Source organism: Harmonia axyridis, chromosome 6, assembly GCF_914767665.1.
Source record: "Harmonia axyridis chromosome 6, icHarAxyr1.1, whole genome shotgun sequence".
Classification (NCBI taxonomy): Eukaryota; Metazoa; Arthropoda; class Insecta; order Coleoptera; family Coccinellidae; genus Harmonia; species Harmonia axyridis.
This window is the reverse complement of record NC_059506.1, coordinates 17,091,623-17,163,711: the sequence shown is the minus strand read 5'-3', so window position 1 is coordinate 17,163,711 and position 72,089 is coordinate 17,091,623. Positions and strand designations below refer to the sequence as shown.

Sequence of the window (72,089 nt, the reverse complement as noted above, 5' to 3'; positions counted from 1 at the left end):
GCGAACATTCAGGACATGCATGCTTAAGATTTATTTGGTAATGGAGTAAAACTTTGTCTAAGAGTGAAGAAATATAATTTTTTCATTATATTCATAAGTATATATCACTTATTAGATTTTATTTATAATGAGAAGTGCTTCTTTCTATTATTTTGCATGACTATTGACATTATTTTATTTCAGGTGTTGTGTTTTTCATGTCAGATATGGCTGAATGCTTTTTTAATGGTTGGCTTAAGTTGATGGGTGAAGGGAATGCATCTTATCCACAACATTTGTTTTGCTCATGGCATGTTGATCGTGCATGGCAAAGTAATTTAAATAAAATTTCTGACAGAGAGAAGCGTTCAGAAATTTATAAAATTTTGAAAACTTTGCAACAAGAAACATCATTGTTACAATTCACTTCTGCTTTGATTAATGCTTTAGCTTACATTTGCAATAATGAAAAAACAAGAAATTTTGTAGAATATTTAAAAAAGAATTATACTCATAATTTCAGGAAGTGGGCTTATTGTTTCAGGGTTGAAGCAGGAATCAATACAAATATGCACTTGGAGTCAATGCATAAAGTCATAAAATACTTTTACCTGGAAAGGAAGACAGTAAAACGACTTGATAAGGGATTGAATGCTGAGTTGAAGTATGTGAGAGATAAAAGTGTTGAAAGAATAATTAGATTGACTAAAGGTGAACATACGAATCAGACAAGATTTTCATCTCAGAATCACAAGGAATTTCTCATTGATAATTATCATATTAGTTGGAATATTTTGAAAAATGAACAAACTTCATATACTATTTACCGATTATTAGATATAATATCTGGGCCACGTGATGAGAGGGGAGAGGTATACGCTGTTACAAACTATTATACAAGGAAAAATACAGGGTAAAAGAAGTATAGGAAGAAGACGCATCTCCTGGTTGAACAACCTAAGGCAGTGGTACAACAGTAGCTCTGTTGAGTTGTTCAGATCCGCAACTTCAAAGATAAAAATCACCATGATGATAGCCTTAAAGGAGACGGCACATAAAGAAGAAGAAGATATAAGTGTTGTGAGCAAATATGCTTGTTTTGTGAAGTATGTACTCGCATGTTTTCATGTGAATGCAAATTTTATTTGGAAAAGAGGACTATGTGTGAACACATTCATATGCTAATAAATAAGCTTCAAACTGAAAATAAATTGGAACCTGTTCCTGACTTCAGAGTAGATAATATATCCAAAGAACTGTTAGCTTTGTCTGAAAAACCAAATTCCTCTAATGAAAAAATTAAGGATATAAAAGATTTAGCTTCCAAATTTGAAAGTTTAGACTTTGAAAAGTTTGATGATGAAACTATCAACAAAATTCATCACCACCTAATAATTGGAAAAAATATAACGAGTTGTTCTAATTTTCCAAATTACAATACCAAGTTTCAATTAAGAAATTAATCTAATAGAAGGTTAATAGAATCCCAAATAAGATTCACTTCCACAAAAAAAATGCATAAAATCAAAGACCAGTCTCAAAAGACTAACATTACAGGAAGCTATTAACATTGTAGAAAATTTAAGCCGTGTCTCTGAAGATTCATTTCTCTACAAATCGGGAGAACCACTGAATGACCATCAATATTGTTGAATTACTTGATTGGATATGTAATGTTTTCAGTCTGACATTCTTTTGAAATAATAGTAATTTACGTAACAAGTCCGGAAAATAGACTTCTCAGAGAAAGAGCGTCCAGGAAGTGCTCACTTCCCGGACGGTTGCCGAAAAATATTATTTGTGATTTGCATCACTTTTTTTTTTAACTACTTATAAACAATTTCATATAACCTACATCTCTGTTATTATATTGTCCATGACTACTATCAATCAGGAATTCTTTTTTCATATATTCTGCTGTTTTTTATTCATTAATTATTTTATGGTAGGCGTTATTCCTCAATATGTAATCACATTTATGTATTTTTTACACCAAAGAAAGAATAATGCAAGTAGGTATTTCATTCACAAAATAAACATTGATACATTTATTAGTCTCAAAAATTAGAACATTCATATGGGAAATTTTTCACAATTAAAATTAACTTACCGGGCGAGAGTCAAAATATTTCGATTTTTTTCTGTTGATTTTGATTTGACGATTGATTCAGCAATCTTTCACATTATATACACATATAAGACATTTTGAGATATCATCTATCAAACAGAATTAACTGATTCAAGTTCAAACTAATTTGTATTTCGCGCCATAACCTACATTAGATTACATTTGGCAACGTTGGATTTTCCTGGGCTATCTATCCTCTCGTATAATCCCTGATTCGAATCATTCCGTCAGATTGTGTTTACATAATTTTTTAATATTGATATTTATTATTTGTTTTTTTTTCATATGTGCTTAATAATTCGATGATAAAAAGTTATATAATAAACCCTTGTATAAAATTTGGAGTTCTTCTTTACATAATTAGAGAAAAGCAAGATGTATACCTTTCAAACTTAAGACTGAAATGTCCTTCCTTGATAGGAAAATTACTACTTTCATCCCCAATAACACTATTTGCCTCAGTTTATTTCTCAAATATATTTGGGCGATTTTTTTAGACAACATATGAATAAATTTCATAAATGTTCTTATTTATCAAATTTTGGATTTACTATAGTTCAGTTACACGTTACACTTAGTAGCTACATAAATTCAAATATAAATTTAATTATCTATATTCTAATATGAACTTTCTGAAAACTCTGGAATAGGAAATAAAAAATATTTTATTTCTGATAGGACATAATGAAATTCGCCTTTTTGGATATCATGAAAATTTGACTCTTCTCATCCGAATAAGTCAATATTTCACTAAAAAAAATTAAAAACTTGTTATTCCCATAGCCAAAACCTAGTTTTGTTCAGGAAGTTATTCCATGCATATATTTATTCTTCAATGAAAAATATATCTAATTTTTTCTATTCGAAACGAATTAATACATAAGGACTTTTCGCAATGACGAATCTTCAAAATGAATAATAGTGAAAACCTCATATAAATCAATGGTCCCCAGTGTAAAATAAACCATACTAACTTTTGAACAGATCGCTGAAACGGTATATATAGACCCCTCTTAATTATAAAAAATATTACTTTCAATATGTTAGAATCTCATGCCTATATTTCTCTTTCTTGAAGCAAATGAAATTCTTCTGATCTGATCTTATAAAAAAAATATGACAGTTTATTCAATAAATCTTTTCCAAAGATATCTTGTATTACACATAAGATTTTCAATTGATCTTACAAAATTATTGAAATTTTCATTGGTTGATAAATTTAAAGACATAGTGATTTCAGTTTTTGATTTAACAAGCATTCTATATCTACAATTAGAAGAAGAAATCTTATATTTTATTTTGAAAACAGTTAAGGTATCCAGTTAAAACCATCTTCCTTCAAAATAAAAAACCTAACTAAAATAGACCGAGTAGGGTAGTTAAGATACGATCGAAGAGAAATTCGGATCAATAATTCTAGGAATCTGATTATCTAATCTTATAGCACCATTTTTAATGCATAAGATATTAATTGTTTTAGAATATCTCAAGAATAATCTTCAATGAAAAAGAAACAAAATTTATAACAAACTAATTTTAATGTACACTCCACAATGATGATAAATAAGAACATAGCACAACTGCTTAAAAAAAGAACTACATAAAAAATATTTCAGTTTCAAAACATATTAATTCAAAATAATTAGGAAAAAGTTTTTTTGGAGTGTCAGCAATTATAACAATATGAAACTTAAAATAGGTAAATTCAATTTTCATTAAATTGGATCTCATTTATGCTTTTTTTCATATGGCAAATTTCTAATATTTGACAAGTTATAAAATTAATTCCTATTGATATATGAGACTGAAACAGTAAAAATAATGTTTGTAGTGAAATTATTCTTTAAATAATATTCATTCTAACATCTAAATTACATTAGATCAATGTGCATCATATATACAAGGATTGATAATTTTCACATTCAATTTACAGTTATTTTAATGGTGGATTGATTGAGGATTTAATTTAAAAGAAGAATATAAACAAAGACAATTTTAGTGAATTATTAACCAAAAATAACAGAATCTCGAACTTGACTTGGATTTCAATTGTATAACAAAGTTTCTCTTGGGTAGATAATATTCATACTATAAAGCCAAACATAAAATAAAAAAAAATACATAGACTCGAGTGACACTCATTCGAAAAATAAAACTTAAATTAGAAAAAGTACATAAAATTACAATATTTTTGAACAGTAGGTATGATTCAGAAACTTAACGTCTAATAAACTAAACTTGGAAAATTATAACAACAAACAGTTGTTTTTTCCATTTTCAGAATATATGTTGATTGAAATTATATTCATTATTTCAACAAGAGAACTATGATGGTGGTTTGTTTCTGATAATTCTCTCATTTAGTCAACGTTTCAAACCTGGAACCCAAACCCCAATAAAGGAACATACCATAAAAATATATTCACATAATATTCAAGTCATCATTGTATCTTATGAGATCAATCTGATGTTCCCATTCTCTAATATAAAAACAGATGACATAGAATTTTCAGTTTAATTTATTTTTTGTATTAAGAGAAATTTCAAATTAAGTCTGAATTTATTGAATATATTATATTCATGGAATTGAAATGAATTAATTTCTCTAGTGACATATTTAATTAATTTCATCTAATACAAGACAGTTCTTTCTCTGTTATTGTGAAAGTTAAATTAAAATAATTTTTGAAATTTCAATGTTTTTCCTTGAAGATATGGTGTAATAGGTTAAGGAATCATTTTTTCAGCAATATGAGTTATATACAAACTATAAAATTGTTTCTCCCTTCATTTCTAAATGAGAAAATACACAGAATATAAATAGCTACAGCTCTTCATTCATCAGAATCATCTTCATCGTCAGAACTAGAAGAAGTAGTGTCATCATCATCTACAAAATCCTCACTGAATTTCAGCTCTTGTTTTGTTTTGGAAAATTCTTCAAGTTCTTCTTTTGACAGGCTGTTCAAGAATTTCTCAAACTGAAGGATATACTCCCGCTTGATTTCAACTAATTTCTTTTCATATATTTTTTTTTCTTCATCTGATAATTTCTTCCATTCCTTCTTAGCGACTTTACGGTCATCAATATTTTTACTACTTGCAAAATAGCTGAATGCTGATATGGGTGGAGTAGCAGGTTCTGGAACTTTTTCTGTTTTTCCTTTTGCTTTCTTTTTTTTATCTGCATTCTCCGGTTTGGACTTCTTCTTAGGTGCATTTTTCTGAATTTCAAGTTGTTTTTTATCTTCAGGTAGTGACTCCAAATATTTTTCATAATCTTTTTTATACTGTTCCATCAATTCATCAACCCTTGCTTTGTACTTGTTTTTTTCCTCTTCCGTACAATTTTTCCATTGAGTGGCTATGTGATTCATTCTATCTTTATAATTAATTTTTTTAATTACATCACTTTGAAGTAAATTCTTCGAAAATAAAGAGTATGCAGATGTTGGTGGCTTATCTGGTTTACCTGAATATCTTTCCTTTAAAGCAATTTCCTCTTTGTTTAATATATTTTTAATAGGTATATGGTTATAATTTGGATGTTTTAATATATATTCTTTCATTTCTTCTTCATATCTAGCAACATCTTGTTCAGCTTTTGTGATCCACAACATTTTTTTTTTCATGGAAAGCTGCTTCCATTGTTGTTTACATTGTTCTTTGAACATATTATCAGAATTCACATCATTTTTACTAGTATTTCCGTTTTTTCTACATTGATTTTTGAAATAAATCATGAATGGATTGCTTGGTTTGGCAGGCTTATATTCAGATAATTTATCTTTCTTAATGCTCTCCGCAAGGTCTGGATGATTCTCATAGAAGAGTTGAAGTTCTGCCTCATATTTAGCCTTCAACTGAGTAGCTTGTCTCTCATATTTCATTTTTTTTTCTGGTGATAAATTTTTGAACATTTGAGATATTTGCTTAGAAATTTCAGCAATATCTAAACCAGGTTTTTCAGAAAGTAATGAAGGTTTTTTCTTCTTATAAAATAGTTGATAGCTTGTGGGAGGTTTTGATGGCATTCCAGGATAAACTTTCTTTTTACTTTTTGGTGGATTCATGACAAATGATTTCGCATCATCCAGTACTTCTTTCAATATTCGGTACCTTCTAATACTCTTTTGAAGATCAAACCAGGTCTCTTTACACTCTTTAGCAGAGTAATGACTGAATGCAATCTCATCCCATTGTATTTTATCAGTTCTACATTTATAAGAAAGGCAATCATTATCTGGTAGAAGAATTTCGATTCTTCGTATCAATTCTAGAACATCATTTTGCGGCATTTTAACCTCTTTCTGCAGAGGCTGATCATCTACCTCAGGTGGAAAGTCTAGTGTTTCTATTTTGAGGTCTGCAACATTAATTTCCATGGCTTCTTCCTTCAATTGTTCATTTTTCACTATACCATTTTTCACGATATCTTGAGAAACAGACTCTGATATTGATATTTCTGGACCTGCTGACTTATTCTTTTTTTTCTTTTTCTTAGGTTTGATATGAGTTTCAACAGTAACTTCATCTTGAATATCTGTAACTTCACTCTCAGGTTGCCTTTTTCTTTTATGACTTTTGGAGGGCTTTTCTAAATTTATAATTTCCACGGGTTCTTCAGTTTCTTCCTCTTTTACCTTTTTGTTTTTCTTAGAACCCATACTGTCGATTCAAATATAACTAAATAAACTAGTTTATATGCACTTTTATACTTATTAATCACACTGAAGATTGAAATAACGAATTTGTTTGAACACCAACATAAACTACAGAGAAGTAATGAATAATTTTATTTCATAACCTATCTGAATCGCAACCACAGACATAGAAAATTCAGGTTTTCTTCTTATCCAAAATCTGGATTAAAATCCGCCGATTAGCAACACTGCACGTATTACTCATAGAATTAATAAAACCCATGGACCTATAATAGAGCACAAATAAGCGATCTTTTATTAAAGGATCCTGTAATTAAGGATCCTCTATCGTGGACGTTAAAAGCATAGACTAATAGAGAGTTATTGCAACACACAAATAAGCGATCTTTTATTACAGGATCTCTTATTTTGACATGTACGCATGCGCATTGAGTCAGATATTAAGGATTGTCTAAATCTAAAATACAGGCCTCCCTTACTTTATTTAAATACAGGCGACCAACTTTTATTTAAGGATCCTTTATTTTGACAGATATCTGTTTATGCCGAATATTTGCCGTCGTTATTCAGCAAGAACTAACCTATAAATATTTGTAACTGTTTAGGTAAACAAAGTGAACTTTTCGAGAAATTTGCATTTTATTTCTTGATTTTGGGCATCTGTGGGAACCATTTGATTCGAGGAAAAAAATGTGCTCTCAATAACGAATTTTTCAAGAACTTATACGATTCTCAACAAAACATCATATTTAATTTGATCCTACTAAAAGAATTAAAAATAATACTGATAAATCCTGAATTTTATTAGAAATAAGAATTTACCTATATGTATAATGTAGTATTGTTGCAGAATCCTACTCCATACTGAAAATCATTCTTTTATATTGAATATGAGTAATTTATTCTGTAATATGGACACACCAATGGGATTGTTTTGAAAGAAAAATAATAAACTTGTTACCTAAGTACTTTTTTATATATTGGATCAACATAGCATAAAAAAAGCAAATCACAATGCAGAACCTAATTAATTATCAATAATGTTATTATAAAATTATACGTTAAGTACACTTATTTCAAAATTATTGTGGGAAAATACATAACATAATTCTGTTAAACAAAATAATCTTCCAATACTGGTGGTTTTACATGAAAAGAAATACTTGATTGACTTCCATTCAAACAAGTACATAAAGTAGACTGATATTTTACATAGTGATGATACTTTGTCAACAAGTTTCTCTAATAGTTCCATCGATAAAACCCCAGTAGTTTGGTACAGCTCCTCCCATATAACGAATTGGTAGACTAAAAATGAATTAAGGTAATATAATATATAATTTAAGTTCAATTCAGGTAATAGCTTACCTATAACTAGAGCTGATAACTATTTCTATAAAGCCACTTATGTGCATTCAAATTATCTTAGAAGTGCCCATGATTTTCCACAATGAAGTTTGCAGTTATAAAAATAAAAACTTCGATAATGATTGCGAGACTTGTAGTAAAAGTTTTCCAAGTCAACTAGTCGATTTGTTTGAATTGGTTTTGATATATTTTCTACACCAACTGTATCTATTATGAAAAATCAATTCCTCAATAATGTTCCCAGCTAAAATTGCTAACGCTATTTGTTCTTTCATTTTCGATTTTGAACTTTTACCAAATGAATTATTTTATTTATCAGAATACAAACTAAAGGTGACAAAATATAAATATGTCAAATTTAAAGATCTGTCACTTTACTGACTTTCGTTAAAAGCACCTTGCAATAGTTCACTTTTAACGTCCACGATAGAGGATCCTTTATTACAGGATCCTTTAATAAAAGATCGCTTATTTGTGCGTTGCAATAACTCTCTATTGTCTATGGTTAAAAGTGAACTATTGCAAGGTGCTTTTAACGAAAGTCAGTAAAGTCATAAAGTGACAGATCATTAACTTTGACATATTTATATTTTGTCACCTTTATTTTGTGTTCTGATAAATAAAATAATTCATTTGGTAAAAGTTCAAAATCGAAAATGAAAGAACAAATAGCGTTAGCAATTTTAGCTGGGACCATTATTGAGGAATTGATTTTTCATAATAGATACAGTTGGTGTAGAAAATATATCAAAACCAATTGACCATATTCACCGTCGCCATATTGTTATGCGACAATACCAACTACCCAGTGTTCCCAACGGAGAAATATTGAGTTTACTACAAAAATACCGCTAATATCAAAAATACTATCAGCCATAAAGACTATTCTTCCACTGACTATTTCCAAAAATGGAGCGAAGCATTCATTTATACACTCGGCCACAATTAATTTGTTCAGAAAACCACCTTTCACTAATCTTTTTATTTCCAAAAGGTGAAATTTTTGCACAATGTTGTCCCAAACAAGCCTATCTGGCGTAGCAGCCAGAAAAGGTACACATAAATTTCACTTATAAACTTTATATTGTGGAATTTTTCTAGTAAACTCAATATTTCTTCGTTGGGAACACTGGGTAGTTGGTATTGTCGCATAACAATATGGCGACGGTGAATATGGTCAATTCAAACAAATCGACTAGTTGACTTGGAAAATTTTTACTACAATTATCGCAATCATTATCGAAGTTTATTTTCATAACTGCAATCTTGATTGTGGAAAATCATGGACACTTCTAAGATAATTTGAATGCACATAAGTGGTTCTATAGAAATAGTTATCAGCTATATGCAGAGCCCCCGCAACCGCGCGTGCAACGCGTGCACCGCACGCGGGCGCCACTCTAAAAGGGCGCCAAAACCTCTTATAGACCGCATGAAGAACCGAGGGACCAAAGGTTTTCGAAAAAGATTCTTTCAAATTTTTTTAACAATTTTTTTTTCCAAACTTCTTTTTTGCAATTTATACAAGTTTCCGTCGCAATCGGCATGAAATAGCCAGATATTGGTTTACAAAAACGCATACTCGATGCTAATCCTAGGGCATTTTTTGCGCCATGTGCTGCACACAACTTAAATTTAACTGAAAATGATGCTGCTAAGGTTTCAAATGAAACAGTGGACTCTTTTGATATTGTACAAGAACTTTATATATATTTCTCTTCATCCACAAGAAGATTGGAATGTTATAAAAAAGCATGATCCTCAGTTACATCTAAAACCCCTAAGTGATACTAGATGGTCAAGTAGAATTGATGCTAAAGTTTTATTTTATTCAAATATGTTATAGCCTTTTAGAAATAGCAGAAAATGATACTTTTAACATGGAAACTAGACATAGACATTTCTCTTTTATTAAATATTGATTCTTTTAAATTAATTTGAAGTATAATAATTTCTTATGATGTTTTATTCCAAATTAATATTGTAAGCAAAATGATGCAAAGTGTAGCGATTGACATTAAAGTGTGCCAAAACTATTTGAAGAATTTAGTTGATCATTTCAAAAATTATAGGGATGATAATGTTCTCGTGTAAAAACTTGCGGAAGCTGGAAAACTAGCGGCTGCTCTTGAGATGGATCAAGGTTTTTCTCTATTATATACTGTAAGACGAAAGTATAAACCAAAATTGTTCGATTATGAACAGACGGATGAGGCACCTCAAGATCAAAAAATCGCTTTCAAAATAAATTTCTTTTTGAAAATAATTGATCAAACACTAAGTTTCTTAAATAGTAGGTTTACGATAACGTTTTTTGTTTTATTTGTGATATTCTTAAATTAAATGATCAATATCTCTTAAAATGCTGTCATGCTCTTCAACAAAAGCTAACTGATTAGGAAAAAAGAGGCTGACGTGAAAGAAAATGATTTATTCAACGAGATAAAAGCCCTAAGATTGTTTTCATTATCTGAAGCGAAAATCCTCTTGAAATTCTACAATATATTTTCGAAAATAATCTTACTTCTTCTCTACCGAATCTTAGTATTGCCTCAAGAATCCTTCTCACTTTACCTCTGTGTCTGTTGCTTCTGGTAAGAGATAATTCACTAAATTAAAAATAATTGAAAACTTTTTGAAGTCTACCATGTCATAAGAAAGATTTTCTGGATTGGCAATCTTAGATTTAGAGCAAGAGATACTCGATAAAATTGATTGATTGATTATATAAAAAATTTTGCAACAGCCAAATCTAGAAAAACATCCATTCAATTTCTGCATTGATCCTAATTAAATGTTTTATGCCTTTATGAATAATTTATAGAAGAATACAGCTTATAAGTTTTGAAACACATTAAAAATGTATTATGTTACAACTAATACCATAAAGTTCTTAAGGCAATGAAGGTTGCTGATAGATTTTCAACCATTCCACACTAAATTCTTAACAAATCGAAAAAAATTTCGATTATCAAGCAGTGCTTTTCTCCACCTCCCCCCTTTAAGGGGCGCCAAAATATGTTCCGCACGCGGGCGTTGATGTCCCTTGCGGGGGCCCTGGCTATATGTACAGGTAAGCTATTAGCTGAATTGAACTTAAATTATTATATCACAGTAATCTGTGATTATATATTATATTACCTTAATTCGTTTTTAGTCTACCAATTCGTGATATGGGAGGAGCTGTACCAAACTACTGGGGTTTTATCGATGGAACTATTAGAGAAATTTGTTGACGAAGTATCATCACTATATAAAATATCAGTCTACTTTATGTACCTGTTTGAATGGAAGTCATTCAAGTATTTCTTTTTATGTGAAACCACCAGTATCGGAAGATTATTTTGTTTAACAGAATTATGTTATGTATTTTTGTACTTTTTCCTACAATAATTTTGAAAAAAGTGTACTTAACGTATAATTTTATAATAACATTACTGATAATTAATTTGGTTCTGCATTGTGATTTGCTTATTTTATGCTATGTTGATCCAATACATAAAAAAGTACTTAAGTAACAAGTTCATTATTTTTCTTTCAAAACAATCCCATTGGTGTATCCATATTACAGAATGAATTATTTATATCCAATATAAAAAAAAATAATATTCAGTATGCAGTAGCATTCTATAACAATACTACATTATACATATAGGTAAATTCTTATTTCTAATAAAATTCAGGATTTATCAGTACCTATTATTTTTAATTCTTTTAGTAGGTTCAAATTAAATATGATGTTTCGTTGAGAATCGTATAAGTTCCTGAAAAATTCGTTATTGAGAGCACATTTTTTTCCCGAATGAAATGGTTCTCAGATGCCCAAAATCAAGAAATGAAATTTCTCAAAAAGTTTACTTCATTTCTTTGTTTACCTAAACAGCTACAAATATTTATAGGTTAGTTCTTGCTGAATAACGACGGCAAATATTCGACATAAACAGATATCTGTCAAAATAAAGGATCCTTAAATAAAAGTTGGTCGCCTGTATTTAAATAAAGTAAGGGAGGCCTGTATTTTAGCACAGATTACTAGATTAGTCTGTGCTGGAACACTACAAGTGCGCTTCGGTACGCTTCCAAGCTGTACCGAGGAGCTCCTGACGTTGGCTGGAAACAGCGTTGCCAGGTCGACAAGCCTAAAATATCGTACCGCGTGTTTAAAATTATCGTATTTTATCCTACATATTATCGTATCCCACTGATATTTATCGTACACATTCGAAATAAAGGAAATTTTTGCGAGAATATGATCATTTGTGGAAAAGGATGAAAAAAGAAGCAATGTATCGAATAAGTAATATATTTTTTATTTAGACGAAACGGTTAATGAATAATTAATTAATTATCAGACAAGATCAGAGAACCTGTATTATCCTATTCACAGATTGTCTGTATTTTCACTTTATTCAGAATACACCTTATTCTAATGTCTCTTATGGTTAAATTTTACTTCATGAATAGGATAGATAGTAGTGATGCGTACAGATTCGAAAATGAAACAAGAAATTTTTTGAGGAAATCGTGAAAGAATGGATCGAATTTTACTTATGACATCGTGAAAATTGTTTCTGTTATTTTCGTTTTTTTTTCAGAAATTACTCATTTCCATAAAAAATGCAATAGACAGAATCTATATGCTTTTCGAGGTCATTTCCTGATTCTATATGCTTTTTGAGGTTATTTTTCTGATGGGCTGCATACTCATGTAAGTCACATTTATGTTCTTTTTAATTCAAATGGACAGAATCTAAATGCTTTTTGAGGTCATGTTTCTGATTGGCTGCAAACTCACATAAGTGACATTTATATTCTTTCTCATTCAAATGGACAGAATCTATATGCCTTTTGAGGTGAAACTTATGCTTGGCTGCATAATCTCATAAGTGACATTTATGTTCACTTTAATTCAAATGCACAGAATCCATATGAATTTTGAGATAAACTTTCTGGCTGGCTGCATAATCACATAGGTGTTATTTATGTTTTTTTTTATTCAAATGGACAGAATCCATATGAATTTTGAGATAAACTTTCCGACTGGCTGCATAATCACATAAGTGGCATTTATGTTCTTTTTTATTCAAATGGACAGAATCTATATGCCTTTTGAGGGTAATCATCTGATAGGCTGCAAACTCACATAAGTGACATTTATGTTCTTTTTTATTCAAATGGACAGCATCTATATGAATTTTAAGATAATCTTTCCGGGTGGCTGCATAATCACATAAGTGACATTTATATTCTTTCTTATTCAAATGGACAGAATCTATATGCCTTTTGAGGTCAATCTTCTGGTTGGCTGCATAATCACATAAGTGACATTTATGTTCTTTTTTATTCAAATGGACAGAATCTATATGCCTTTTGATATCATGTTTCCGATTGGCTGCAAACTCACATAAGTGACATTTATGTTCTTTTTTATTCAAATGGACCGAATTTATATGCTTTTTGATGTCATGTTTCTGATTGGCTGCATAATCACATAAGAGACATCTATGTTCTCTTTTATTTAAATGGACTGCATCTATATGATTTTGAAGGGTTTGGTTCTTGCTTGCAGCATACTCACATAAGTGACATTTATGTTTTTTTTTATTCAAATGAACAGAATCTATATGCTTTTTGATGTCATGTTTCTGACTGGCTGCATAATCACATAAGTGACATCTATGTTCTCTTTTATTTAAATGGACTGCATCTATATGATTTTGAAGGGTTTGTTTCTTGCTTGCAGCATACTCACATAAGTGACATTTAAATTTTTTTATGTTCAAATGGACAGAATCTAGATGCGTTTTGAGGTTATTTTTCTGATTGGCTGTAAACTCACATAAGTGACATTTATGTTCACTTTTATTCAAATGGACAGCATCTATATGCCCATTGACATTGCTTTTCTGGTTGAAAGCAAACTGTCCTCTTTCATATTCAAGAGACGATCTTATTCCATTCTCATCAGTGTAATGCTGAACAATATCCATGATTTCATTCTTTTCATCCTCAATTGTGTACTGAAAACTAGAACCAAAAAAAATAATTGTAACATTTTCAATTATAAGAGATTTGAAGAAACAATTCAACAAACACTGGAAATTTACATTCAAAAGTGTTCTTCTAAAAAATCGAATTTTCATAATGATATTTCAATGGAATATTTCACAAAGTGTGACATCTTTGAAAAAAGTATTGTTGCTTGACTACATTGATTTTCCTAGTTAGAGGATTTGAAATAGAAATTTCAATATCACATAATATAATCGATTAGACTTTATTTCATAGGAACTATTGAAATCTTCAAGATCTAATCTACACAATTTCAAAATAAATATATTTTGAAAATTAGTATCTTGTATCTGTGTATCCTAGTGTATTCGACTTATTGCGAAATAGAGAAAATAATATTGAACAGTTCGTGTTGAAACTTCATGGTGAGCACATGTGAATAATTTCAACGTGCCTTGAGAATTTCTTCGAAAAAGTTATTATTATGAGTAAACAAATTCGATTAAATAAAATTTCTAAGCGGATTACTGCTTGCGCCGCAGTCTTCGAACTTCTCTACAGATCACAAATGTCCCAGGTCAGCGGCACTTCTACTTATACCTCTTCAGGAGGAGAAGTACCTAAAAACCAGGAAGATTCAAAGCGTAAAAGACGAAAGAAAAAGTCAACCAAAAACGCCATAGATACAAAGAAAAAATCCCATAGTAATCCATAGTAACGAATACCATTTTTATCATTTTATGTTCTGTTGTTCGTGTTTATCGATGAAAAGTATTCGGTGTATCTGAAAAAGTCCTCGAAAGTAGTTCGAGGACGTGCGTTCTCCTTCACTAAGAACTAAAATATCATCAAATAATTAAACTTTCAAAATCGCAAAAACACATCTACTTAACCGAAGAGACAATAAGCCATGTTCTTTCTAGAAATAAAATAAAGTTAAAATTTAGCCTACAGTATAAAGAAAAAATAATTAATGCTTACTCCAAGTCAAATGTGCTTCCTTTTTCATAGCTATCATCAGCTTCTTCCATTTCCATCTTTACTCTGTGATGATTATTTTCATTTAGGAAAATTTTTGAGTATGTTTCCATTTCTGACTTCAACACTTCGTAAATTCTCAATTGTGAAAATAAATATGTACAATTACAAATCGAGAACTGTTTGTTTTGTATAATCTCTACTGTGTACGATAGCATGAAGCTTGTCTGTTTTCGCAGAGTAAAAAGATAATATACCCACGACACTAACATTCCATCCGCAGATCAAACAAATAGCCTAGACCACCTGATTAGTTTTTGTTAGAACCATAGAACTTTAGAATAATCATAGACCTAATAGAGAGTTATTGCAACTAAGATGTCTAAAAACATGGTGAAGGCTCTCGTCAATTTTTGAATGGAATGACATTCGACCAAATTGAAAATATTAGTTTTATTTCGGGCGGTGCCGCAATGTCATACTTGTCATTCATATATTTAGTGTTCTGTGATGTATACGGAAGATGTAAGACGGAAGGTGGACGAGTAAAATTCTGGAATGGCGACCAAGAGCCATAGACCTAATATCAAATGGACAGGCCCTTAGAGAGAAATTCTGGCATGCCGCATATGAAAGAGAGAGATGGAGCTAGATGAGTCAATGTCAAAATCATATGATCAAAACATTGAACTCACATTCAGAAAATCGCTAATTTTTCTCTCATTCTGAATTGAACACATAGTTAATTTGATTGATTCGATTTGTAAAAGTGTTGAACATTCTAATAAAAGGAATTAGCGGTAAGTATTCCGTGAAATCTTTATCGGATTTCAATAAGTTCATGAAACTTATTGAAAGGCCGATTTCATCTTGAAAATTAATCGAAAGCTCATGTTTTTCTAGAATCCATCTGCTATTACGAAATTAAGCACCAAAAGAACTAATTTTCAAATAATATGCCTCACACTCGTGCAGCCTTCAATTGTACAGCGAGAATAGAAAAAAGCCAAAAGTTGAAATTTCATTCGTAAGTATTTATTTCTTTTAATACCCTCTGAATTCATACATAAAGGAAATATCAGTTCACAGTTTTCCAAAGGATGACAAATTAAGGGAACAGTGGATGAAAGCTGAAGAAGAATTGATTTCAACCCTTTTTCCTTGTTGAAAATATGCAGCAACCGTTTTCATCAACATGATTTATTAATATTCATGGTACAAAAACTCTGAAAAAAGATGTTATTCCTTCAGTTTTCAGTTTCTCCAATTATATGCCTGAGAGATTAAATTATGGAGATAAATGTCTTGAAGATAATATTGAAGGTACATTAATAGTTTATTTTTTATGGATGTGAAATATCTATTTATTTTCCGTCCTTTATTTTATTCATTCATATAAATAATTATTGCAAAAGAAATTGAACAGGACCAGCCAGAGACAAAACAGCAAGAGATGGGGCAACCAGAGACGGTACAACTGTTTATAATATCAAAATCCTCTGCTGCTGCCATGGAAGATTTTCCCCCCAGATTGAATACTAATATTAGAAATACTAGAAATTAGAAACCTGGGAATGAGGATTTCCAAGAATGGAACACTAGACGAAGTACTATCTGAGAGAAACATCCAAAGAAAACCAATAATCTCAATGTTAAATAGGATATTATCGATTAAAAACATAAATGTGAATAGGTAATAAGAAAAAATTTACTCAATAGTTAGGAACATAATAACATACAGCTCTGAAGTGGACAGCAGCTAGAAAATCTGAAAGGGACATGATACCAAATGATACAATAAGACATATAATGGAAATTATTGATCTTAAGAACACAACAGTTGGTTTGGTACAGACAAGTCCATAAATACTTATGATACTAGGTGTGATTTAAACAATAATAATGTAAGTTCAATTCAAGAAAAATCAAATTTAAAGCTCAAATAGTTTGAAATTTTCAGTTTTTTAGATTGCCATACTAAATGAGGAACATATTCTGTGCCGTGGCTTAAAAATTCATCTTTAGAGAAGCCCATTCAATGAAAGGCTGAAAATGGGTATCTTGAATTGTTATTTAGTTGAAAATTACTTTCAACGTATGAGAACAACAACTTATAACGTTATGATATGTATTTTTCAGGAAAAATGAATGTATCATAACTGATCCTTGGAGAGATAAGGAGAAGAAGACCCATAAATTTCAAGATTTGGAGGAGTTTAGAACTAAGAAGAGGTAGAGCTTAATCCTGATATTTTTCAATATCATGGATATTAAATGATTGGGAGAGTGAATATCCTCCTTAGTGGAGTGAGAAATCCGACTGCCAATATGTTCTTCCTCATGCGCTGATAGGCTAGAGTCGGACCATTTTTCAAATCATTTATTGTAATAATGTATTTTGAACAGCAATAAAAACTTAATGAATACAATTCTTCATAAACTCTCTTTTTTTTAATTGCCTGTGTTATCTGGAAACAATTTTTTGAAAGATTTTACTATTATCAAATTGATAAGTGACTTGAACTAAACTAGTTGGAAGTAATACAAAATTGAAGAATGAAATGTAATAGACATAACTGATTGTATTTAAACGATAAAATTGTTTGTAGAAATGATTTTTCATTCTACCATGAATAATATTTGTACTTAGAATTTTGGTTGTCGAAAGCCAAAGTAATAAAATAGAACAACACAAATAGGTGATTACTAAGCAGTATACTTTCATTTTGAATCTTTAAATGGTTATATTTAAGAATTAGTCTATATTGAATTGATTATTCCAACCAAACATTTGAAAGAATGATCATCTTCACTCAATAATAACATAATATAACGATTTTCACTTGATAAAAATATATGAAAATTATTCTCATTTTAAGTTGCGATAGAATAAAAAATATATTTTTTCTACTATCTTAATATTCTTAATAGAAAACTTCATTCTCGCCCCTAAAGAAGGAAGGAAAAATGTTTTCCTCCCGGCAGGAGTAGAAGTACCATTTTCCTCCCTGACTGATAAAAATGACGACCTTAAAAGTAGTAGAAAAGACTATATACATACCTAAGGAAAAAATGCTTTCCTTTCTTGGTATATAAATAATAAAAATATTATTTATTATAGCTTTTTCCATAAATTCTCAAACAAAAATTAAACTTTTGATAGTCGAAAATAGATTAATATAAGAAAGATTTCAAGCAATTATAACCCTCGTTTACATTGCTAGAATTCCAAAATATCAAAATAACAATGAGTTTCATTCAGAATAAAAGGAAAATTCAAGATTTTCCAAACGTAAGTCCAATGTTTTGGTCATATGATTTTGACATTGACTCATCTAGCTGCATCTCTCTCTTTCATATTCAGCCTGACGCGAACTCTTCGTGAAAGTCTCGTTAGGGCCTGTCCATGTGATATAAGGTCTATGCCAAGAGCAGACAAGCGAACATAGAGTAAGTATATATAGAGGAGAAACTGAGGTACTAAACTCTGAAACAGTAATTTAGTTCCACCAACACCTTCCAGAGACCGCTCGCATCGCTGATTTTCTGTTTACCTCGAGAATTATTTACTTAACCTCAAAAATTTTCAGTTGATCCGTCGAACCTTATTTTTGGTAAGAGATTTATTATGTCGCAGTCAACTTTGAAATCCAACAAATATTGTGTTCCTAACTGTGGAGATATGAAGAGAAGCAGCCAACAATTTTCAAACTTTGGCTCGAAAAAGTTAGTTATCCATTGCTCAACTCTAAAACTCCTCAACAAATTTGTAAGAAGTGAAATTAGATAGCCTTAAAGGAATTTGACAACTGCTATCCCTGAATTATTTCTTCCTGGTGAGTTAAATTTTGTTATATTTTCTTCTGTGTAAAAGTTAAACGATAAGCGATTAAGTATAGTCCTCAAGGAGAAGTGCTAACCGTAGACGAATGTTTCGGCTGTCCATAAATATTATCTTTGTTTAAAAACTTACCCTCAATAGTAGTTTTGCATATGTATATATAAATATATATGATTGGCAAGAAAATTATTATTTACTTTTCTATTTATATTTCACAGGATCTTCAAATCAAGGGGAAGATGGAGAAGTTCATGACACTGAAGGAATACATCTCCAAAGTGATGTTGAGAGGGAAGCATCAACAGAGACTTTGAAGAATTTTAAGCACCCTCAGAAAACTTCAATAATATATAGAAAAAGGTTAACTGAAAATGAACGTTATCTATCAAAATGTCTGATTGATCAGAGTAGAAAACTGAGAATTATCCAAAAAAAGTTTCATCATACAAAGAGCGGCTAAAAAATGTAGAGAAACTTAATTCATCAGCAAATTTCAGTAGACTGATGAATTATGTTTCTCCAACAGCTTTTAATCGGGCACACTTTTGGAAGTAGTTGTGAGTTCCAACATTTTAAACAAATGGTATATTAAAGTTTTCAATTCTGATTGAGTCAATTAAGAACTATTTATTGCAATAAATTTGATGAAAATATAAGTACTTATGAATGTTTTGCTTCCTACAGATATCGAGGACAACAATTAATTGACACTAGAGGCTGTGGGCACTGCAGAGCTGATCATTTTTATGGATAAGCTGTTTGATAGCCTGAATATGCAATTGTGAAGGACACATTAAAAATTTGGCATACTAGAAATATTTAAAAAAATGTAAAATTTTAAATAGATGATTTTTTTATATGAATTTGTGTTTTCTCTGAACTTAAGCCTCTATTCTTGTCAAATATATTGGATGTGAAAGAACTCGTACAGGAATATAATGGTAATATAGCTCATTCAAAAAGAAATGCTTATTACCTTATTTTCGTACGTTGTTTATTTTCACATTCAAAATCTTGAATTGAATTGAAATATTTTCAATACAAAGCATTTCAAATTTTCGCGCGCTCATTTTATAATTTCACAAACAACCGAAAGAGGTCGCTGAAAGCAGTGTCAATTTTATCATGAGAGTTTCCATTCTATACATACTTGTTCTATGCAAGCGAAGCCGATGGACCACAGATTACATCATTGAACTAATAATACATGGAAGGAGTCTATGCTTTCCTTTTTGGTGTTGGGAATGGAAACGCTCATTAGAGAGAAATAGAGCTAATTGACCATATTCACCGTCGCCATATTGTTATGCGACAATACCAACTACCCAGTGTTCCCAACGGAGAAATATTGAGTTTACTACAAAAATACCGCTAATATCAAAAATACTATCAGCCATAAAGACTATTCTTCCACTGACTATTTCCAAAAATGGAGCGAAGCATTCATTTATACACTCGGCCACAATTAATTTGTTCAGAAAACCACCTTTCACTAATCTTTTTATTTCCAAAAGGTGAAATTTTTGCACAATGTTGTCTCAAACAAGCCTATCTGGCGTAGCAGCCAGAAAAGGTACACATAAACTTCACTTATAAACTTTATATTGTGGAATTTTTCTAGTAAACTCAATATTTCTTCGTTGGGAACACTGGGTAGTTGGTATTGTCGCATAACAATATGGCGACGGTGAATATGGTCAATACGCATTGCACTAGTTTGACAAAGTTCCAATCGGAGACCACGTGATACGGGGCAAAACATCGGGTTTTTGAACCGGAGTTACGGTCGCCACAGGATAATTTGTAATTTTTGAATATCATAGGTACTTTAGGAGAATTAAATCATGATATTCATATTAAGACTTCCTAATTCGATAATTCCACATTACTACTTCTGCAATATTGCTTAAAATTATCGATTTATTCATTAAAATTCCTCTTGGTAAAATACAAATTTGGACAAAATATTTTTTTGGATTGGAAACGTCGATTTTTTTAGATTGGAACGTGGTAGAAACCACGTGAGGGCCAGTCCATGTTATTATAGGTCTATGGCGAATCAACATAAGCGCTACGCCACCTGGTGACAATCAGAGTAACTAGAAATGTTGACATGGTTCTTGCCTCAGAAGTCAGAGGTAGTCCTGGTAGTCAGTCCTTTTCATTTCTCTGAGGTTCTTGCATTCTGCTTTGTTTTGGTGTGATATTCTACAAATATTTATATATTTTTTAAATCATTTCAATAGTTATGAGTCGTTCGAATCGCTATTGTTCAGTTCCTCAGTGTTCTTCCTGGGAAAAAAAAGTTCAAATATCAAGTTCCATGCTTTCCCTCAAACTGGTAATAAATATCGTGTTTGGGTGGAAGGGAAATTGGGGAGTAAAGTGCTGATGAATCGACAAAAAGCTTGGCAACTGAAATTCAAAATCGATAACCCAGTGACAAGAAATATGAATGTACCTATGTTCCCTGCATTTTATCGATGATGATTATTTTTATCGAGGTAAGCACTGATAGCACATGAAATTTCAGATTATATTTATGGGGATAATAATAATAGTTATCGTTTACAGATTCCAGTTCTACACAAAAAAAATGTTTGATAAAGACTGCTGTGGCTTCCAGAAATCTTCCTGTTGGATCTACTACCACAAAAGAAGAACCTGAATATTTTAGTAGTAGATCTGAAAGATTGAAATAAAGAAATATCAACAAAGAAAAACTTGTTGCTGAAGAATGCTCTTGTGAAAAAATCGAACCTGCTCTACAATCTACTTCCCAAGATGAAATCGAAGCTGCACAAGGTCTATTGCGGCTTCTTCAGGGTCAGCCTGATTACAATGGGCCTAAAACTTTCAAGGATTTCAAAGTGCAAGTGAATAATCCTAAAGTATCTTCTTTATGTGACCTAATAACAACAGATAGTGCTCTAAACAGTTTTACTGGTCTCATCAATAATATGAAACTATTAGATACAATAGTAGAAGCAGTACAATCTATTTACAGTGATCAAAGATCACATCTTTTAACAATCAAGCAGCGTATTGTTTTAGTTTTAATCAAATTGAAATGTGATCTTTCATATGTGGCATTATCTGTTTTATTTGGCATTTCGCAAGAATTGTGCCAAAAATACATTGCCTTCAAATCTAAGGTACCTTTACACAATATTGGAAAAATTCCTTATAAATATTTGGACATGTACTCTGAAATTCTATATATTTTTTTCAGGGCACACTGATGATACTTCTCTATCACATTTTAATTATTTTAGAATAGTTGTATAATATGCCGAATATATTTTCAAAATAAATACATCTCATAAGTGAAATATTTTCAATTGAATTCTCATTATTTTTGATGATTCATTAGTCAAGCAATAATATAATTCGATAAATAGGTATCAATATGAGTAGTTTCAAACAACCTAGTTATATAAATTTATTTTTAGACACATTTTATGTGAATTGAGTTATCTCTTAATAAATAAATAAAAATGGATATGTGACTTTCTGAAGTATTCCTAAAAATATTCAATACATTAGCATTTGTAATATTTTGTTGGGACTGTATAATTGAAGGGTAACGTGAAATGATCAATTCGGATAAGTAAAAAAAACCTTTCAACTAAATTTTATTGTTAGAGTTCACCCTGTGTAACTCTTTTTTAAACATGCCTACAACAAATCGATTAGTCCATCTAGCGGCAGCTAGATGAACTAGATTATAGAGGACAATTGGTTCATCTAGCGGTGAATAGACGAACTAGCGTATGAAGGACGATGAGTCCTTCTAGTGGCCTATAGACAAACAGTCATAGAGGACAACTAGTCCACCTGGTGGTAAAGGAACGGTTAATGACCGTTACGTGAATTTTCCATGTTTCATTCGATGACTGAAAGTGGTGGATGTAACTCACGTGTTTTTCGATAAATCTGGTTAAAAAGAAAGTATAGTTAATGGTGTTGAATACGAGATATCTAAGTTGGTAGCAGAGCGAATAACTCTTAATTTTTGAAAACAGTATTTTTGTCGATATCATTGTGAAATAATTGAAATAAATCCCATATAATAAAATGGACAACAACCAAGAATATGACGTTCCCATCAATACAGAAGCTCAAATTGAAGACCTTGATTGGATGGTTACATCTCCACACCAAGAAGAGGCAGTGAATAATACAGATCTGGCTACTTTAATAAAACAGCAAGTAAATGAAACTCCTGCCAATGAAGGGTTAGACTTTAACTGGGACTTCGTTCATTGAATCTACTAAATTTCCTAACTGAAGAATATGGAAGTTTGTCTAACAATATGCCTTTTGGTAATAGAGTTCTTCATGATGCTCAAGCAATGCAATATTTAATATCAACACTATCTAAGGGGATTGCAAAAAGTCTGTCGAAAAGTAAAATCTGCTAATAGTAAATATAAGCAGATCCTAGAAATGTTTTCTGGTCAAAAACATTAAGAATTTATTGTTATTGAAGAAAACTATAATAAGTTGCATTTTCGTGATTATGACTGTCCTATAAAATTCGTAACAGAATTTCAAAACAGTATCGAAGAATACAGAAAACTGAGAACAGTATTTGAAGATCTATTGATTGCTAGATTCTTGGCAAAATTAAAATTGAGAATTGATATGAATCTGGAAATCTATATTCTAATTATTATAATATGATGAGAAGCTTGCCAGAACACCTGAGAAACTTCAATACTCGCATCCGAAAAAGGAAAAAATGAGAGTGAAGAAAGTTAAACATGGAAGAGAAGTAAACACACAATCCCAATGAAGGAAATGAAGCATAATGAAAATCAGAACCAAAGAAGAAATATTGATTTCAAGAAAAGAATAAGCATGACTGATTTATACTCCAAAGAAGAAATAGAAAAATGGATACCTATAGAATTGAAAAAAAAAAAAAAAAAAACCAAGGTGAGAAGTGTGGTACCTACTTCCACACTCAAAATGTATGTCCCTATCCAGGGTAACTCTGCTATAGGTTATAGGTATGTAAAGAAAGTGAGTATGAGAAGGATTTATAATGTATGATAGTGACTCGAACAGTAGAATTGTTAGAATCGGAGGGGGAATTGTGGCATGAAAGGTGTGCTCACATTTCCTCTACGTACTTGAATAAATTACCGAATGTGTCAACAGGTATGACGGAATTTATTTACAAAAAAAAAAAAGCAATGGAAAAATCCTCCACATGCTCTCTATCGAAATTAACTAGGAAAAGGATAAACAAAGCCAGAAATGGGTCAAATAGATCATGTGAAATAATTCACACAGATTTAATTGGTCTAATCACACCAGCCACATTTGTTAACAAGAATAAATATATTCTAACCTTTCTTGATAATTAAACTTGCTTTTTGCAAACTTTTGTATTAAAATCCAAAATACAAGTACCTGAGTGTTTAGAGCAAAGTTTAAGAACTTTAAAATCAATGTTTTCTGAGAAATATTCATTTAAACTTATAAGATGTCACAATGAAATAGAATTCACAGGCAATGTGACTACATTAATACTTGATAAGTACAATTACAAACAGCTGAACCATATACTCAGAACATAATGGTACAATTGAAAGATTGAATCGCACTTTAGAAGAACGCATTCGAGCTTTACTTGTAACTTCAGGATTTTCACTATCTTTTTGGGGCCTAGCTACTCAATGCGCAACTTATTTGTACAACAAAACCCCTTTTAACAAGAGCAATTTACTTACTTCATTAAAGCACTGTTTATGTTGTTGTACTTCATTGCCCAAAATTACCCTTATATAATAATAATCTTTATTCTCTGACCTCAAATCAATAATGTTAACATAACTATTTTAGATATTATTGGATGCAATATGAAACTGTTTTTTAATTAGGGCTGAAACTTATAAGTAAGTAAGTAGGTGAGTTTATTGATAAATAGGAATAACAATAATTATAAGTTGTCTTTTCAGAGAAATCTACCACTTGTTTGTGTATTCGAGCTATCTGAAACTATGTTTCGAGAAAGCTACCACTTGATTGACTATTCGAGCTATCTGAAACTATGTTTCGAGAAAGCTACTACTTGATTGATTATTCGAGCTATCTGAAACTATGTTTCGAGAAAGCTACTACTTGATTGATTATTCGAGCTATCTGAAACTCTGTTTCGAGAAAGCTACCACTTGATTGACTATTCGAGCTATCTGAAACTATGTTTCGAGAAAGCTACTACTTGATTGATTATTCGAGCTATCTGAAACTATGTTTCGAGAAAGCTACTACTTGATTGATTATTCGAGCTATCTGAAACTCTGTTTCGAGAAAGCTACCACTTGATTGACTATTCGAGCTATCTGAAACTATGTTTCGAGAAAGCTACTACTTGATTGATTATTCGAGCTATCTGAAACTATGTTTCGAGAAAGCTACTACTTGATTGATTATTCGAGCTATCTGAAACTCTGTTTCGAGAAAGCTACCACTTGATTGACTATTCGAGCTATCTGAAACTATGTTTCGAGAAAGCTACTACTTGATTGATTATTCGAGCTATCTGAAACTCTGTTTCGAGAAAGCTACTACTTGATTGATTATTCGAGCTATCTGAAACTCTGTTTCGAGAAAGCTACCACTTGATTGACTATTCGAGCTATCTGAAACTATGTTTCGAGAAAGCTACTACTTGATTGATTATTCGAGCTATCTGAAACTCTGTTTCGAGAAAGCTACCACTTGATTGACTATTCGAGCTATCTGAAACTATGTTTCGAGAAAGCTACTACTTGATTGATTATTCGAGCTATCTGAAACTATGTTTCGAGAAAGCTACTACTTGATTGATTATTCGAGCTATCTGAAACTCTGTTTCGAGAAAGCTACCACTTGATTGACTATTCGAGCTATCTGAAACTATGTTTCGAGAAAGCTACTACTTGATTGATTATTCGAGCTATCTGAAACTATATTTCGAGAAAGCTACTACTTGATTGATTATTCGAGCTATCTGAAACTATGTTTCGAGAAAGCTACTACTTGATTGATTATTCGAGCTATCTGAAACTCTGTTTCGAGAAAGCTACCACTTGATTGATTATTCGAGCTATCTGAAACTCTGTTTCGAGAAAGCTACTACTTGATTGATTATTCGAGCTATCTGAAACTATGTTTCGAGAAAGCTACTACTTGATTGATTATTCGAGCTATCTGAAACTATGTTTCGAGAAAGCTACTACTTGATTGATTATACGAGCTATCTGAAACTCTGTTTCGAGAAAGCTACTACTTGATTGATTATTCGAGCTATCTGAAACTATGTTTCGAGAAAGCTACTACTTGATTGATTATTCGAGCTATCTGAAACTCTGTTTCGAGAAAGCTACTACTTGATTGATTATTCGAGCTATCTGAAACTCTGTTTCGAGAAAGCTACTACTTGATTGATTATTCGAGCTATCTGAAACTCTGTTTCGAGAAAGCTACTACTTGATTGATTATTCGAGCTATCTGAAACTATGTTTCGAGAAAGCTACCACTTGATTGACTATTCGAGCTATCTGAAACTATGTTTCGAGAAAGCTACTACTTGATTGATTATTCGAGCTATCTGAAACTATGTTTCGAGAAAGCTACTACTTGATTGATTATTCGAGCTATCTGAAACTCTGTTTCGAGAAAGCTACCACTTGATTGACTATTCGAGCTATCTGAAACTATGTTTCGAGGAAGCTACTACTTGATTGATTATTCGAGCTATCTGAAACTATGTTTCGAGAAAGCTACTACTTGATTGATTATTCGAGCTATCTGAAACTCTGTTTCGAGAAAGCTACCACTTGATTGACTATTCGAGCTATCTGAAACTATGTTTCGAGAAAGCTACTACTTGATTGATTATTCGAGCTATCTGAAACTATGTTTCGAGAAAGCTACTACTTGATTGATTATTCGAGCTATCTGAAACTCTGTTTCGAGAAAGCTACCACTTGATTGACTATTCGAGCTATCTGAAACTCTGTTTCGAGAAAGCTACCACTTGATTGACTATTCGAGCTATCTGAAACTCTGTTTCGAGAAAGCTACCACTTGATTGACTATTCGAGCTATCTGAAACTCTGTTTCGAGAAAGCTACTACTTGATTGATTATTCAAAGCGATCTGAAACTCTGTTTCTAGAAAGCTACCATTAATAATAATAATAATAAGTTTATTAATTTCAATGATTATTCGTACAAAATATTGAAATATTACACAAATAAAAATGAAACAAGTCACAAGAAAAAAGAATATAATAATAATGAGAAGACTTATTTAGAACAATAAACCCTGAACTCCTCGACTGAGTAAGGTTCATACTGCACAATTAGCCTGTGAATTATTCTCTTAAAGGTCCCGTGATTAGAAATGACCTGTAGATGTTTGTGTAATACATTAAATAACTTGATCGCCATGTATTCTGTACCCTTTTCACGTAAAGTAGAAGAATGAATAGGGAAAAAGTACGGAACACTTTGCCTTGTATTATTAACATTTTTGAATTCTACAAAATAATTTTGATTTTTATGGAAAAATGTAAGTATTTTGTATATATATAGTCCATAGAAAGTGAGAAAATTATGTTTTCTAAATAGTCCACGACAAGACTGCCTATAGTTGAGTCTTAGCATAGATCTAAATGTCCATTTTTGGCAAATGAAAAGGTTATCAGAGTGGATGGAGCATCCCCAGAAAATTATACCGTAAGAAAGTAAAGATTGGTAATTAGCAAAATATAGAACTTTCAGGACATGAAAGTTAACCTGATCTCTCAGCATGAAGAGAGTAAAAGAGACTGAATTCAGCCTTTTTCTAAGCTGATCAATATGTATGTCCCATCTCAGACTCTTGTCTAAAGTAATACCAAGGAAACTCACTGAATCCCTCACCGGTATCTGGTTATCGACATCACCAACAAACTTCGGGAAAACAATTTTTGATCTGTATGACCGAAAAAAAAAAAACACTCGCTTTTTTGTAGATTGATTTTTAGTTTGTTGTTTTGGTCGGAAAGATCTGAAAATATAACTCGAAAGATACCACTTGATTGATTATTCGAAGCTATCTGAAACTCTGTTTCTAGAAAGCTAATACTTGATCGATTGTTCGAAGCGATCTGAAACTATGTTTCTAGAATTATTATTATTAAGAACAAAATGAAACTGTACTTTATTATAGCTGAAACTTATAAGGTTTTTGTCTTTTCAAATAAAGAACCAACTCGATGTGCAGCGAAATAGTATTCTGAAGCGAAAATTCGGATTGAAAAAAAAAACGATTTTTCTCTCTTTTACCTTGTCGGCATGGGAGGGAGTGTTAGAGTTCACCCTGTGTAACTCTTTTTTAAACATGCCTACAACAAATCGATTAGTCCATCTAGCGGCAGCTAGATGAACTAGATTATAGAGGACAATTGGTTCATCTAGCGGTGAATAGACGAACTAGCGTATGAAGGACGATGAATCCTTCTAGCGGCCTATAGACAAACAGTCATAGAGGACAACTAGTCCACCTGGTGGTAAAGGAACGGTTAATGACCGTTACGTGAATTTTCCATGTTTCATTCGATGACTGAAAGTGGTGGATGTAACTCACGTGTTTTTCGATAAATCTGGTTAAAAAGAAAGTATAGTTAATGGTGTTGAATACGAGATATCTAAGTTTTATTAGTCATGCAAATAACATGTAACATTTTTATCATGTGGCCAGCATTTAAAACTTCTTCACCTTTATAAACATTTCTAGAAGTGTTTGTGCCTTTAAGATACCCCAAGTATTCTATTAAACTCAGTTTTGCCATTTGGACCTAAAAAAGGTACTATTAGAATCCTGTAGTATAATAATGTTGATTGAACCATTCACATATTATATGCACACGATTGTTCTTCGTCATTTTTCGAAGTCTTCCATCCTTGCATAAATTTCAATATCACTAGACTGAACTGAAACAAATGATGATACCTACCGCCTTTACCTAAAATGAAAATATTATATACACAGTAACACACTTGTTCACTATTGAAGTCTGAAGAGTTTTTATATTTATTGTAAATCAAATTTTAATAACGCAAATACACACACAACTAATACAACAAAACACTCCAATGTCAACATTTAGAGTTCTACGTCTGCTCACCTTGGCGCTGCATTCTCATTTTCAGATGCCTATTGTAGATAAATCGTGATTATTTGTAAAATATGTGGTCACGTGACTAAAAAATCTGTCCGCTCTCGGATGCTATTGTCGAACGCGCTATAATATCACAGACTAGTAATCTGTGATAATATCATAGACTAACAGAGTAATCTGTGATAATAAATAAGAAAATATTGGGAATATTGGACACAATTTTATTCTATTGTTTAATTTGTAACAACGCCGACGCGACGTTTCGAAACAGTTCGTTTCTTTTTCAAGGCTAAAAAATGAATAAATATACAATATATAATGCATACAATATGACATAATATGATAACACATTACCTAGTTACGACAAACAATATTGTGTCCAATATTTTCTTATTTATTAAATAACAATTGATGATAACCAAGTAATAATCTGTTATTATATTCTCAAAATTGACAAAATTAAATCTAATCAGTCCATACACCAGGTTTTTAGTCATCTTAAGCCCAGTCCATATTATTCTATGTCTATGGGTTACAGAAATAAAAAAATCTGTGGGCTCTAGCCTGAAGTTGATGTTTTTGATAACATTCAGAGACATTCATCAACTTATTGTTGATTTTTAGTACTTTCATTATCAGTTTCTAAAACTTAAGTGGCTTAGTAATAAATTTCAATGGATTTCCAAAACCGCCCTGGCGGTAAAACTGGTGGAGGAGGTGTAGCATCATGGTCCGAAACGAATCGGGACAGAAGGGAACGTCTGAGGCAGCTTGCCTTAGAAACCATCGATTTGCAAAAGGATCCGTATTTCATGAAAAATCATCTTGGATCATATGAATGTAAGCTGTGTCTAACTCTACATAACAACGAAGGAAGTTATTTGGCTCATACTCAAGGAAAGAAACATCAAGCCAACTTAGCACGTAGAGCTGCTAAAGAAGCGAAAGATGCTCCTACCCTATTGCAGCCTTTAAAGCCAAGAGTAGAACCAAAAAAATTTGTTAAAATTGGACGACCTGGTTACAGGGTGACTAAGCAGAGAGATCCTGAATGTGGACAACAAAGTCTCTTATTTCAAATAGATTATCCAGGTATTATATATATATATATATTTATAGTTATTTATCAAAAACATTCAACAATCTAGTACAGTATACTCTGGTTAACTCGAAACGCCATGAGACCAAGATTTCTCTTTGAGCTATTACGTATAGTTCAATTTAGGCATAGTTTGAGTCATTCTTGATTAAATTTGACTTATAGAGATAATGAGATAGGGTGAATGCACTGGTAGCCGACCTTCACTGGCTCTCGACTATTCCGTGATTTGGGATAAAATAATAATAAAAATATATCATGCAGTTCAAAATATTTTCGCCGGACGTGTTCTCGACCATTCTACCCTTCCAAGATAGTTTGCATAGTAGGGGTATAGGTCAAAGTTTTCGCGCTAAAAATTAGTTTACAATCGTCTTATCATAGAAAAGGGTTCTTTCCCGTCCTCTCTTAGAAAAGTGCTTTGTGATATATGACCAGAAAACAGTAATTATTTCTAATTTTAAATGAATTATTTGTGTATATTTTGTTCCATATGAACTATAAGACATATTTGTATATGTATATGTGTATTTCAATCAAGAAGCAAATAAATGTATATTTTTTTTTCAATATTCGGCGGTCGCGAACTGGCATTGGAAAATTTGTGTCTTTTATTTCTTGTCCAAAGAGGTCGAGAACCAATATATTACTTCAATAATTGTTTATTTGAACCGATATATTTCTGTTGGATCATTTTAATTTTTTTTTTCTATACCCTGATTCATTTATATATCTACTTTCTGAATATTACAGTCGCCGCCAAATATGTTGGCAAGAACTTGGTTGCGCAAAAAACTGAAGGAGGAGCTAATGACTGACTATGAGTACCTAATAAACCGAAGCCTTCCATTCAGTAGCGTACATATAAAGCATAACGAATTTCAAAGTGCATCGATTATCGATATAGTGAATTGGTACTTCGTGCTTTAGTGTTTTCTAGTTGTGTGGTGTTAAATCCAGATCTTTAACTGGTTTAATCGACAATTGAAAGTGAAGTTAATTATCAACTGTTGTTCCGAAAATGTCGTCTGTTAGGAAACCTGTGATTAAAAAGCAGAGTCGTGAAATTGTTTTCAAAGTTTTTCAATATTTTGAGAGAACCAAGAGTGAGACAGATACTTTGAAAAATATTAAGATCAAGACATCTCAACCGTTCCGTTGAAACAAATTACAGAATCGAACTTTATTTTGATATCATTACAATATAAGTTTTGCAAGGCTTGGTATTCAAATTTAAAATCATTGTATTCGCGTCTCTTGATTATTTTATTAACAGCAGTTTTTGATAAATTGCACCCAAAGAAATTTGGATAAGGGTCAAAATCACCTGAAACTCAACTTTGAATGACATTGTATGATATATCGTTGAATTCAGCGTTAAAAGTTATTTCGAAAAGTGTCATAAAATATACAGGTTCGTATTGAAAAAAATGAGGTGGAGGGTGGCCCAGAGAGCACGAAACGTTGGATACGAAATCTGATTACGTCAAATTGAGAACAATTTACTGTCGAATAAAATATTCCTGTAACATTTTTTGATAATATTTGAAATAAAGTGGGAAAAAAAGAAAAATCAAAATGACAGAATTTACTTTTCTTATGATATCTTAATAACCGGCCCTGATAATTTCGATTTGTTTGAACTGCTTGATAATGCTTCTATGCAGGCAACTTTTTCTCCATTTGACCGACCTTCTAACTCTTATGGTTTCAAAGTTACTAATACAATCCCATTGAAAAGGTGGCCACCCTGTATGAGCTTATAAAACGACATAAAAAGGACCATATAACCTATAAATTCGATATTCTCTTGAGACAACACGGTCATACTGTTTTGCCTCTGCCACCATACCACCCAGATTTAAACTCGTTTGGGCCACCGTGAAAAACAATGTGGCTAAGAAAAACACAACTTTCAAATTGGATGATGTCATCAAATTAACGGAAACGGAGTTCGATAATTTCAGTTCCGAAGAATGGTGCAAACGTCAACATGTCATAAACATGTCGAACAAGAATATTTATCCAAAGAGAGTTTTATCGATCAGTGGACATATATAAATCCAGTAATTATTAATTTGGGTGATGATAGCGAAAGTGAAGATAACGATGCGTCATCAGACTCAGACTGATCTTTTCTTATAATAAATGGTTCTACTCTCAATGTCAAATATTATCCTCTGATAAGTATTAGTTAGTATTACGTAAGCAGATTTATCACAATTATTTACCCCCCTGTCCTACTCATCATCAAAAGTAAGCAATGCTTTCACCACCCTCCCCCTGCTCACATAAACATTATTATGTGCATGTTTCTCTTAATGTAATTTGTTTTTTCTTTATTATGGTTATCCCTGACTTTAGCCTATACACGTAGGAAAGGAAACTCCTCTCGCCTTAGGCATTCTCACTCTCTGCTAAGAGGAACATTCACTCAAACCCAGATATTTAAAATTTTTGGTAATGAGGAATTGAAGAAGTAACCTAATTATTTGATAAATAAAAGAAAAATTGGTACTGTCTGAAAGAACGAATATTTTTTTAATTAGAACAACTGAACTTCACATAACATGACCTTCAGTAACACTCTTAGCCGACGATATGTTCTTTTATTTATATGTAGTTTGTTTTTCAAAAACCATTCTCCAATTTGTTCCATTTTATCCAATTGATATTGATGGGAGAGGCTGTCAAAAGCCAAATAAATTTTTTATTGTTGAACACTGTAGAATTCATAAGGAATAGAATTAATATCACTTTGTTTTATTTTTCAGAAATAGCAGATAGCGTTCTACCACGTCATCGCTTCATGTCAGCATATGAACAAAAAATTGAACCTCCAGACCGTAAATGGCAGTATCTTTTATTTGCAGCAGAACCTTATGAAACAATAGCCTTCAAAGTACCAAGTAGAGAAGTTGAAAAAGTGGACACGAAATTTTGGACCCATTGGAATAAAGATACCAAACAATTCTTCCTTCAATTTGCATTTAAAAATGAATCAAAGAAACCTACAGCAATAATTGCACGACCATTGTTAGGTGGAGTACCACCACCACCAATGTTGCCAGTACCACCTCCTCCAAGACCACCGATGTTTAATCCAATGCCACCTCCACCGATGGTAGGTGCTGTCCTACCTGTCCCCCCACCTCATAGATAAGGAAAGGCTTAAAGTTTAATTTTTATGATGATTATGTATTTGCTAAAACACATCTTTTTGGTTCTTTGTAATTAAGAACATAGTTACTACAGAAAATGTAATGGATGGCATGAATAAGTCTAGATGCTAAAAAAAGGTTGTTTCATAAATACAATTCATTCAATAATATTGCTTTGAATTTTAGTTATTTTTAAATGAGAATAATATATTTTCTACGAATTATCTACGTCTGATTGTTGGAAAATGCCCTTGCTTGATTTTTTTAAAATCTGTATTCTAAAAAGCTGATATTAATTCTCTTATACAAAAAAGTTTGTTAAGTGAAAATAGCTCTGAAATTCACAGAAATATAGATTTAGTTGCCAAAAGTGATTATATTATGAAATCATAACGGTAACCTACACATAATAATTGAAAAAATGATATACATAATCTGTACAATGCAGCCAGTTATTGGTTTTAAGGGAAAAATAATTTGTCACATAAAAAAAGGAATAGTAAGGAATGCCATTTGAATAAATACCAAGATTGATAATTATGAAATAATTAAATTCTTATAACTTTTTATCCAAGCTGAGTTCAAACAAATGGTAAATGATAATTGTTTAATTTGATCAGAGGAATCTATGATTGAATTCAATGAACAACTTAGGTTTCACCATCTTTATGCAGAGTGAGTTTTAAGGAACGCTCCATTTATCTCGGAAACACATCACATGATTTTTATAGATTTGGTGTCCAAGGATCTTGTAAAATAGCGTATATTAAGGTGGTATTTACTTTGTTGCCAGATCTTTCCTTTTTACTCAATAATAATTCAATTTTTGTTTCAAGTGGATAACTCTGTATATTTTTCGCCTTTCGAAATGCTGAATGTAATATAGGCCGTATACCTAAAACCAAAATATGGAGTTATTGCTAAATTTACATTATCTTCGCAGAAGTTGAAATAATACATTCAAATGGTTATGACTGAGTAAACTCGTTTAATTTGAATAATCATTAAATATTTGTTTCATGGTAGAGGTAGAGAATTTTAGATAAAGTACTGTAAAGACAATTACAGCGTTCATAGCCATCTGTATTATACTAGCTTCGGCGAAGATAATGTAAATATAGCTATAACTACATATTTTGGCATTTAGGTATACGGTATTACATTCAGCATTTCGAAAGGCAAAAAATATAGAGGGTGATCCATTTGAAATAACGAAAGTCCATTATTATTAGGTAAAAAGGAAAGATTTGACAACAATGTAAATCAGTCATATCAAGATCCTTGCACAATAAAATCTATAAAAATCGTTCAATTTTGAGTTTTAGGGATAATTGAGGCGTTCCATACTTAAAACTCAATCTGTATGATGCGATTTACTATGACAATGTGATATTATCAACTTGTTTCTTTAGATCAATGGCGCAGCCAGGATTTTGTTTTGAGGGGTGAACATCAAACAAATATATTAACAGTTATTAACAAAATATGGTATGTTAACAAATATTGAAAAAAATTAATTGCATACAAATGTGAAAAAAAAAAATTAGTTTTTTATGAACTATAGTGTTCCGGACAACTTTTGGAGTTCTTCCCATATGGTGTTCGGCGGTGTCTTTCTGTTGGGTCTTCTGTTTGGATCTCTTTCAATGATGTAGGTTTTCAATATATCTGTATTACTCTGCTTCACCGCGAATTTTTTCCAGAGATTTTTTATTTGTTCTTCAATTGGTATTATCTTAGTCACCTGGTATAACAGGCTGTTGGGAGGGTTATACAAGGAGTTCCTGGGGTGTCTCATTTTAGTGATTCCCCTGAGCGATGTGGTCTCTGCAGTACTAAGGATCTTCCTGACAGTTTTATTACTGGTGATGTAGATTGGATGACAGTATTCCAACAGAGGGCGGCATATTGTTTCATAGATATGAGCCGCTGTTTTGGTGCTTATTCCTTTGTTCTTGTAGGTTAAGGATCTAAAATGCTTACTCCTGTTGATACATTTCTTCTTGTTGTGTATTGTGTGACTCATCAGAGACAATTTGTGGTCCAGCTCAACACCTAGGTATTAGGCACTATTTTTGCAAGCGATGTTGGAGTTGGCCAGTTCGGAGTAATGTTGTGATGAAATATGACAAACTGAGATTTTTCTGAGTTTATACGTAGCCTCCATGTGTTGAACCATGTTAATATCGAATCCAGTAGCAGCTGTAGATTGTCTATTGTTTTTCTAAGAGTTTTGTTGTGACTAATGAGTGTGTGGTCGTCAGCGAATTGCAGCACATACAGGTTTTTGTCAAAGTGCTTGGGGTTATGGTTATAGATGTCAAACAAATAAACCTTACTAAGCAGTGTTGCAAGTGGAGAGCCTTGTGGAACACCCTGTTCACTGTGAAATATTGTAGATATGCAGCCATTCACTCTCACCTGAAAGGTGCGATTCATCAGGTAGGCTCTTATGAGCCAGATTAAGTGCGCTGGGCATTCCAACAATTTAAGCTTGTATAGAAGACCCCTATGCCAAATGCTATCAAAAGCTTTTGTAATATCCAGGAATAAAGCAGCACTGTGATTTCCCATTAAACGGTTCACCTGGACAGTACTAAAGATAATGAAAACAAATAATTTTAAACACTTAAATTTATCTAAGACATCAACTACATACTCATTATCGAATTCAAAATATCATAATGAATATTCAACAGAGCAAGTCCAGTCTCAATCTTAATTCCCATTGTAGAAATAGACATGAAAAGGCCTAGTTGAGGCTGTCACAGCCGGATTGTTCAATAGAATTCGAAATACTAGAGATTTATCAGCATGTGTATTGTTAGGGTCAGGAATAAATACTAGATTCACTTATTCTATTTATTGAACACCATTCTAGCTCATTGAGTAGAACTACACAGTAGATACCCATTATAACAGAACACTTTATTACTGGTTGAAGTAAAACAAATTTGTTATTTGAGATTCAGTTCTTTCCAGATTTTGTTAAAATTGTTTATAACCATTTTTTTTAATATTACACTACACTCTTATGTAATATTCAATATTATACAGGCTCTTCATGAATTATTCTAACATCTCGGTGCCTTTTTTTGGTAAGATTAATAATGTTTTAGTCATATTTCCTGACCAGCTGAAAATTTACAAAATTATTTCCATATTCAACACAAATTTTGAGGAAAATATGAATAATTATTGATTTATTTCCATTTAATCATCTCTCTCCCAAACTGTATATACTCAGTTTAAAACTAGTGAATTTAAGGAGCTCATACTATAATAATAGTTTATTGTGACATAAACATAAATCGCAGAGGCTGAAGAAGCCTGTACGTGATGTATGCGTTTGTAGATGACATGACATTGTACTTGTTTATAAGTAATAGATCTAGAAATTTTGATAAATCATGATCTTAACAAAAATACAAATACAGATTTTGAAACTGGTGGAAAGGGTAAGCTCAGTTAAATATTCACGATATATAATATATGTTTACTTAAACTCGAAAGGAAACTCTAGTACACATAAGCATAAAATAACTCCAAATACAGGTACTCTTTACCTTTGCAGAAATTATCTGGCTAATCAGAGTAAAATCCAATGCATTTTTTCTTCCTCATTTCAAATAAAGTAACAAATAAAAAACTGAATTCTTTCTTCCTCATTTTAAATAAAGATATAAATAAAAAAATTGAATGTCATGCAGCTCTAATTTCAATTGAGATCTCTATCTAGGTGACAGAAAAGAAACAAGAAGCAGAAGAAAATAAGAAATATTCAGTATGAAAACTAAATATATATTCTATAGAAATTGTCATATAGGTACTTTATTATGTTTACTTCAGAGAAGTTAAGATTGGTTAACTGAACAAATAAATTAATTCTTACAATGATCAAATTGAAGAACATTATTCCTAACTTGTTGCTCTATCTTCTGGTGGGGACATATTAACAGCGACAGATGGTAAATAAAATGATCTAACAACATTGTGCAGCTGTGCAACTTCAGTATTATCTGCTTCTAAACTCCTTAACATTTGAGCAAATTTAACAATGCCTTCTCTACCTTCAGGAAATCCAAATTCCTTGATAACATCTATCTGAACTTGCATTACGATAGGAAACAAAAATTGCATCATTTTTAACATTTCATTTCCAACATTATCCCTAGCATCTTCCAATTTATGAGTATTTTCTGGAGACTGAAGTGTTTCTATTGTTTTGGTGAGTATTTCAATAGCTAGTTCAGGTGTTAAAGAAGGAAAAACGTCGGTTTTAGACATGATTTCTGATTGATCACGATGTCGTATAAAAATTAAATCTGTAATGACCTTTTTAAAATTTTATTTTATCAGATATATATGATTTTAATTAATATATATATATATATATATATATATATATATATTTATATAGAAATATACAATAAATATTGTTAGGTTCGATTCATAGACAAACTAGATTAGGTCTATGGTTCGATTCAAAATCTCTTATGGTGGGTTTATGCCAGTGTTGCTAATGCGACTTCACTGAAAAATCCGAATTCTGCGTTATTGTACATAAAGATGCATAGAATACCTGGTGTGTTTACTGATTCGATTTTGTTTCAGACTTTTTGAGAGACCCACCTTTTGCTTTGGTGGTCTGCTTCACCAGAGTGCTGTAAGGTGGCGCTCTTTAAAATTTTTCGAATTCCCGCATCTGCCTGGTGCCGTTTAAAAAGGAAATACTGATTTTAGACACTGCAAACATTCACAATAAATTACAATTCAGTTCATATCGAATTTTTACTCAAATGAATGGAATATAATGACAGACCATAGAATATAAAATATTATTGTTCTATACTCAAAGTTCACGACAAGAGCGTAGAAATAGGGGGATACTGGGGGTAATTACACGGTGCTCCTAAATTGGGGATACAAATGAAAATGACAGATTTCCGAATTATTTTAAGAAAAAAAGTCCTATAACATGAGTCCCCAAACATTTTGTTTTGAGATACATGTGTTGAAGTTCAAGTTATTTTCTCGTATAACCTTCCCTTCACAAGATATTTAATATGAATTGGCCATAGATATTCCAGTTTAAAGTTTTCACTATGTGATATGCTAATTTTGAATGCAAATCTACAGGGTGATATATTTTCTGGAAGGATGCCTGCTTCCTTCCTCCAAATCTATATTTTGGTGAATGGCTGTTAGTTTAGAAAAATGTAGAAAAAACTCTGGTCCAGTACTACACTTTTAGATTTGTTATAGTTTTGTCCTTTCTGCTATCGATTTCGAGAAAAATCTCTAGTAATCCTCAGGAAAATCCAAATTATTTTTAAAATCCAGCTAGTAAGCTCTAATGAATGCATTAATTATAAGTTTTGGTATTTATTTACCTAATCTGTAGCGAAGATAAATAAGTATTTGATAAACTGTAAGACACACTAGAAACAACCTGTATATGAAAAGCAAAGCCTTTGTGGGCTCATATTCATGAAACTTTTTTTTCTCAAAATTATCCAAGTAATTTCTCATTTTCCTTCGTAACTCTTATTTGAGAACAAGGTAAGAACAACCGAATTAGTAACAACAAAAATTATTTCGAGTAATTTGGTTCAAACTTCATTATCAAACTTCTTTTTCTAACATTACAGATATGAATAAAAGTTGTCGTCAAAAATTTTTTTTTCGATTATCCCTCCCCTAGAAAAAAAAAGATCTACGCCCTTCGTTCACAAGAGTCGAGAATTGAGAGAAATGTCAAATGTAAACGATGTATGCGCCATCTGAAAAGCCCGCGATCCCTCGAAATCAAGTAGGTATAAATCCGAAAAATCTCCCGTTTTGTCTGAAAGTTTTACAGGTATAAGTAGACACACCAGGTATTCTATGCATCTTATTGTACATGCATTGGTTGTCTATGAACATCATGCACGAATCTGAGAATTTTCGAAATACAATAATCTTGAATTATAAGCTTATTATGCAAAATCTCTTCATATATTAAGAGTTTTGTCTTATGTTTCTATATGTTGAAGGCAATTAGGAAACGAATATTATTATTAGAAATGAAGGTTTATTTTACGTTGTCGCACAACAATATGGCGACGGTGAATATGGTCAATTGGATCTCAGCGAAGAAATCTTTCATCCATGTTCAAAAAATACATTATAAAATTCCTTTCACTCTCTTCTAATTGGTTCCCTGATTGATTATGCATATTTTCTATTGCCTCAATCAGTGAATCGAAAAAAATCCGAAATATTTCAAAATCCGAAAAAAATCCGCCAGGCCCAAAAAAATCCGCAAATCGGATTAAAATCCGCCGATTAGCAAAACTGCTAGGCTCTGAGGCTTCTTTCAGGGGCTCATGCATCCTATTGAGTATGCTTCAATGTGATGAAATATGTTGTGATGTTGATTCGTTATGAATTAACAAATGTTTTCCATCTGGGTTTTATTATGTGCATTAACATTTTCATTTCAACTCTTCAAGAATGCAATCCTACAATGTTTTGTTTTTATTGCAATAAACTGTTAGAATTAATGTCTTGTAATTTTTTTGCCAGCATCAGAAAAAAGTCTGTTCACGACAAGAATTCCAATATTTCATTTTCTTTCGAATATTGCGCCTTCGATATCGATCTTCTAGATTCAAAATCCTGTAAGTCACAATCACATTTCGTTAAATATTAATGCTAGATGACAGCACCAGCGAAACCATATTGCAGATATTATAAAATTAATATCGGGCAGTTGGTGTAAACCAGAAAGAGCCAGTCGAATGTTTTTTTAACTTGAGCGGATGAAAAATATCAAATTTTTTGAGTTTTTTCAAATAATATATGGTTCTGTGAACTAGCGGTTTTTTTTGGATACCTTTTCGGATGACGCAGATTTTTTGACTAGAATTCGGATTTTTCAGTGAAGTAGCATTGGTAACACTGGTGGAAATGTCACGTCAAACTGTCAGTTGGATTGACATTAGTGTGACAGTAGTGTCAAGTTGGCAAATCGGAAAATAGGTATATGTTAGGTATCAATATTCAAGATGAGTGAAAATTGGGGAATTCTTCTAATTATCAATAATGGTGGTCTATGATTGTTTAATCCTAATTCAGTTGAAAATTGAACAAGTTCTATATTCACCAGCGTGAAAAAATTGTATTACGAATGGCTTTTGTGGTTGACAAGACCAGAATTCCCTTTAATTTGCATGAAATTGAAAATTACTTTCAAGAAACGAACATAAAACATAGTGGTAGGAAATTAGCTATGATTTTATGAATGTGAATGATGACTTCAAGCTCTCATGAAAAATTATGGCAACTAACAATGAAACAAATGGTGGAACAAATAGCACAAATGGTGAGTGGAGAAATTGAGTACAGTTACTTTAATTTGATGTATTAGTTGCGCACAGGATAATATCTCGCATAAAATCCTCTGTAACTTAAAATGTTAATTTATGTTTCTGTATGTATTTATGTATTAGCTCATTATCAGATGAATAAACTTGTATGATTATTATTATTTCTTCATTTTGAAGTGCTAAACAAATTCCTTCATTAAGGGCTGGTTTAAGCACCATTCCTAAGAACTGAGGACTAAGACTAAACCTAAGAACTAAGAATTAAATGCTAACAAATCAATGAGGGCGTTTTATGCATTTTACCTGAGGTCTAAGAACTAACAATAGTACTAAAAAGTTGTTAACTTTTAACTAAGGACTAAGCTCTTAGTTAAAATAATGAATAGAATAGAATTTCAATATTAAAGAGTACCAGTTTATATCATTTTATGTTCTTTTATTCGTGTTTATCAATGAAAAGTATTCAGTGTATCTGAAAAAAAATTAAATTTAATTTTTTCACAATCAATATTAATGTCAAACTTCAGAGTATAGAACAAATAGAAAGTAGATCAAGCATGTGCGCTTTTCTTCACTAAGAACTAACAAGTGAGTGCATAAACGCCACTGAATTCTTAGGTTTAGTTCTTAGGAATGTTGCATAAACCAGCTTCAAGAGCCTGCCATTATACAACTCAAAAGTAAACATACAGTTTACTGAGTTGTGGCATTATAGAAAGTTGATTTATTAAACTCATTTTGCAAAAACTAATCATTGTATTACTTATGAATTCTATTCTATTGTTCTATAATATGAAGAATTTTTGAAATTTTTTGTATATTTGAGAAATATCATTTCAAAAAATATACACTTTATATTCAATACATTGCTTAATGTTTTGTTCATCGGTTAATTTTCTTTCCTGAAGATGGGTTGAAAGAGAGTGATTGGTTTTCACAGAAATAACACAAAATTAATTCTTATTAAAAAAATCAAAATCATAAATATAAAAACATTAAACAAATTATATATATATATAATCAAGAAACATAAGGGATTCAGTGTTTTGGGACAAAAAATTTAAACACGAAATAATATTTAAATATTGAAATGGGATGAATTTTACCACTAATTCTTAACTGCATATCTCTTTTTGAATTTTTCCGAACATCCTCTACTAACTTTGAAATTTTCTCCCAAATTATGTGTACATTGAAGTGCTTAGTTAACTGCTTGTATATTTTCCGGGCCTTGGAACTAAACTGCGAAAATTTCACCATTAAAAAGATGTAATTCAGAATATGATTGCCCAGATTATGGAATGTATGGATTGAAGTGTGTCCAGATTATAAAAGTTATATTTTATTTATTATGAAAGTTATATTTCATTTATTTTTTATTAATTAATATTAGGTATTGAAATCTTATTTAATTTAATTATTTTATACAACCAGGTACCCTGTCAAGAAATTTCAGCCTGAATATGATTAGTGGTTCTGGAAACAATAGAGATTACGACTCTTTAAAACAGCAAATGACAAGTATTGACCACGGCAGTCCTAGGAGAAGATGTGAACATGCTCATACTGTTTCTGTAAGTATTTTCTAATCCATATGGCACAATTATTTAGATTGAATAATAGTGAATGGGTACTAATATTTTATATAAGTTCTTGATAATTTATTTAAAAAATTGGGAAATGAACTGACTTGATGTCTGAAGCTTTTGAGCGATCGTTCATATACCTATTTCATCCTTAGACACTGTATGTATGTATATCAGAGGAGTTATTATGATATTATTGTCAGTTAGTGAATCTGAATGAGGGGTTCTGATGATACAACCCTCCTGAAGATGGAAAAACCATTGAGAGATTATTTTACAAAATATACACTCTGAATTTCAATCTAGTGTAATCGGTGGATATATTGTGTTTTTTTTTTCAATATTCTCCTTGAATTTCCTTTGGTTCTGGTGACTTAATCAACACGACATTTTGTAGGAAGCTTGAATTGTATTTCCAATCAACACACTGAATCTCAACTCTGTGAAGTATGTTGCCACAGAATAATTGATTTTTTTTCAATGTTCTCCTTAAAATTTGTCTGAATCAACATAAATTCAAAAGTTTATCTTGATTTAATTGGCAGTTTTGAAATTATCAGCAAAACGAAATTTTGAAAAATTCTCACAAGGTTTAAATTTAGTACTAAATATATGTTAAATAATCACCGACTGGTCAAATCGAATTTCAGAAGGATAATATCATCAAAACTTCTCATCTTCAGTCTTAGTGGTAATACCTCTTGATATGATTAATGTTCATGTGAGAAACTGTGATGGATCCCATTAGACAAATGGACAATTGATGCAGTAATTTGGTTTATATTATCGAAATTCTGAGGTATTCTTTTGTAGGAAATGTGGGTTGTATTTTCTTATAATAATTTGGCGATTTTTTCACAGTGTCGTCATGATCGTAATTCAACCATATTGATCACTCGTGTTCAAGGATACAACAGCGATTCGAAACTTGAAACTGATCAATTAAGTAGTGTAGGTACCCTTCATTTTTTATGAAGGAATAAAAGTTTGGAGATGGCACGAAGTCGTAGACCAAAAACAACTCTTATTGATTAATCATTAAATTAATTTGAATGAGATATGGATACGTTGAACAAGAAAACATATAGGGCGATGCAAAACTTTTGAATCTATGTGTGATATTACAGGGTGAGTTGGGAGGAATGGGCCAAACTCCAGAAGCGTATTGTACACATGAAAATAATTAAAAAAAACTCGTATGTTCCTTCACGATTCTCATTTTTTTTGAGATACAGTGTGTTAAAGTTGTGTTTTTCTCAAGTTTTTCTCTTATGGTATCTACACTTCACAAGATATGCACTGAAATCTCGAAAACAAATGGGAATTGTATAAGAACATATGAGTTTTTTCGAATTATTTTCATGTGTACAATACTCTCCTGGAGTTTGGCCAATTCCTCCCAAATTGCCCTGTATATAATATGAAATTTCATCTGTTGTCACTGAAATATTAGTTCTTTTCCATACTTGAATTTTCTATGGTTTTGATGACTATCCACACGAAATTTTGCACGAAGCTTAAAATGGTACTTCTTCTTCTTCAAACTCGACATATAAAATTATTTTACACCATCTGACATCGCCTTACAATATCCAACTTCCATTCTTTTCTATCCAGACTGTCGTTTTCCGATAGATTCCTTACACTCATGAACTTCTTGACATATATCCAAGTCTTTTTGGGCCTTCTTCTCCTTCTTTTACCTCGTCTGACCAATCTTGCATCGTCATTCATTCTGCATACATTTCCTTATAAGCTATTTCTGCGCTGTTCCTTCTATTATGATGACTTTGTTTAATTCGCACCCTTCGAAACCCAGACAGAGTGGAGGATGAGGTTGGGAGGATAAACATATATTTATTATTGGATATATTTTGATCAAACAAGATTTTTTTCAATGAATTTCTTTTTTTCATCCTGAATTATTTGAAATCTTTTATTTCTTAAATGAAGGATTATACGGTAGGAGACACTCTTCAATATCTTGCCTTTTGAAATCTGGTTTACTTTTTGGTGGTCTATTTTTAGTTTTATATGTTGTAATTTTTTTTGGTTTTGATTTACTCGTATTATTTTGTACATGTTTATACGTATTATTGATATGCGTAGCTGTTTTTTTGCGCATATGTATATTGTGATACTGTTGGAGATAAATTCTCATTTAATTTTACTGACTCTGCGTTATTCATTTGGGGGGAAATTCGTTAGATCATTCTTGATATTGATGATGATATTATTATTTTCTCTTTTCAAAATCAAATTTGCCTCATAATATGTATATTTGTAAATCGCCATCATGTTTTAATTTGTTTTGCCTATCATATTCGACACATTTTTTATCAGTGGATGCATGGGAACCTTAACAGTGATAACATACAAATTGCTCACTTCTACAATTATTTGTTTCATGATCACAACCACATTTGTTGCATTTTTTTCTTCCTTTACATAATTTGGACATATGATTATATAATAAGCAATTATAACACTGAACATCACGGCTAATGTATTGTAATACATCTAATATATAGGGTATTTCAAGTTCGACGGCCTATTAGACGTTTCTGGAGAACGATTTGAAATTTGAAAATTCGGAATATGACTAACGCAATAATTTTAGGAAAGAGTAATTTAAAATGGAAATCTTGATAATATCTGAGACATAAAATGAAAAAGAAAGTTTTTTTCGAAAACATTTTTGTTAATTCTTGTATAACCGGAAGTACCGGAACTTCGAAAATATTTTAGGTGAATATGGCATTATGAACAATGTCATATTCCGACTTTTCAGATTTCAAATCGGCCACGTTCTCCAGAAACGTTTAATAGGCCGTCGAACTTGAAACACCCTGTATTTTGATAGGTAGCTATATTATTTGAGATACTTTTATTTCTAAATGTTATTACGCACGACTTTGAATCTACATATGAGACTTTATTTTCTATTATCATTCTCCATTTTAATCTTCTAATATTTAATATTTCAAATCTTGATTCCCCATTATCTTTAATTTCTTGTTTTGTATCCGAAATAACGCCCACACTGATAATATTTACGAGATATACAGGGTGTTTCCTAAACATGCGGCAAAAATTCAGGGGGTTGTTCCTTGGACTATTTGAAGCATGTTTTGTCCTTGGATGATTTTTGAAAAACCTCTTTGTTTCGAAGATAAAGGGCGAACAACATTTTTCATATTTTTAAAATTAATAATAGTTTAAATAAAAATGCGTACCGCACTGTGTTTACTAAGTAGGTACAATTTATTTTTAAATTTGTTTAACAACATTCCAATTACTAAAAACGGCCAGTTTTTTGACTAAAAATTGATAAGTGCAGATGGTAAAGGAATACAGATTAAACACGGTTTTCATTTGAATTCGTTTTGTGATGTATTATTATTATTATTTGTTTTTGAAAGGGTTCGGCAGTCAATGAGGAGAAGATTGGATGCTTGTATGCTGGCTAGAGGTGGTCATTTTCAACAGTTTTTGTAGGTTGAGTTGAATTTTCATGTAATTTTTCATAATAAAATGTTATTATCTGAAATTTTGTTTCCCCTATATCTTCGAAACAAATAGGTTTTTCAAAAATCATCAAAGGACAAAATATTCTTAGAATAGTCCAAGGAACAACCCCCTGAATTTTTGCCGCATGTTTAGGAAACACCCTGTATATAAATATTACAGTCATTAAATTTTGCATGTTTATCAAAAAATATTAGTATGTTGAGCATTCGTGAACTCAATTCCAACCCTATTTTTCCCTTTCCTTTTGATACTTGTAATATTAAAGTTTTTTTCATTTAATTTTCATCAGCAATCAGAACGTACATTCTATGAGCTAATTTATTGACATTAAAAATAGCGTGACAAGTCCACTCCATTGAGAGGATCTTCTAGTTCTTCATTAAGTCAGCTGGCCATACTCTTCTCAATCTTCTTGGCTGGTTGTCTTATAGAAGTTATTGCGGAAGCATGTTTGAGTGCCCTTCCCACCTTGTGTGTTGTTTTGTACTGTTTTTAATTGACTTCATGGACGTATGGTATTCTTAGATCTTCGTGTAGCGTCTGATTAGGTATGTACCAAGGTGCATTGACCATCATTCAGAGAGTTTATTAAAGTTAAGGTTATTATTTTCATATAAATATTTCTGGAGCTTCAAAGGATGAACGTTTCCAATATTTCCACCAGTACCCTCAATGTACACTACATATGGACCTAAATCTGTTGTTTCATATTCATAAACTGTTTTTTCTTTTTCATTACTTTTTATGTCATTTTTTGCTGTTTCTATGTTCTGCTGAAGGTTTACTAATTCGTCTATTATTTTTAAATCATTATTTTATTTAGCCTCTTCCCTCAATTTCGTTAATTCCATTCGCAGTTCTGCCAAATCTGCCCAAGACATAGAATTTTGTGATAATTTTTCAATTGTTTTCTGTACTTTAGTTGTTAATTTAATCCAAGATCGGTATCCAATGGCTCCCGGGCTGTTTTATTATTATTGTTTGCTCAGTACAAGTATAAATAACTCACCACAATATTTATCTTGCAATTATATAAGCACTTTTTATTTCGCTTACACGCCCAACCCCTTCCTTTTCCCTGAAACACCAGTATTTTATGTGCATGAAAGGAACTTAATTCGCCACTTTTTATTTGCCTCAATATAACGAGCGTTTATTTAAATTCGTGGTCAAGAGTGCTGTGGAAAAATCAGAGTTGATTTTCTGTGATTACAAGTAGCGCTTAGCTTGTTCCCAAAGTCGAAGTATATAATCAAATATTAGTAATATGGTACAAGCTAAGCTCTACTTGTAATCACAGGAAATAGGCTCTAATTTATCCACATCACTCTTGACCACGAATTTAAATGAACGTTCGTTATAACTTTTTGACAATATTTTGACGAATTTTTCTACTTGAAATGGTTATTCTTTATAGATACTCGAAATCCTAATCCAGTCGGATCTCAAATCACCGAAATATTGCGTATTTCTTTTCCAATATTTTTCTTGATTTTTTATATGATTCTGAAGATGCGAAGTTCCTCGGTTCTGAGTAGAGATGTGGTTATCGCGACATCATGCTAACTCACAATATTAGTTTAATGACCTGATTACGTTTTGTATGCCGAGACTTTTTTTTAATATAATCTATTTGCATTGTCAGCCTGCTCGCCGTATGATATTTTGAAAGGTTTTTCACGGTCATGTCATGTCACGTCCGTACCTGTATCTTAGAGTGACACTATTTTACGCGTTTTTGAATGTCAACCGATGATGTGAGTCACCATTTTAAATTTTTATTATTTATTCGTTCGTTGTTTGCCTATATGTAATCTTTTTATTGTTTATTCATTTTTTATTTCATTCATTTTGTCAGAAAAGGTTCCTGTATACAATGTTTATATGTTTAGATAATCATTTGAAGTTGATAATTGTTCAAGTTCGGGATCCCTGATTTCTTTTTGTTTCAAGTTGGCCATTCTGTATTGTTGTATAATGTCCTTGTATTGCTCTTTCAGAGCTCAGAAGATGATTTGAATAGAATCGAATAGAATTTTCATCTAATTGATTTCCTTCATCCCTGACCTCAACCAATTATCAGCAATAGATCATGCTAACTTTTCATGAAACCAAAGATATCATAGATTTACCCTATACCTTTTCAACTTCAAATTGTGACTGAACAACTCTCGTTTGGCGCTGGAGCGTTTTAGGGTTCTCTGATTCGAACTGAACTTGGAGCATGGACAGGAAATACAAACTTTTGTGGAACTGCGCTGGCACGATGCTCATGCAAAATGTTCTGTGTTCGCTGTCATTCGACTAGTATTTGAATTTGCAAAATTGATGGTGGGTTCATGCACCGTTTTTAAGAACTAAGGACTGATGGTGGGTTTATGCACCGTTCCTAAGAACTAAGGACTAAGAACTAAACCTAAGAATTCAGTGGCGTTTATGCATTCTCTCGTTAGTTCTTCTCTGCATGCGCACGTGCTCGAACTACTTTCTATTTGTTCTATACTTTGATGTTTGACATTGATATTGATTGTGAAAAAATTAAATTAATTTTTTCAGATACCGTTAATACTTTTCATTGATAAACACGAATAACGGAACTGGTACTCGTTAATATTGAAATTCCATGCGGCGCACGCGAACTTCTATATTTAACCTGAGCCCTTAGTTCTTAGTTAAAAGTTGGCCAACTTTCTAGTGCTAGTGTTAGTTCTTAGGTAACTTGCATAAACGCCCTCATTGATTTGTTAGCGTTCAATCCTTAGTTCTTAGGTTTAGCCTTAGTTCTTAGGAATGGTGCATAAACCCACCATTAATTGCTTTTCAATTAAGATGCGTAGAATCCCTGGTGTGTACTGATTCGATTTTGCTTCAGACTTTTTGAGATATCCGCCTGTTAATTTGGTATTCTGCTTCACCAGAGTCCTGTAAGGTGGCGCTCTTCAGAAATTTTCGAATTCCCGCTATCTGCCAAGCGCCGTTTAAAAATGAAATACTAATTTTAGACTTTACAAACTTTCACAATAAATTACAATTCAGTTCCTATCGAATTTTTAATGAAATGAATGGAATATAATGACAGACTATAGAAGAATATTATTGTTTTATACTCGAAGGTCATGAGAGCCAAGAATCGAGAGAAATGTCGAATATAAACGATGAAAGCGTCGCCATCTGAAACAGACGTGATCCCTCGAAATCAAGTAGGTATATATCTGAAAAATCTCCCGTTTTGTCTGAAAGTTTTACAGGTATAAGTAGACACACCAGGTTTTCTGGGGGACGACATTTATTGCTCTTTAATTTAATTTTTTATTTTATGAAATTCACACATCTTTGTATGCCTTAATTTTTATTTTGTATGCCTTAATTTGTATTTTGTATGACCTTATTTGGAGTCCAATATACCATTCATGTCAATCAACTAAAGTTTGTTCAGAGGTAGTTTATGAAATTCTTGGTGTTCAAATCGAATGGTGTCTACCCAGCCCGGGGTTTTGACTATAATACTCTCTCTCTCAATAGGTTCTCATACTTATCATTGGAGAACAGGAGGGTTTATAGCTATTGTCTTGTCCCTTTCAAGCCGCTCAATTTCTTTGTGGATTGTCAAGATGTATGAAAACATTTTTTCACAGATAACCTAACCTAACCTTTTCTGAATCGAATACTCAAAAATACTCTGATATGACCAAAAATCGTAATTATAAAGATTATACATAACTGACTACACTCAACAGAATATTGCTCAGAAATGGCAATGCACACCCTGCATCTCTGCATCTCGATTATGCTTTGGAAACGAGGTATATGCCATAAGGCAAAAATGATTGTCCGGTATCTTCTACACAACTATATGTATATGTTTGACCATTTCATAATGAAACACCCTGTATGTAAGACGTGTCTTAAGAGAACTATCAAGAGAGGTGGTAGTGAGTGGATTATGCTTTTATGTTCTTCGTAAAATTTACTTATTCTTACTTTATACAATTGATTTAAGGTGATAGACATAAGTAGAATCTACAAACCTTTTTGTAAAATTAGAAGTTTTTTCATTCTTAGAAACTATATATATTTCATAACGTTGGATCAAATTGATTTGTTTTTTATCACATTTATATTTTTTCACTGCAGGACTTGGATTACTATCAGCACAGAACAATGAATCCCCTTGACCAAGCCAATATGGATTCAGCAGCTATGCGTACTCGTTTTCTGGAATTACAATCAGAAAACCAAAGATTAGAACAAGAAAATCAGCGGCTCCGTCAGAAATTCAATGATCAAGAAGTGCTCTATTTATCTCATCCACAAGCTCTCAGTAAATTGGAACAAGCTCAAGAGGAAACAAATCGTTTGGTAAAACAGATAGAAGTGATAACTCAAGAGAAAGGTAGTCTTATGCAACAAATGTCAAACATGTACAAAGATCTTCTCAAATGTAGAGAAGCTCACCAGAAAACCCTTCAACTCAGGGAAGAAGACGATAAGCAATTGAAGCTTTTAAAGACTAAAGCTGCCAAAGATGTAAAACGCCTTATGGATGAGCGAAATGCTACTATGGCTGAATACTCTTTAGTAATGAGTGAAAGGGATCAAGTACATAAAGAAATGGAGAGGTTAACTGATGACCTATCCCAAGCTTTGAAGAAAATTAAACAATTGGAACAAGATAAGAAACAGTTACTTGATGAAAGTAAATCCTTACGTTATCAAGCTGAGAGTTTGCGTAGAGAAATTGCAAGTGCTCTTCACGAAAGGGATAGGGCATTAAAAGAATGTGGAGAGCTACGAAATAAATTTGGTGAACCTGGAGAAGGCCACAATATGGCTCAGAGTAGGCTGTTTGATTCTTTGAGTGCATTAGGTGAGGGTGGAACCAGAAAAGAACATCAGTCTGATCAAAGAACAGGACAAAGACAGCGTTTAGAAAACTTAGATCAAGCAAATCAGGAGTTAGAATCTCTTCGTAAAAATTTGGATAAAGCTCAGTCTGAGTTATCTGAAGCTATTCAGGAAGCGGAAGTTTCTAAGGGTAGAAGAGATTGGGCTTTCTCAGAAAGGGACAAAATCGTGCAAGAACGAGAAAGTATTCGTACTTTATGTGATAACATGAGAAAAGAAAGAGATAGAGCAGTGTCAGAGTTAGCTGAATCCTTGAGAGAATCTGATGGATTGAAAAAGCAGAAAATGGAGTTGCAGAGAGAAGTGACCATTCTCAGGGAGCTTCTAGAAAATCAAGAACAACAAACTCAAAATTCTTGGGATGAAGATTTACTTGAAGTTGATATGCAATTGGATGGTTTGGATGTGGGGGTAGAACTGATTGGCGGAAGAGAAGATCTTGGAGGTGATGGAGGAGTGTATGTAGATTCAGTAGTGCCATTGTCTCCTGCTGATGGTAAACTAAGACAAAATGATAGAATTCTTAGAGTTAATGATATGGATTGCACTTCAGCTTCTAGACGTATTGTTTTAGAAGCTATGAGATCTGGAGTTCCAACTACAAGAATGTTGATTAAAAGAAAGAAGCAGTGGAACAGTTTACCAGGTAATGTTAGTTCTACTGCACATTTGCCACATTTTACCCCTTCTCAGACAGGAAGATGGGTTCATACCGCTCGACTTGCTCCAGCTTGTCATGGATTGACTCTGAAGAATGGTATTTACATTGAAAGAATTAGTAGAGGTAGTTTGGCAGCTCAAGATTCTACTTTAGCTGTGGGAGACAGAGTGTTAAAAATTAATGATAAATCAATTGAAGAACTCGGTGCTATTCATGAGGCTATGAGATCTTTGAATGATGATTCTTTGGATATTATAACAGTGACAATTTTAAAAACTGGTATATCCCATAATAATCCTAATGTCTTCATGCCTGTTAGAAGATACAAAAAGGAAAATCGAAGTTCTCAGACCGATGAAGGTTTGTATGATCACCGGAGATATCCCAACAGTAGCAGCATGAGTGATTATAAAAATAATAGTAGTGCTTGGATAAAAGATAAGTTGGATACAGTTCTGCGTGGACGACATCGACATTTTAAGGATGAGAAAAAAAAGTACAGAAACAGTTCACCTCATCCTTTGGAAAATCAAGAGCATGAAGAGGCAATAGCTGAATTAGATATGGTGATTGATAGTTATCATGGTACAGCAAAAAGACCTAATCATCGAAGACATTCTGCTACTGCCAAAGAGGAATGCAAAAATGGTGGTACTTGGCCTAAAGCTAGAGCAGTTGCTTTGTTGAATTCTGAAACAGCAACGGGTACTGTTGTAGCTAGAAAAAGAGAACGACCTGCTTTGAGTCTTTTAGCCACAAAAGAGGGGGATTATTGCTGCCAAGTAGGAGCAGCAGCTAATGCTGCTAAGCGTAACTCGACACCTTTGCCAATATCACTTTTGAGTGATCGTCATCAAGAATTCAAGAGTCTTGATGGGGGTGGAGCAGTATCTGGAGATTCTTTAGAGAAGTTACGAACTTCGAACCAGAGATTAAGTGTAAATATGAATTCAGATAACAGCTTGGATTTTTCTGTGCCGAAATATAGTGACCCCATAGGAATGGCATCGCCCTATTACTCTAGAATCAAATCATCAATTACAGGAAGTAAATATGGATCGGATTCCGAACGAGAAGAGACGACAAGCGTTCACAGTAGAGTTCATAGTCAATTATTTGGTGGATCAAGAATACCTTACCCTTTTCATCCACACCCTCACCCACACCTCGATCAATCTCGAGAGAGTTTTTCGTTTGAGCCACCCTACATGCACACTAGTGGTGACCTACATGAGTCTGCAATCGGCACTTTTCCCAGAAAACAAAGGGATCCTCCTCGTTTTCGTGTCCCTTCTAATCCAAGTGTGACAGGAAGTGTAGAAAGAGGCAGTTCTGAAAGAGGAAGTCCCATGCCGATTTTTCACGTTGAGGTACTTCCTGGAGAGCTCAGGAGAGTACATATAGAAAAGAGTAATGAACCGTTAGGAATTCAAATAAACTGTTTGCAGGGTGGGGGTATATTTGTGTCAACTGTTAGCGATAATAGCCTGGCTAGTCAAGTTGGTCTGCAGATTGGAGATCAATTATTAGAAGTCTGTGGAATTAATATGAGGAATGCTACATATAATTTAGCTGCTAGTGTACTTAGACAATGCGGTAATTCCATAACCATGTTAGTGCAGTACAGTCCTGAGAAATATCATGAAGTTGAAGGCACTGGTTCTTGTTCGGGTGAGTATTTTATACAATATTGTTAATATTTATTTATATTTTTATAAATATACTGTAGAATATTTTTAATTTTTTTTGAGGTGATGTGCTATCTGAATATTTCAAATTTAAGCCATCATAGTTCAAGCTCAATATGAAACTAATCATATGCTTGAAATATTCGTATCTTTTATCATTTCCCTATGGTATCCAAGGGATTAGAGAGTCAATGATTCAATAAATCATGGATGCGTTCTTGAGCGGTTTTGTGGTGCGAGCATTGACTCCAACATTATGAAGAGAGACAGACAGATTGGGCCTCATGTCACGTGACCACGGGAAGAGGATAAAGATATTTGAATTTCAACCAATGACAAGGGAAGTCCAATTACGAGATCTGAAATGATTCAATAATTGATTGGTTCCATATGTTAAACCAATCAAAACATTGGTTGGGCCTCTGGTCACGAGGTGTGAACATCATGCGCCTTACCTTTCTGTTTGAGTCGATTCCCATCCCTCTATGTGTTATATACTTATTATTAGATCATTGTGTTAAAGACGCAATTGTTAATTCTTCACAGAAAATGTGGTGATGGAATAAAATTTTTCAGATCAATTTGTTATAATTGGATTACCAAAAACTATTGGCCAGAGACGATTATGAAAAATGGACCTAGTAATTGTCTAAAGAGTAATGAAAGACATTCTGAACAATTCTTGTAAAATTTATTTGTACTACTGATTACTGACGAATGAAGTGATGATTGATAATACATTTCAAATTTTACAAAATAACCAAGATAATATACATATACGGCAAGTTTATAAAAATCCATTCTGTATATGGCGGATTTTACAAAACTCACACAAAATTTAAAATTATTTGAAGACAAAAATTAAATGAAACTTTTTCCAAATTTTTTGTTCTATTTTAATTTTTTTTTCAATAAATTCTCAATCTATCTGCATGCTGTAACTCCATCGACCATGAAATTTCGCAATCTTCTTTGATGCATTATTTTCCTCCTTAGGCGCTTATTCCAGGGTATTCTGTACTTTTCAAATTTTGAGGAGAGTGATTTCGGCTCATTTATGAATAATACATTGCCAAAACCTATTCTGTTCGTCCTACCACCGTGTACTCGATAAAGCTCAAACGGAATGTAGTAGGGAAATTTTGTGGAAAGAGTTTCCATGACATGCCAACCACCAGGAAGTTCTGATTTAAGATTTGTGTTCATAAAACTGAATTATGTAAAAGGTTTTCCAATACGAGATAACATTTTGTTATTAAGGAAAAACTAGTATATTTTAAGAGAAATCAATGTCTGTTTATTTCATTGTTAACTCAAGTAATGGTTTTTCTTCTTCAGGAGAAAATCTTTCAATAAATGACCCCTCTTCTTTCAGTAGTTACATTCGAAATTTTTGTATTGGAACTTAAGATGACCAGTTTTCCCACAGACGAAACATTTCTTGAGTTGTTGAATTTCTCGATCGGTTTTATCTTTTAGAACTGTCACGAGGGTCATAGAAGAATCTTCTTTGCCAAATCTTTCTTACTCAATAAGAAGCCTTGCTGTTACGTTGCTCATTGTTTGATTTTCATCACTGACGCTCTCCAAGCGGATTGGAAATGTTTATATTTTTCAGGAAAATCCATAATAATTTTTTTCATCGCCATTTTTTCTGGGATTTCCTCTTCTTGTTGCTTCAATTTGGCTACTATGATAAGTTAGTGAACTTTGTAGTAAAGCAGCTGATATTTTCATCCTCGAATTTAGGGTTATAAAACTATTCATTCAATAAATGTGTGCTTACCTTTGATTTTCTTTCGAAGATGTTTTCAAGTTTAATCCACATTTCCTTGGCTGTTTCACACTGCATGATATGGGAAATAGCTTCTTCCTCCATTCTCATTACCAGGGTTTCTTGTGCTTTGGCATCTTTTAACCTCCATTTAGCTAGTTCAGTTCCTTCCGTCGGTTTCTCTTCATTTCCACACGTGATATCAAATAATCCCTTTGACAATAGTGTTACCCTTGCTTGGAACTTCCATATACAGGGTTTTTCCTAATTGAATGTCAATATTTATGAGGGTGATTTTTCGGCCCATTTTAATCCGATGCACGGTTTTCGCTTAAAAAAATAAAACCGTTTCTCTGCATGATCATAACAATATCGTTAATACATACATATGACCATATCACCATGCTGAGAAATACGTGGATTTCATTTTTTTTTAGTTGAAACTCGTGCGCCGAAGTAAAACAATTCAAGAGATCAAATTTGCTCATAATTGAATACAGATTTCATTTTTTTTATTTTTGAAAACTTTACCACCCTGTATCTCAAAAGGTAAGACGTTTATGACATATGTTCATATAAACCTGTATACCCTTTATATTGGTACCGTTCAACTTGATAACCTGAAGGGTTTCCATACCGACCTGATGTTTTCGGGTGAAGATAACGACGATAACGTTGAATCTGTTCAGATTACTATATTTTCGGAACACTAATAGGTTGAAACTGGGTCCATAACCTTTAGTGACAGAATTAGTGCCCTTTGGTATAGTAATGTTTATTAAAAGTTGTTTATTACTTTTAAAGTTTTATTCCATAAAACATTTCTACAACGTGTTACACACACATATTTGCCTATTCTCATACCAGAAAACGGATAACTTCGAATTCGAAAGTCAGTGTTACCAAATTATTTTCATTACCAAGTTAAAGTAACTAAACAATGTTTGATTAACTTACAATATTTTCTCCAAAAAAAAAACTGAGGTATACAGAAAAAAATAACATGTTTAGTTTTTTCGAAATATCTCGGGAAACATTGGAAATATTTTGAATCTGTTCACACCAACACAGTCATCCCTAAATAACGCAACTTTTTTGTAATTTAAGCCACCCTTATTTCTAACGGTTTTCAATATCCCTGTAGTGTCCCCTCTAATCTAAATGTTCTAACCCTGTGTAATATGGTCAAAATATGTATGCGAAATTTCGTTGAAACTTTATATATTTTAGGAAAGCCCAAAATTTCCTCAGTTAGTCTGTTGTACCTACCGACCATGAAATGGGGGTTAGCTAAGAGCGGTTGTGGTGGCCTCAGCTGTAGTGAAGAGCGACTGGTGGAAAAATTTAATGAAAAAAAACTCATTTTAGGAAAGCTGCCGATTTAATATGTCGAAATACACTCTAAAATTTTTTTTTTATTTTGAAAATTTCGGCCAACACTTCGCCACCGCGATAATCGTTCGCCGTTTCGTTTCTGAATAGCTATAAGAGTGTATTTTGACATATTAAATCTTTCCTAGCTTTCCAAAAATATGTTTTTATGAAAAAAAGTTTATGGACGAGTTCGGAAAGTCAGCGCTGATGAATGCGCATTAAGCGCTGTGTCAGCATCGCGTTCGTAAAAAACCGTCGGATGGATCCATCGGGTTCTTAAACATTTCTTGAATTCAGCGCTGTATTGTTCGGTGGCTCATCGCAGTCCATCGATTGCAGCGAAATGAAAGGCCGATGTTTGTGCTGAATGAGAGAGAAAGAGAATGTTTATGCTGTCATTTCTAGGGGTTGTCTTGTCAGTTGTCACTGTGGTGTGAAGTTAAGTTTGGTTAGGTTCATTATTAATATTTATTAATACATCAGATTATTAATATAATTTGTTCATTGATTAATTGATTATTCTACATTTAACGGCTGTGCATTTGAATAATATTGAATTGTGGTGAAAGCTTTTTTACTACAATTATAGAAGTAATAGATAGAAGAAATGATTAAATGAACAGAATTGTTTAATTATTAACTATTATTAATAATGATGTTTGTTATTTTTTATTAATAGTTATTGAAAGAATATTTCCCGAACAAATATTGTTGTATGAAAAGATTGTTCAAGGAAATTGATTTCACAAAACAATAAAAAAATATATTTTTCAAATAATTATGTATTTTCTTTTTGAGGCAATAAAGAAAGGTACTTTTATGTGAGGAAATAAATTAGATTAATCTAATTATTCATTTGAACTGCCTTTGAAATAGCATAAGAAAATAACATCACGATCTGCAGACAATTAGTTTTCTTATATTAATTTACAGACATTAAAAACATTATTTCGTTGAAAAAGCGTTGGTGAACACAACCTAAATCTATAATTCAGTATAGAATGCAGCTCTCTTTCTCCAGCATTTTGCTGGTTCAGCGCTGTCAAGCGCATTTCTTTCAGCGCATTCAACAGCACTGACTTTCCGAACTCGCCCTATATAAACATATATCCTAACAAGCTTCGTTTTAGAGATACAGGGAGTTAAAGTTTAAAAAAAAAATAGTTTTTTACTTATAACTCTGGTATTATTACATTCATTATTTTGATTTTTAAGTTTTGAGGTCTAGATAATGTGATGTTTCGAATAAGGAGAGTGTCTTCGTCCAAAATTATCCAGTGGCGTAGATATAGGGGTGCGATGATCCTTTTCATATGAAAATCTACACCACTGTCATTTTTTAGGGTAAATTATTTCATTTCTGAAATCAACAGGGTTTTACTGAAAAAAAAATGTCTCCTGATTTTTTTAATGGAATGTATCATTTTCCAGATAATCGAAAATACGTTTAAAATTTTTTTTTATTTTGAAAATTCCTGCCACCACTTCGCCACCTCGATAATCGTCTGCCGTTTCGTTTTTGAATAGCTATGGGAGTGTATTTTGACTAAAATATGTTTTTTTTTTCATGAAATTTTCCCTCGTGTCGCTCTTCACTACAGCTGAGACCACGGCAACCGCGCTTAGCTAACCCTCATTTCATGGTCGGTAGGTACAACCCTTCGAGATAGAATAGAAGGAGACGCTACGAGCTGTTATCGTGCTAGAAAAAAAGTGACCAGTAGGCTGGGCTAATTCTATTACTAAAATTGGTAAAAGATCAGGGACGGATTAAGTAAACTTTCACGAAGGAATACAAAAATAAACCGTGTTCATCACTTTTTAAGCAGTCCAAGCATTGTTCACAAACAAGTTTTTGTTTCAAATAATATACAACATATCCTGCCATATAAATTTCAATATATTTAGAGTATGGATATGCATATATGCAAAAATTGTGAATTCGGATCTGTTCACTACTATGAAATGTTATTGGTTAAAAGTTGACCGAGATCTACAGCCAAAATGGTGAAGTGGTCACTTGATGTCGTCTCTCTATTATATCTCGATGATACAACCATAGTATAAGAAATAGATTTCTTATACTATGGTACAACAGACTCACTGAGAAAATTTTGGGCTTTCCTAAAATATGTGTGGTCTGCCGTCCACTGGCTTTTAGACTAATATGAATGCGAATTGGAATACGCAAAATATCACGTCTGTGGTTTTTGATTTTTCGAAACTAGGGATTGCATTCTGTACCTTCTTTTTTGATTGCTTCGACTGGATTCCATCTTCAATAAATAATTTCCTTTAAATTAAATGCTGGAAGTGATTTTTCTGATGGTCAATAATTGCAGGGGATTCCAGTTGCAACGAAGACGAGGATGAAAATGAAACTACACCTTGCAATTCCCCAAAAGAGATCAGGAAGAGTGCAATTGGGCCGGGAGGTCTGGTCAGGAGTACTCACAATCCCATTTCTTTACCCAGTAGACAGCCGGTCCTTAGAAACGCGAACGGAATAGACGAACCTCGATACCTCTATATGGACACGATGAAGACCTCGAATCTGGGAATTTCTCTGGTTGGAGGAAACGCCTCTGGCATTTTCATTCATTCTGTTCAACCGGACTCGGTGGCTTACCGCGCTGGACTGAGGACCGGGGATCAAATATTGGAATACAATGGCAACGATTTGAGGACAGCTACCGCAGAAGAAGCGGCATACGAGCTTGCCAAACCGGCCGACAAAGTGACTGTGTTGGCTCAGTATAGGATTGATAGTGAGTGTTTCTGATATACATCATCATCATCATCATCATCATACAACCCTTAGCGTCCATTGTTCGACATAGGTCTCTCCCATTTTATTACCTCTGATATACAGGATGTTCCTAAATTGGATGTACCGGGGTTTTCACCATAATTTGACCCATTTTTCGAATTTGTTACTAAAAGAGGTACAAAAAAATGTTACCTACAAAAGTTTCATGTTTTTTATTAAATGATTTCACAAAATGAAAAATATACAGAGTGGGCAACATATTGATTGCAACTTCATTTTTTTCAAATGGAACTCTGTATATTTTTCTATATTGGACTAGCTGTTTTTCCCCTGACTTCGATTATATAACATATGTTTGCTCTATCTCTCTTATTCTGAGTACAACAGAGTTTCACATTTTAAGAACCACCTGACATGCTCAGTAATTAGTTTTCAAGTGATAGGCTGCGATTACTCAAAATGTCCTTTTTTGAGTTAAATCGTTGGCAACGATATGACATACGTTTTTCACATTGAACCCCCCTTCGAACTGTGTTACAAAAACAGCAATATGTCCAGTTCTTAATTTTCATTACGTAAGATGCTACGCCTTACGCTAATTTTTTGAGTCTCTTACACGGTTGTAAGTATTAATAAATGTGTTTTCGTAAGTAATTGCACAAGTGCATCAAAATTACCGATGATTTTGCATGACAGCGTGTTGTCATAAAAACTGCATGAGTTCATTTTTGGAGAAAGAGCCCGACACCTTCGGTGTCGGGCTCTTTGAAAATGACCGAATGCAGTTTTTCAAAGAAAACACGCTGGAATGCGAAATTATCTGGTCATTTTGATGCACGAGTGTAATTCGGGGGAATATTTCCCGAATAAACTGTTACATTACTTGTCAAACTGATTTAGAATGGAATTGCCATAGATTCGAACTGTGTAAGACGCATAGAAACTATGCATCTATGAACAGAACAATTATCGCAAGTGCTGTTTCGCTTCTACAATGCAATTATCGCTGTAATTTTCGATAATTGTTCTCCACATACATAGAATTTTTGACAGGAGGGAAATATTCGCTGTAATTTTCGATAATTGTTCTCCACATACATAGAATTTTTGACAGGAGGGAAATATTCACTTGGAATTGGATGATTTGGATGCAACTCCATGTATTCTCTCCTTGCAGATTTCTTATTTTTATTGTTCTCCACATAAAGTGGAAATATTTCAAATTTTTCCGCTTGCTTCTGTGTAGTGCATATTTAATGAATAGTTTCCACAGATTACAGATACCACTGTAATCTGTGATAGTTTCATTCAATGACAAACGTATATATGTCATATATCGTTGCCAACGAGATAAGGCATTTTGAATTATCGCAGCTTTCCACTGATTACTGAGCTTGCCAGGTGGTTCTTAAAATTTGAAACTCTGTGATACTCAGAATAAGAGAGATAGGCCAAACATATGTTATATATTCGAAATCAGGGGAATAAGAGCTAGTCAAATATAGAAAAATATACAGGTGTTCCATTTGAAAAAATGAAGTTGCAATCAATATGTTGTCCACTCTGTATATCTTTCATTTTGTGAAATCATTTCAAAAAACACTAGTCGATTTCGTGAAACTTTTGTAGAAAACATTTTTTTGTAACTCTTTCAGTAACAAAGTTGAAGGGGGGGTCAAATTATGGTGAAAACCCCGGTACATAATGGCACAAAACTCATAAATAATAAATAACAAGAATCTTAATTTGTTGATAGTGCTACCTACAGTGGACATAACGAAGCTTAACTAATATTCTCAAAATTGGCAAAACAAAAGCTAATCAGTCCATCGCTAAGAATCGAGAATTATGTCAAATGTAAACGCTGTATCTCTAGATCAAGTAGGTATAAATCTGAAAAACCCAGTGCTTTAGTTTTGCGAACTGTGACTGTGAAATCTTCACCATTTTTGTAGAGAATTTTAACAATTTCAATGCGTTGTTGAATCATTTTTTTTTTATTTTTCGTAATAGCGTAGTTGGATAGAGGGATATTCTTATCGGAAAACACTACGATGGATATGCATCTTAGAAAACACTACGATTGTCTTATTTTGTGTGGATGGTTTTTGACAATTAATTTCGTTAGAATTTTAACGGAAATTTATCGAATCGTGTCTTATAGATACTGGATGAGTTTTCATCTTCGAATTGCTAAATGTCGAATTACACATCGCATTATTTTGCATTTCAGGATATCACGAGATCAAAGATAAACCCGGTGATAGTTTGTACGTGCGTTGTGGATTCGATAGAGCAGGAGATGAGCATACAGAACCACCTCAGTTACAGTGCAATAGAGACGACGTCCTCTATGTTGATAACACGATGTTTAATGGCGTTCCCGGACAATGGCGAGCATGGCGTTTAGATGCAGATGGACATAGGTAAGTTATTTTAGAATTTAGAGAATAGGCCTTAAATTTTTGACCGCTCGTCCCTGAACAAATCGCTCAATCATTTCGTCATGATTTTTGTGATTTTCGAATCTTGATCCGAGAGATTGGTCTCGAACGATAAATTGCGGAACGAAAAAATTACTGCGTTCGGTATATGTCACACCGTTCGCACCATTCACATCGTAAGCTTCCTAAGTGCTCGGCAAATCACACATTTCGCCCCGTCTGCACTTTTCTGTGTTCGATAAATGCCAACCGAATAAACCGGTGCTTAACCTTTCGCACCGCCTAGGTAGACGGAGAAAGGGTTGCGAACTGTGGACCATAGATTCCAATAATATTAACATAAAAATGAAGAAAAGAAGTATGCCAAATTCTGTGGGGTAGGAATTTTTGATTTCGAGAGGTTATATTGAACACAAATAAGTTTTATACTCAGGAAAATACAAATAAAAATTGGAGGCTTCTCAATAAGAAATAAATTTATTTTTATAGAGGAGACTAAACCGGGCATTCCTGATATTACAATTGATGCCTTTTTTGATTATATTAAATTTCTCTTAAAATCCGGTAGATCGTATCAAGCTTTGAACCTAATAAACATTAGAAATTAAGGATTGGTTTGAAAATAGGTACATGCATTGGTTGTCTTTGAGCATCATACACGAATATGAGAATTTTGGAAAAACAATAATTATGAAAGCTTATTATGCAAAATCTATTGATAGTTTTTTTCTTATGTTTGTACATATATGTTGGGAGCAATTAGGAAACGAATGTTTTCATTAAAAATAAAGGTTTATTTCACAAAGTACATAATTGTATCTAGCGAAGAAATCTTTCATCCATGTTCAAAGAATACATTATAAAATTCTTTTTACTCTCCTCTAATTGGTTCCCTGATTGATTATGCATATTTTCGATGTCCACAAAATTTCCAACTCTTGCATTAAGTGGTTCATCAATAATATCCTCAGGATTATCTCCTTTCAACTCTTTCAAGATGAACACATTATGTAGAATACATCCTGAGGAGACAAATTAGATCTAGTCTGACCGTCTCCAATAATTTCAATCGACGAAATTGTTTTTTTCTTTTCACAAAACACATTCAAAAATTCTTCGATATCAGCACCGTTAGCTCCGTCATCGTTCGGCAAAACACGCACGCACCTCTTGCTCCGTGGTCACGTGACCTATCAACCTTCCGCACCTTACACCGCTTACATTTTTGTTATTTGAATATCGGAAATTCAATTCGTGAAATCGAATTAGTGCAGGTGATAATGAAAACACCTGTCACATGTAAAGTAATTAGATATTTAAATTTCTATGATCATTGAGTATTATTGCTAGTCCGTTTGGAAACAGATCGAATGAAATTGACCCTACGTATAACATAAATTCATAAAATCTCGAATTATTGAATTTGAGAGCATAATCATGTTTGGACACTACCCTTATTTTTCACCGTAGAATCCAACGAAATCACGAAAAATAGGGTTCTAATTTGAAAATCGAAAGTTATGATCAAATTTTGTTCACAATTTTTGGGACAATATTTGAAACACCATGTGATGATATTTTTCAAATTCAAGATATACACGATATTGAATAGTATACGCATAGGATATTCACAGTAAAAATAATTCACGTAATTGTGACTATGGAAATTATCTCTTTTTTTCGGTTTTTCCTTAATATTTTGAAAACTATGAAGACTAACGCAATAATTCTAGAAAAGAGTAATTGAAAATGGAAATCTTGATAATATCTAAGACATAAAATGAAAAAAGTTTTTTTTTTAATTTTTTTTTTTAATTCTTGTATAACCGGAAGTGCCGGAACTTGCCTTCTCAGATTTATTCAGTAAATAACGTAGACGCCTTTTACATATTGGCTCACCAATCAACATGCTCAGGTAGAATTTCAAATTATCTTTCCACCACCTCAATTGGCTCTAAGTTGCGCACTGTTGAGGGTTTTTTTACACAGAATGGTGAAATTACACCACAATTATTTTCAAAATACCAATTTAAGATCAATCAGGTTTGATTAGAAATAAGTGACGGAAAATTTTTGTAATGTACAGGGTGTCCCAAATTCGATGCTTACTGGAAGCATCTTGAGAAGTATTAGACCAAGAGAAAAAAATCTTCAAGGAACCCGATCCTTTTTTTGAAATACAGTACAATCCCGATTATCTGAACCGCATATTCCGAAATCGGGGTTTCACGGCATTACGAGTTACGACGGTCTAAAATGCGAATTGTTTTGGTTAGCCAACAGTTTTACAAGTATATATGTATTAACGCCTGTTATTATCACAAAAAGAATAGTTTTATTCTCAAATATTTTACAAAATTCAGTGTAATGTGGAATGTAGAATGGGATATATTTTATGTTGCATTTAACATGTCTTTTATGAAAGTAAATATGTACATATTTAGACATTTATGTACATACCATGTTAAAAAATTGAGTTATAAAAACTAAACAGATCAAACATTTCATTAAGTACCTTTCAATTCTATAGCTCGTGTTTATTGTGTATACTGTAGTGCTATATACATCATAGCACTGCAGTATACACAATAAACACGAGCTATAGAAGGAAAGGGAACTCAATAAAAATCAAGATATCTGTGATCTTATTATTTCGAGAAAATTGTTGTTTCTCCGTCCTTTTATGATGGAGCGCCACGAGCGAGGTGACCTCATCATGACCTTTAGGGCTTTACACGGCTTCATCGGATGCAATCTACGAAACCTTTTCACGATCAATACCAACAATCTGCGGGGTCATCCGTTGAAGTTTTACCACGAAGTTTTTCGGACATCACAAGACAGCACTTTCTATGTAATAGAGTCTTCGACAGATGGAACTCTTTGCCTGACCACATTGTCTCCGTGTCAATAGCTTCAAGAACCAGATTGATGAACTCTTTTCTTCATAATTTGTTTTATTTTTTTATACTTGTGTTTCAACGATTTTTTTTATTTTTATTCTATCTCATACATGAAATTTCTTTTTAGTTCTTGTGGGGTTATAGGCTTCGGCCTCCCCCCTTCTCTATTGTAATAATAATAATAATAAAAAAGAGATCAGGGGTCCTGGAAGATTCTTTCTCTAAATCTTATAGTTCTCGAGATGCTTTCAGTGAGGATCGAATTTGGCACACCCTGTACTCTATATTAATGTTGAAACACATATTCCATTTTTCTATGTTTTTCTTGACTATTCATCCTATTGTAATGATTAAAAATATAAAAGTTAATCAATGAAATTCAACAGGCAGCATTGTGGAGTTGTACCCTCAAAATACAAAGTTGAAGAAGAGCTTTTACTCAGAAGAAGTGCTGCAGATCTAGAGAGCAGATCACCATCAAATACTTCTTCTGCTAGGAGAAGCTTTTTCAGGAGGAAGAAACATCATCAGAGAGGTATGGGTCAAGGAAGCAATGGATCATCTAGGGACTCTAAGGAATTAGCCAGTTTTTCAAGTTTGGCACCGGGATGGTAATTTCTGCATAAATTTTATATGAGTCCGATAACGAAGGCATTAAATTTTTTTTTTATATATTTAATAATTTGATTGTGAATAGAATTGAACGTTATAAGATGAAATGAAAGGGCCTATTTTGCAGTTCGTGGAATAACATCATATTATTAAAGGCTCTAACGTGTATTTATGTTAAGATTTTAATATTTGCTATACAGGGAAGAATGCGACAAACGGATATGTGAGTTGTTATGCGAAACCATCACTTGAGTTTTTTAAATTATGTAGAACAATTTCTACAGACATTGCCAGTTGTACGCTATGTAGGGTGTTGGTATCAGCATGATTATATAATTGATTGGACGTTACTTATCAAATAGGATTCAGAGTTCATAAAAATTAATTGATGATTTACATATACATATCAAAACAATTGAACAAATTAACAAGTTATTTGATAGTTTTGGCACCAGTCTACTACTCAAACAAAATAATATAAAGGAAGTTCAAATTTGCGTAACTAGACACGATATTTTTATAGAGTGTGATATATTGTTGAATTCTAAATTTTTTATGGCGTATAAGAAAAAAATTGAATATCGCGTCTCTAAAACAATGGAAAACGAAAGAACTCTGACGACACCATTAGAATCTCTATATTGAATAATGGCTACAAACCGAATTTCGTGAAGTTATCTCCAGAAACAAATGAGTTATACAGAAAAAAAAAGAAAACCTCGTTTTTTGTTTTTTCGAGATATCTCGAGAACCATTCGATCTGTTAACACCTACACACTGTCGCTAATCACTAAATAACGCAACTTTTCTGTAATTTAAGCCACCCTGTATTTCTAACGGTTTTCGATATCCCTGTAGTGCCTCTCCAAATGTTCTAACCTTGTATTTTGCGTTTCCGCCTGTTTTTGTAATAATGTCTAATGACCTTTGCAATCGATGCCAAAAAATTCATAAAAAAAAATAGAACTAAAACAATCAATTAATTTATTGATTATGTTGACAATGAGGAGATAATCTCTATGTTTGCTTGGAGCATTCATTTTGACCAGTAATAATACCTTTTTATTTATAGAATTACAAATCATGTGGAACATGTATACAATACTAAAAATTGAGAAGTGTGTAAGGAAGTAATACTATTTCAAACAACTTTGATTATCTTCCTCAATGGTGGGAGCGTTCAGCAGAATCAATAGTTGTGGAATAGTTGTCAATATTCTATGAATTTTCTGCTCAACGCATTTTATCAGTTTACGCTACTGAGCGTATGCTACGGAGCAGTCGCCATCTTTGATAGCAAATGTATTTTATGCTACTTTTTTTTAACATGTTGAGTAACTGACATAACTCATTTGTGACAGTTGTGACAGTGATTTTGGGAAAAAATTTAAATTTCAAATGAAGCAATAGTGGAAACTGAAACATATACGTTTATTAACATTCTGAAATGTTACTCTGAATAAATTTCCCTTATATCGAAGAATAAAAAAGTAATAATACCGTAAGCAAACATGGAAATAAAAATCGATATTATAACAGAAAATTGTCTCTCATCTTGACGTAACCTTCAATAAGGACCCATAGAACCCATTGCTGTTAATGCTGTCAAGAAAAGGAGCGACCCGCCCAGCAGACAATACTAACGTTACCAAACTGATACCTATCAGTAGCGGAGCATCTACTTACGCTACCGATCTTTCTGCTGAACGCGTCCATTGTCTCACATTGACAATGCGCGTTTAATTTAGCAACCACCAACCAGCACAACGTAAGCAGCGGATTCCTTTTTTCCAGGATGTCGTTCTTAAATAAAGTCGTTGTTGTTCGCGCAGAGTCGTTTTTCCCAAAAAATAATTTGATCTTTTCCACCCTTCCACCATTTCCCATTAGTTATTGCAACACCCCTCATCCCTATTCAAAATCAAGGGGTTGTGCTCACCCTTGTTAGGGTGTTGAAGTTATGAGGATGAAAAAAGCGAAAAAGTTGTTTCCCCTCGAATCAGAAATTGACGGGTCCGAGCGATTTTCCACATTTCCATTTTAAAGTGGGAAAATCGAGATGTTAGGTTTTCGTTGGACGACCCTGTATTCTTGCATCACAAGAACTACCTATTGAATGTTACTCTAGTTTCGAAAACTATTCAAGCTATTCAAAAATTCTTCTCAATTTGTAGTAATAAATATACAGTGTATAGTAATAGTAAAATGAAAAATAGCAATGTTTTAATGAGTTCAAAGTTCTTGAATTATATTTTAAGGTCAAGATTGTTTTTGTTCAAATCTGAACAAAAACTTCGGGTAGATGTTGCAACTGCGTCACGTGACCAATTTGAATCGAGTTGTTAACTCGGAGTAGTATTCCGAAAACTCCTCATATTATTATTTCAAGTGTGTCAATTTGATTTTTTTAAATTTCAGGTACTCTGAAGATTTATCTCTATGTTCTTATCAGAGGGTGGAAAGGTTAGGTAGACCAGAATTTCGTCCAGTCTTAGTATTGGGCCCCTTAGCAGATTGCGTGGTAGATAAACTTGTCTCTGATTTCCCTGATCAGTTCCAAAAGGCACCATCTGAAACTAGACGCTGTTCACAAGCTTTGCTTGATAGGGAATTAGCAGATGGCCTTCTTGTTGATTACAAGAGAAGAGGAAGTTTTTTCGAATGTACTAGTGTAATGGGTGTTAAGAATGTCTGTGCCAACAGACGTCATTGTATGTTGGATGTTGCGGTCAGCAGTGTTGAGCGTTTGCACAGATTGAATATTGCTACAGTTGTACTACTGGTGAAATTTAAAAGTACTAAGCAGATAAGGGAGTTAAAGGACACTAGGTAAGTACTATTTGTTTTAATTCGTTTTTTCTCGAATGACGTCATATTACAGCTAAACGCGAAGAATGACGCCAGACCCATATCTGTAATGTAGTAGTAGTTTCATCTTTGTTTCGTTCACCACTTTCCACTTTTATTAGAGGCCTCTATTTTTCATCAAGAGATAAAGTTTGAAATTATGACGACGAAATATAAAAAGATGTATTGAATAGACGCATTAGGAATTTCTTCCTCCCAGTAACAACTGACAAGTATACTCATTAACCAATACACATCAATTGAACTGATTTTATGCTTTAATATATTTACGCTATTACCAAACAAATGGTTGAAATCATAGTGAATAGGGGGTGACCCAAAAAATTCGACTTATCGAATGTGTTGCCAAATATTCAGTTCAAGATATTAATATACATATTTGAGTTATAGAAGTTCGACTTATCAAGTAGAAATTACTCATAATATTCTCTCTTGACGCTATTGCCCACCAATTTTCTTGAAGTTTGACTCCACCATTGATGCGATGTTCTATTACAGCTATGCGCTGGCATTTCCGATTTTTTTTATCGACACAGACCATTAGGCTCCATTAGAGCTACATTCTCAAATTGTTTGCAAATACAAAGAGTGTACCAAAAAAGTGTAAATGACCAAACATACGTTTTTCTTATCAAAAACACCTGTTTTTATTGACTATTCAGATTGCATGGAATAAATGAACCCAAGTTTGTTGAAAGTTTCATATGCTTGAAACTTTGTTATTTTTTTATGGTAAATGATAATTCGATTTTTCATGAAAAAAGATATATTGAAAAAACCTTCTTCTCATTCAGGTTCTGTTCCGTGGAGATTGAAAATTATACTGGAAATTTTAAATTTGTTTGCAGTTTTCCTAAATAATTCGCTAGAACTGCAGCTGAACCACTCACATAGGTTTCTCAACCTACCCCTGGAAAAACCTAATAACTTGGAAATGAATAAATATATTTGAATAAGATTCTGAAGGTGATTACTAGAAGAACAAAGGTAAGTATTGACTTTTTGAGAATCATTGAGAACTTTTCTGTGTGTTCAAAATGAGAATTCATTGATGGCTCACAAATGTTAATACTGGGGTTATTCCAAATGGTACACACTAGATTCAATTTTCTCATTTGGTAGAAAACATTTTGTAGATAATAAAGTTCGCAATCTAAGAACTAAAAATAAAATATAGGGTGTGCCATTCGGAATAAGCCCGATATTAAAGTTTGAATAAGTCATCAATGAATTGTCCCATTTTGACACCCTCCCTTCTCAATGATTATTGAAAAGACTGTACTTACCTATGTTCATCTAGTATTCACTCTCAAAATCTCATTCAAATAAAATCATTCATTTCAAAGTTATTAGGTATTTCCAAAGACCCTCCAGTTTATAAGAATCAAAATATGTACATATCTCAAAAACTGTAAGTTTAAATTTTTAATTTGAAAATGTCAGCTTTTAAACGTAATATAACGTCGCCGTCAATGGTTTCACCATTGTACATATATGTATGTATTGTATATATGTAAGTATTGTATCTATAATTGCAAAACATTTGCTGTTATGTGTCACCTATTACCGTATAATAATTTTGAAGGGGTTGCTACCTTGTTGAAGGTTATGGTCGTACCCCCACAAATTTGTTATCACATGATGTCCCTTCCAAATGAAGACTGATTGTTTTATTTGGGCCCCCTGCATAATAGTCTAACATTTTTGAAAGATGGAAGGACTTTTGATCATCATAAGGATTTTATTACTGATTAGTGTTTTTTATGCAGGTTCTCTTTGGACAAACTTACAGGAAAAGCAGCCAAGGAGATGTTCGATCATGGACAAAAACTAGAAGCGGAATATCGTCATCTGATCACGGCAGTTCTAACAGCTGGCGCCAACGTTGCTCACGTCTGTGCTCAAGTCAAAGCCGCTGTTGATTTGGAACATTCCAGAAGCCAATGGGTGCCTTTACAGTAAATTCAACTTATGGTATCAAGTCTTCCAGATTTTACTATCAAGCTTTAATAAATGATGACTTTTCTCATTTATATTTAATATTAATTTTAGGAGTCGTTATCAATTTCATCTGAAAAATATAGAGGAAAAATAGCAGTTTCCATTTCAGAAAAAGCGTTTTTCAACTTGGTGTCTTTTGATATTGTTCCCAATCATGGGATATATTTTGCCTTGATTTTGAAAGGATCCTGGTAATTTTTCCTCTCAAAGATTATTGGTAGAATCTATCAAGTGGCATCATTATCTCTAAACAGAATAGTTTACCTGGATGGTTTCCCCCTTTATCCTGAGGTCCTTTTTGATATTTTTCACCATTTTGCAAATATATTGATTCATGAAGAAATTTACAACACTACATCAATGAATTCAACCGAAAAGAGTTCAAGAAATATCTCATTGTTTTTTGATTAGATTAAAAATTTTAAAATCTTTCGGTAAAAATGTTTAGAATAAATGGCGGGAACTTTGAATGACAACATAATCAGAGGTTGATATTTAAAAATGCATGAATGCTTAATATATCACCAAATAAATTCTTAACCAACTCATTTAAAAATTGAGCTTTTAACGTATCCAGTCCAATGTATTTCAATCTAATGAAATATTTGTGATTGCTGTAAATTTTTCTGAATTTTTTCGCGCTTATATCTATATCTTTATATGGTTTTAATACATTGCACCTTATGTACAAATTACCGGTCAATAGGTGCCCCTACACAGAATACCTATACAGATTTTCTCTTGTTTGTTCTCAGTACTTCCCTGTAAAGAATACCTTGTAGAATATAAAACTGAAGTCACTTCTCCTAGTTTTTTAGTGATTATCTAAACTATTATGTAACTATTAATTCCCTCCCGATTATGAACTACCATCTAATTATTTTCTTCCATTGGAATGCAATAAGTATTTTCATATTAGAGAGTTTGTATTTCATTTATGTTAATATTAGTGATAGAAACGACTTTAACATGCAAATGCCTGCCTGTATTATTTTTCGATTGTGTAGATGATATTGATGACTACATCCTTCCAAATAACAATTTCTGAAGATGTTTTATCAGATGAATTTTTTATGATATACATAAATTATTGCATCTTTATTAGATGAAATATTTTGCACAAAAAAAATGTATTTGGACAAATTTTATTATATAATTACTTCAGTTGAAATTGTAAATAAGCATTAATTCTTTGTACATATATATTTTATCATCGAAATTGATTATATTTATTGTAAAACAATTTCATATATTGTGATATATCAAAAAATAATTTAGGCGCATTGAATCATCCCTTGAATGTATTGATTTCAGAAAATTTATTCGATTATGCAGGAAATAACTTTGTCATATAAACACCATAAAATAAGAACAAGAATTGAAATTAGTTTGAAACAAATGGCAGTATATGTAGGTGGGCCACATTTTCAACAAAAAACTGAACTTTATACAATCTTAAAATTTGTGGCAAAGTATTGAGCATTTCATTGAACTATTAGCATACCACGTTTAATAGCTAGCAATATTAAAATGTTTCATATCCTTTTTAAGGCTTTCACTTCCATTCCTTGTTCTTTCATTAAAGAAAAATATTACTTGAGCGGAAATGGTGTTTATGTGTACTATATAAACTTTTGGAATAGGGAAATATTGCGCAGATTTTTCATTATCCGTTAATTAGTCTCCCATTAAAATTGTTTCTTTATTTTTTTTAAAGTATATAGTAATTTATGAACTGTTATTTTTGTCATGATGGATTATTCAATGAAACATTAAAATATAATAATTTTTATATGGTGTTATTTCTCAATTTGGATTAAGGCAGCATCAAGTAATAATTAGCAAATTGAATGTCATATTTCACAATGACGACTAATAAATCGAAAATGATGGATTTTAGCTTCTGTGAATTAATTACAAGGTAAATATTGTAGTGCCGTGCAGACAAATTATCAATTCTGGAAAAAGAACTTTGAGCGGGACTCGAACTCGCAACCTCCAAATCTTTAGTCCAGCTCTAACTCTAACCCACAGATTATAGATAACCAAAGACCTAATATCAAATATTAGGTCTATGCGGATAACATAGATGCGACAATCCCCTCCCTAAAGCCGAATTATTTATCTTCCTCTGGCGGTCGGTAATCAAACAAACTCGACAAATGCGGGAAATTTGAAGAGAGTGGTTTTCCTATACTTGTTTTGAATTT

At 32.5% G+C, this 72,089-nt stretch overlaps 4 protein-coding genes and 4 long non-coding RNA genes across 14 annotated transcripts in view; 6 read left to right on the top strand and 2 right to left on the bottom strand.

Annotated features, from left to right (window-relative positions):
• LOC123682879 overlaps positions 1–2,445 on the top strand; it is a 3,257-nt gene extending 812 nt beyond the window's left edge. Inside the window, exon 2 of the long non-coding RNA XR_006747905.1 lies at positions 1–2,445. This exon is cut by the window's left edge and continues 607 nt beyond it. This is a non-coding gene — a long non-coding RNA (uncharacterized LOC123682879).
• Positions 2,446–3,626: 1,181 nt separating this feature from the next.
• Positions 3,627–6,907, bottom strand: LOC123682878 (nucleolar transcription factor 1-B-like). The gene has a single exon (XM_045621684.1). The coding sequence runs from the start codon at positions 6,772–6,774 to the stop codon at positions 4,942–4,944; it is 1,833 nt and encodes a 610-aa protein (XP_045477640.1). The 5' UTR covers positions 6,775–6,907; the 3' UTR covers positions 3,627–4,941.
• A 4,266-nt stretch (positions 6,908–11,173) lies between these two features.
• Positions 11,174–11,660, top strand: LOC123682877. The gene is made up of 2 exons (XR_006747904.1): positions 11,174–11,212; positions 11,297–11,660. It is a non-coding gene; the product is annotated as an uncharacterized LOC123682877 (long non-coding RNA).
• A 4,043-nt stretch (positions 11,661–15,703) lies between these two features.
• On the top strand, positions 15,704–17,733 carry LOC123682876. Of its 7 annotated transcripts, none has more exons than XR_006747902.1 (6): positions 15,704–15,929; positions 16,033–16,156; positions 16,212–16,452; positions 16,545–17,033; positions 17,098–17,185; positions 17,269–17,733. It is a non-coding gene; the product is annotated as an uncharacterized LOC123682876 (long non-coding RNA). The 7 variants fall into 7 exon arrangements; XR_006747899.1 differs by having other exon boundaries at positions 17,090–17,185; XR_006747900.1 differs by having other exon boundaries at positions 17,076–17,185.
• Positions 17,734–18,817: 1,084 nt separating this feature from the next.
• LOC123682875 lies at positions 18,818–19,833 on the top strand. The gene is made up of 3 exons (XR_006747896.1): positions 18,818–18,965; positions 19,189–19,330; positions 19,655–19,833. It is a non-coding gene; the product is annotated as an uncharacterized LOC123682875 (long non-coding RNA).
• A 9,838-nt stretch (positions 19,834–29,671) lies between these two features.
• LOC123682873 (splicing factor 3A subunit 2) lies at positions 29,672–33,562 on the top strand. Its single transcript, XM_045621681.1, has 2 exons — positions 29,672–30,224; positions 33,006–33,562. The coding sequence occupies exons 1-2, from the start codon at positions 29,807–29,809 to the stop codon at positions 33,392–33,394; spliced, it is 807 nt and encodes a 268-aa protein (XP_045477637.1). The 5' UTR covers positions 29,672–29,806; the 3' UTR covers positions 33,395–33,562.
• Positions 33,563–36,240: 2,678 nt separating this feature from the next.
• On the bottom strand, positions 36,241–37,819 carry LOC123682874 (protein C10). The gene is made up of 2 exons (XM_045621682.1): positions 37,285–37,819; positions 36,241–36,528 (listed from the first exon to the last, which is right to left on the bottom strand). The coding sequence occupies exon 1, from the start codon at positions 37,677–37,679 to the stop codon at positions 37,311–37,313; it is 369 nt and encodes a 122-aa protein (XP_045477638.1). The 5' UTR covers positions 37,680–37,819; the 3' UTR covers positions 36,241–36,528; positions 37,285–37,310.
• Positions 37,820–40,383: 2,564 nt separating this feature from the next.
• On the top strand, positions 40,384–71,671 carry LOC123682872 (disks large homolog 5). Its single transcript, XM_045621680.1, has 8 exons — positions 40,384–40,758; positions 42,197–42,336; positions 50,014–53,116; positions 58,624–59,049; positions 61,285–61,477; positions 64,785–65,009; positions 67,429–67,839; positions 69,648–71,671. The coding sequence occupies exons 1-8, from the start codon at positions 40,713–40,715 to the stop codon at positions 69,838–69,840; spliced, it is 4,737 nt and encodes a 1,578-aa protein (XP_045477636.1). The 5' UTR covers positions 40,384–40,712; the 3' UTR covers positions 69,841–71,671.
• Positions 71,672–72,089: the final 418 nt, after the last annotated feature.

What these genes read in the sequence shown, in the direction of transcription:
- LOC123682878 (XM_045621684.1), bottom strand. Translation starts at nt 6,774, where the DNA reads ATGGGTTCTAAGAAAAACAAAAAGGTAAAAGAGGAAGAAACTGAAGAA.
- LOC123682873 (XM_045621681.1), top strand. Translation starts at nt 29,807, where the DNA reads ATGGATTTCCAAAACCGCCCTGGCGGTAAAACTGGTGGAGGAGGTGTA. An exon ending in ATTTCAAATAGATTATCCAG is followed by an intron (nt 30,225 to 33,005) that starts GTATTATATATA and finishes TTTATTTTTCAG; the next exon opens with AAATAGCAGATAGCGTTCTA.
- LOC123682874 (XM_045621682.1), bottom strand. Translation starts at nt 37,679, where the DNA reads ATGTCTAAAACCGACGTTTTTCCTTCTTTAACACCTGAACTAGCTATT.
- LOC123682872 (XM_045621680.1), top strand. Translation starts at nt 40,713, where the DNA reads ATGGCAACTAACAATGAAACAAATGGTGGAACAAATAGCACAAATG. An exon ending in AGGCACTGGTTCTTGTTCGG is followed by an intron (nt 53,117 to 58,623) that starts GTGAGTATTTTA and finishes CAATAATTGCAG; the next exon opens with GGGATTCCAGTTGCAACGAA. An exon ending in TTAGATGCAGATGGACATAG is followed by an intron (nt 61,478 to 64,784) that starts GTAAGTTATTTT and finishes GAAATTCAACAG; the next exon opens with GCAGCATTGTGGAGTTGTAC.